General features: G+C 34.3%; 8 protein-coding genes across 9 annotated transcripts in view; 4 read left to right on the top strand and 4 right to left on the bottom strand.

The window, feature by feature from the left end:
• The window catches only part of LOC108825489 (squalene epoxidase 1), a 3538-nt gene extending 2123 nt beyond the window's left edge, over positions 1-1415 (top strand). The window contains exons 5-8 of the mRNA XM_018598787.2: positions 96-314; positions 390-665; positions 753-1031; positions 1105-1415. Of these exons, the coding sequence (XP_018454289.1) occupies positions 96-314; positions 390-665; positions 753-1031; positions 1105-1227 (897 nt within the window). The 3' untranslated portion in view covers positions 1228-1415. The remainder of the gene's footprint in view (positions 1-95; positions 315-389; positions 666-752; positions 1032-1104) is intronic.
• Positions 1416-2790: 1375 nt separating this feature from the next.
• LOC108825495 (uncharacterized) lies at positions 2791-3556 on the bottom strand. Its single transcript, XM_018598792.2, has one exon. The coding sequence runs from the start codon at positions 3542-3544 to the stop codon at positions 2975-2977; it is 570 nt and encodes a 189-aa protein (XP_018454294.1). The 5' UTR covers positions 3545-3556; the 3' UTR covers positions 2791-2974.
• Positions 3557-7216: 3660 nt separating this feature from the next.
• Positions 7217-15222, top strand: LOC108834770 (probable disease resistance protein RXW24L). Of its 2 annotated transcripts, none has more exons than XM_056993504.1 (6): positions 7217-7334; positions 7453-7493; positions 11843-12661; positions 12739-12882; positions 13037-14845; positions 15018-15222. In XM_056993504.1, the coding sequence occupies exons 3-5, from the start codon at positions 11851-11853 to the stop codon at positions 14824-14826; spliced, it is 2745 nt and encodes a 914-aa protein (XP_056849484.1). In that variant the 5' UTR covers positions 7217-7334; positions 7453-7493; positions 11843-11850; the 3' UTR covers positions 14827-14845; positions 15018-15222. The 2 variants fall into 2 exon arrangements, with proteins under 2 accessions (XP_056849484.1, XP_056849485.1); XM_056993505.1 differs by having other exon boundaries at positions 7227-7334; positions 7445-7493.
• Positions 15223-15644: 422 nt separating this feature from the next.
• On the bottom strand, positions 15645-19770 carry LOC108825380 (endo-1,4-beta-xylanase 1). The gene is made up of 8 exons (XM_018598675.2): positions 19515-19770; positions 19352-19396; positions 18832-19208; positions 18593-18746; positions 18168-18520; positions 17906-18083; positions 16981-17520; positions 15645-16905 (listed from the first exon to the last, which is right to left on the bottom strand). The coding sequence occupies exons 1-8, from the start codon at positions 19581-19583 to the stop codon at positions 15778-15780; spliced, it is 2844 nt and encodes a 947-aa protein (XP_018454177.2). The 5' UTR covers positions 19584-19770; the 3' UTR covers positions 15645-15777.
• A 3807-nt stretch (positions 19771-23577) lies between these two features.
• LOC108825490 (amino acid permease 1) lies at positions 23578-28600 on the bottom strand. Its single transcript, XM_018598788.2, has 6 exons — positions 28141-28600; positions 25597-25690; positions 25275-25489; positions 24944-25086; positions 24260-24487; positions 23578-24167 (listed from the first exon to the last, which is right to left on the bottom strand). Exons 1-6 carry the CDS (start codon positions 28487-28489, stop codon positions 23739-23741), a joined length of 1458 nt encoding a protein of 485 aa, XP_018454290.1. The 5' UTR covers positions 28490-28600; the 3' UTR covers positions 23578-23738.
• Positions 28601-40462: 11862 nt separating this feature from the next.
• On the top strand, positions 40463-45367 carry LOC108828396 (uncharacterized). Its single transcript, XM_056994624.1, has 15 exons — positions 40463-40697; positions 41013-41308; positions 41391-41476; positions 41556-41701; positions 41800-42053; positions 42165-42219; positions 42309-42518; positions 42614-42747; positions 42824-43010; positions 43077-43136; positions 43229-43477; positions 43549-43807; positions 43896-44101; positions 44188-44238; positions 44904-45367. The coding sequence occupies exons 2-15, from the start codon at positions 41133-41135 to the stop codon at positions 45204-45206; spliced, it is 2376 nt and encodes a 791-aa protein (XP_056850604.1). The 5' UTR covers positions 40463-40697; positions 41013-41132; the 3' UTR covers positions 45207-45367.
• An 8453-nt stretch (positions 45368-53820) lies between these two features.
• On the top strand, positions 53821-54912 carry LOC130499514 (uncharacterized; the record flags this gene model as incomplete). The annotated part of the gene is made up of 1 exon (XM_056993649.1): positions 53821-54912. A coding segment is annotated over exon 1 (819 nt), but the record flags the coding sequence as incomplete, so codon positions are not given.
• A 12202-nt stretch (positions 54913-67114) lies between these two features.
• Positions 67115-69368, bottom strand: LOC108827083 (protein DETOXIFICATION 48). Its single transcript, XM_018600431.2, has 2 exons — positions 69087-69368; positions 67115-68775 (listed from the first exon to the last, which is right to left on the bottom strand). Exons 1-2 carry the CDS (start codon positions 69243-69245, stop codon positions 67339-67341), a joined length of 1596 nt encoding a protein of 531 aa, XP_018455933.1. The 5' UTR covers positions 69246-69368; the 3' UTR covers positions 67115-67338.
• Between the last annotated feature and the right edge of the window lie 2037 nt (positions 69369-71405).

Below are 71405 nucleotides of genomic sequence, written 5' to 3'. Positions count from 1 at the left end.
TTGTTCTCTGTCTTTGACTCCACACACACAACAACAACAACAACAAATGCATTAGCTTGACAAGTTAGTTATATATCTGTATTACCTTCACGCAGGTAGATGTACCTTCTTGTTTTGTGGGTTTGGTCCTAGAGAACTGCAACCTCCCATTTGCAAACCATGGACATGTCGTCTTAGCAGATCCATCACCAATCTTGATGTATCCAATCAGTAGCACAGAGGTCCGGTGTCTAGTCGACGTTCCTGGTCAGAAAGTGCCTTCTATTGCAAATGGTGAAATGGCAAACTATTTGAAAACTGTTGTGGCTCCTCAGGTAAATGACTACTTCATCATTCTCTGCACTCTTTCTTCTCTCTGTTGGTGGTAACACTTGTGTGTTGTTTTGTAGATGCCTCATGAGGTCTTTGACTCTTTCATCGCTGCGGTTAACAAAGGAAACATCAAGTCCATGCCGAACAGAAGCATGCCGGCTTCTCCTTACCCAACTCCAGGAGCTTTGTTGATGGGAGACGCGTTCAACATGCGTCATCCGTTAACAGGTGGAGGCATGACGGTTGCGTTATCCGACATTGTTGTCCTGCGTAATCTCCTTAGACCGCTCCGTGACCTTACCGACGGTTCCAGTCTCTGCAAATACCTCGAATCTTTCTACACTCTACGGAAGGTACGGTACTAAGACGTGAGATATTAAGTTTCTTGTTTGTTGTGTTAACTGTGTAACATTGTCTGAAAAAATTATATGATTTTGCAGCCAGTGGCGTCAACGATCAACACACTTGCGAATGCGCTTTACAAAGTGTTCTGTTCGTCGAAAGATGAAGCGAGAAACGAGATGAGGGAAGCTTGCTTCGATTATCTTGGCCTTGGTGGTATGTGCACGAGCGGACCAGTGTCTTTGCTTTCGGGTTTGAACCCTCGACCGTTGACTCTTGTCTGCCATTTCTTTGCGGTTGCGGTTTATGGAGTTATACGGTTGTTGATCCCTTTCCCTTCTCCAAAACGCATGTGGCTTGGAGCCAAATTAATCTCGGTATGAATTAAGATTGTTCAAATTCATTTGTCGTTGTTTTAAAGTTGCATGATCTTTAACTTGAAAATGGCAGGGAGCATCGGGGATAATATTTCCGATAATAAAGGCGGAAGGAGTAAGGCAGATGTTTTTCCCAGCAACTGTGCCTGCGTACTACAGAGCTCCTCCGGTTAAAGGAGAAACCAAATGTTCATAGTTCCAGTTTGATTATTCTGTCACAAGAAATGACATCGGAAAGAAAATGAGAAAAGGGCACTAAAGAGATGAACTTTGTGGTTAGTTTTTTTTGTGTCTGTGTTTTTTAAACGTATGAATGATTATTTCTGTTTTATAGGTTGTGACGGTTGTATCTTACTAATGGAATATCATTCTTTTTTCGTAGCTCCCAAGTGTCTTACTTTATGAAAATTGTTCAATGCATTTTTACTATTTTTATGCAATATTTAGTTGTAGAAACTTTTGTCAACAGTGACATAACACCAAAGCAGGTAAATATTAGATCATTTTACTGGATTTAACATATTGGAAACTAAAACTAAATGTCAACTAAAGTTGAAGCACTTCTTTCTTAAGGCAAGCTTTATTTTTTTTGGTTGCTTATATGCAGAATCGGAGTACATAGTCTCAATGTACATGTGTTGGTACACCCAAAAGTATAATTACTTATCGTCATTAAAAGGTTAGATTTTTGCTCAAAAAAAAGGTTAGATTATTTTGCAAAATTATTAGAAATTTTTGTTTTGAGATTACAAAGATAACATTGAAGACCTTAAAGTGAAGAAGAATACATGTGTTCTTTTTTCTGTCGAAATTGTATTTTACTTACCTACTAGGTACATGTAAATTCCTCTAAATATATAAGCTATAACAAGTCTCACAAAGTCGGCAGCAAGTCCGTTACGTATATGCAGGTAGTCAGTAAATGAAGTTATGAAAATCAGTGGTTGGTAGTTTCATTTTATTAATGCGACAAAAAAGTCTGGTGAACATATTACTTAAGCCACAGTGGAGACAAAGAGAATTTAATGTTTCCGACGAACTGTCAACAGTGACACACCCACAACCTGTTGGTTTGCTATATTAAATGGCAGAACAAAATAAATGATTTTATTTAAGTTAGCTACCAGAACACATGAAGAAACAAGTGTATGTACATGTGTAAACAACAACTCAATATTGAAATATATAAAAGTGTAACCAGAAACACGAATCAAATGTATATATTTGTAAATCTTTGAAAAGTTTATATATTTGTAAACAAGAATTCAATAATTCATTGATTTCCCGTGATTTAGGCATTACAACAACGCTTTTTCTAACCTTACCAATCATCAAATATTTCCTAATATAAAACTTGTTTCATTATTTCAAACAAAAAGTTTCATTCATAGTAAAATATGTAATTTATATATTTAAATTGCATATGTTTTCATACTTTAAAATCTAATTTCTACCACCTGAAATTAGATTTTGGTTCGATTTTCCAAGAAAAGACATCTTAAAACCAAAAAATAACGTTAATTAATTTTGTTCGAGACTTCGAGTCAATTGATTTTCTTGGCTTAGAAAAGTCAATTAGATCAAACAAAAATAAGTTTGTTATTTGGTATATATGTTATGTTATTTTCAACTTTGGCATAGATGTTATGTATGTTTTAATTTCAGCTGCATTTTTTGGGTCTAATTCAGCTGCATTTTTTTGTATTTATTTATTGATATATATAAATTCTATAATAGGTATCAAATTCGGCTAAAGGAATTGATCATGATGATTGTTCTTCAAAAGAAAATCTCAGGTTCTTTTAGTACAAATCTATAACACTGGTAACTAGTATACCTCGCAATCATTTTCTTTTCTTCTCCTTAACCCCCATCCCCCAATGTAAAATTTCGAGAAATCATACCTCTTTAGAAAATAAAATGACAATTATATAATTAGTAAACTAAAACTTGGATCCTCTAATAGTAACCGCGTGTGATCTGCTACGAGGGTATAAGAAATCAGATCCTTTCTTTTGATTCTTCAACGATCCTTCTTCTTCATTTTCTTCATCAATCCTCGCCATTGGCATCCCTACACTCGAGCTCTTCGGCAAACCTCCCTTTGCAGCCGCAACCACTCCCACCGCAACGCGGTTTTCTTGCCGCTGCTGAAGCTGTTGGTGTCTGATCATGTCAATCTCGTTCTTATGACCTAAACTCCTAACGGAAGCAGCTCTGACCAGCTCGCTGTAGTCATCGTCGAAAGACATCCTACGGGAAGAGGTGGAGGAGGAGAAAGCTGAGGAAGTGCTCCGGCTTCTCGGAAAAGGAATGGAGACGGAGTCGGCTGAGGAGTAGTGAGTACGAGCTGCACAGCCTGTGATGCTTCGCATGTAGAGGTCACGAGCCTTGCCTAAAACTTTTAGAGGCATGTTAATGATTATAAAGAATCTGGTCTTGTTTTCTCCTTTCTTTCTCATATTCTCTGTTTTGGTTTCAAAGTAGTGATGATGGGTTTGGTTTTGGAGCATGAAATGGTTTTTATGTATAGGTATATAGATTGTTGAAAGTCAATTTTTGAGGAAGGAAAATTAGCGTGTTGAAGAAATAAATGGACCATGGTTTTGTTGACTTGGTGGTACGGAGTCATGTTGTGAAATTTTGGACAAAGTCTACGTTAGTTTTTTTTCTTTAACGAAAAAGGCTACCTTAGTCACACAGCCAAGAGCGCGTCATTGTTACTTTTCTGCCATTTTATATACGTAACGTGTGATATATTAGGGAAATCAAAAAGTCCACAATGAATTTTAAAATTGGACTGTTAAACAGTAATTTCTTATATTTACATAAATTAGATGTAAAGTCATTATTATTTATTTTTATAATATAAAAGCTGAATAGCTATTATATAAAAATCTCTACACTAAAAAAGGAAAAAATTAAGGGAAATGAGCTATGACTCTATGCGAACAATACTTAGGTTCATCTCTAGGGTGAACCTTTTAAATTCACCACATTTCTATTAACCAATCAAATCGTCACGTAGGACTAACGACAAAAAATATTAAATACATTTTTAAAAAGCTAAAAAATCTTTTAAATGTCAATTCTAACAAAATTAATACCGAAAACTAAACCCTAAATCCAAATAGTAACTCTAAACCCAAAACGTAACCCTAAACTCAAATCATATACCATAAACCCAAATTATAAGCCTTAAACCCAAACTTTATACCCTAAAATCAAACGTTAAATTCTAAATCTAAATTGTAAATTCTAAATCCAAGGATTTGGCTTTAGGGTTTAGAGCTTGGTTCTAAGGTATAGAGTTTGATTTTATGGTATAAGGTTTGGGTTCAGTGTCTGGGTTTTAGGATATAGAATTTTATTTTAGGGTATAAAGTTTAGAGTTTAGGGTATAGAGTTTGGGTTTAAAGCTTAGGATTTGGGTTTAGGATTACGGTTTGGATTTAGAGTTTAGTTTGCGGTATTAATTCTTTTAAATATAACATTTAATAGATTTTTTGGCTTTTAAAAAATATTTTTTGTCATTAATCATACGTGGTGATTTGATTGGATAATAGAGGTGAGGTGAATTTAAAAAGTTCACCCGTAAGTATTTTTCGCTCTATGCCACGTTAGAAAAATAATCATCCAATCAAAATATGGATTTGTGCCACTTTCAACTCTCCATAACCATAACCACAGATCACAGTATCTCATCAATTCACGTTCTTAGTTCCTTCGACTTCCTCCTCCGAACGCACACATTTATCACACACACAAAACCCGTTCAGTTTCTTCTACTATTTGGTATAAACATGAGTCATAGTCTTGTCAAACCTTAATCCCACGAGAAGCCTCCCTCTCCACGAGACAGCCAAGCTTACTCAACGAGGAAGAACAAAATCATTTAAACTATTAACTCTCCAGTGTTCATGTCCGTATCCTTGATACAGGTCCGAAAAGCATTCTTGAGTCACATCTTTTTTGTGTATGTCTTCAGATACTTTTTAGTCATGTTTTTCAGATACGTTTGTATGGAAGCAATTGGAAACCTCAGGGAAGCACCTCTAGCAGGTCATGTATGTCACTGTTGCACTTGAGAGGAACTAATTTGTATTTGGAGGGCTTACTGATTCTCAGAATATTTAAAAGTGATCTCTTTGTGTTTGATGTTGGTATGCAAGGTGACTTCAACGCTTCAATTGCTTCTGTGTATATGGTCCAAGGTAGTTGCCATGGCAGAAGGCTGTCTGCTAGATTCTCTGCTGCAGCAGTTTGTCTAGATCCTTACAAGGCTGGTTCTTTTTTTCTTTGTTGGTGACTGCAATAAGAATCTTGACCGGTTGGATGACATTTACTACTACACACAAGATTGTCTTAACCTCTCAGTTGGTTTTAGCAGATTTGCTTTTGGGCAAGGTTGCTAATCTTCTTTACTTATTATAGCTAACAAATGGTGGATCTGATGCAAAGTTTAATCAAAATCCAGGTAATTTGTCTTTAACAAAACAAATGAAGCTAAAATGTCGAGAGCAGAACCAGCTGTGGGTGTGTTAACACGGAAATGACTGAAAATGGAATCAAGTATAATTTGTTTGTAGATATGAAATCACTCAGCTGTTGTTGTATATGGTTTTATTGCAGGTAAGAGAGACGATCATTGATATTGGAAAGGTAATACACAGTGTATTGCTTTAAAAAAACACACAGCTTTATTCAAGCGGCAGATCCAAGGCTTAAGTAGTATGCAAGTGTTGGTTATTGTTGTCTTTTATGTTCCTTGAGGTTAAAGTTTCTTTTCAAGCACATTCGTTCTAAAGAATGTTTGATTTGTTGATTGTCAGCAGGAAAAGGCATGTTATCATAGATGCCAAATGTGATCATAGAGCAAAGACAAAAAACTTTGAGCAAGGATTCAGCAGGTACCCAACAAGCTCATACAATCGATGATGCTAAAAAGAAGGTTGCAGATACGAACGATATGTAAAAAAAAACACGTTGCCACTGCTGATGCTAATATTGTTAAATTTGCGTTTATTATGGACTTTCGATTTAAAACAAACCAGTGATTAGTAGATCGATATTAACTTTTTATATATTAGTTAATGTCCCATTAAATTTCCAAATATAAACATCGCAATATCACATGTGGTACAAACAACTGCTATTATCTTTGATGTCAAATATGGAGATCCTTCTGAACTCGATATGGTATGAAATAATATCTCCAACAATTTTCCAGCTATATGAGATGATAATGTTTCTTACCATAATTCATTCGGAATACTCTGCATTTGTTTTTATTTTGTGTTAGGAATTATCGATCGTTTGATTGCTTAAATAAATAACGCACAAGATTTTTAATCCAGTTCCCTTGCGGTACCTCTAGGGGTGGGAACCGTCTCCCACAGCATTCACTATCAATCAAAGGGGTTTACACAAACGCTCTAGGCGCTCTCCTCGTATAAACATGACATTAACAAAGAATAAGAAGATCAAAGAAACTCTATCTCTTAGAGACATGACTCGAACAATGTCTCTTAGTTTCTTCTACTCTTGATCTCTCTCTTAACTTCTCTTTGTCCTTGTGTTTTAGGTTTTCTCGGATGATCTCTTTCGTATAAAGCATGTCTATATATATACTAATCAGCTTGACGTACTCCTAAGCACCGTAGGGAATCTTCTTTTTCCTTATTTGCATAAGGATTCATTCACCGTCCAAGCATAACCGACTTGCAACAATATGGGCCTCGCTGGATCTTTGGAGTTTGAAAACTGGGCTTAATCTCAAGATTAGAATTGGGCCTACTTACTTACATTTTGTACCACAATTTGTCGATGTCATTATATATATCTTCAAATCGAAAGGGAATTTTTTTTTTTATATTATTGATCAATCAGTTATATATTGCAACATCTTAGGCAAAAAAATAATATATATTACATATATTGTAACAGCCTTTACTAAACCTAAAACTGTTTCTAAGAAGCTGATAGAGGGAGTGAAAATAATTTCTGCAATGAAGATAAGAAAAGAAAGGTAGACGAAAACCACGTAGTCCGCGTCAAGAAGGTCCACACCATATGGAGTTTTTCCGAGGAGATTTAAGAGGAAGACGATTACAGCGTTATGAAAGGGAAATTTTCACGTTGGCTGTGGTGAGTTGAAAAGTCTGAACCATCGATTATGATATTGATGGGCAAGAAGACACGCAACAAGTTGCTGCGAGTACAAATAGAAGACTAGTACCACACAGTTACGTAGTTTCCTTGTTGTCTGTGGAGAGTTGTAAAGCCTGAACCATAGAATGTGAGGTTAGTCGACAAGAAAATACATCACAAGTTGCTATAAATCTAAGAAAAATACCAGAAAAACGGGATATTTAACTTTGAAAACATAAAGCTAACTCTTTTTTTTTTTGGAGGATCGAAGGAGCTAGAAATCTCTCTATTCTTCCCAGGCGGCATCAAGAGGTTAGTCATTTTTTATCGATCTGGTTTCTTTTCTTTTTCTTTTTTTCCTTAGCAAATATCTTTGTTTGCTGTGAATAAGATCTCTATTTCTTTTGTTTATTTATCTCTCTCAAATCTTGACAGTAAGCATTGTCCTTAGAAATTTCTGGTATTGTGACCTATGTTGCACCGAGACTGATACCAATACAGAAACAGACACGGAAACGGGATATATGTTAAAAATACATCTTAACTAGTGGACAAATAAAAAAAAAGATTACATACCCATATTTAGGTCAAGTTTGTATCTAAAGTTCCGAGCTTGAACAGTAATTCCTGAAGCTTATAAAAGAGGGGATAACTTTTTCATTTTTACTCACCCATCTTTCATAAGAATTTATTTGAGAGAGAATTCTTCCAAAAACATTTCATAAAAATTTCTTTGAGAGAAAGAATCCTTCGCACAAAAAATTTCAAAAGTATTTAGTGGTGGGAAAAAATCTTCCAAGAAAAAAACTCCCGCAAACTCTTTCCCGAGTGTAATTAGGATGAGGAGTTTCTCGTTCCGAAGGACGAGTCAGTCTTTTTTCCTCCGGATATGGCTGAGCTCGATGCATACTGGAGAGCAAGCAGCGACCAAATCAATTCTCCCGCGGAGGAAGATTTCCCGATCAAGCGATCTCGGAGCATAGGGTCTGACCTGCCGAGCAAGACCAAAAAATCTTTCCTTGCGAAGCTTCGAGAGTACGCTGGGGTTCCGGAAGCAGTCGAGCTTCAAATTCCTAAGCGCGGGGAGGATGCCGACAATCCTCCGGAGGGCTATTTTACATGCTACGAAGATGTATTGACCCGTTGTCGTCTTTGGTTTCCGATTCCTGAGATCATCGTCCGTGTGCTGGACCGTTTCCAGGTCTCTTTTAACCAGTTGAACCCTACGAGCTTCGAGATTCTCGTTGGTCTCGTAATTTTGAGTTATGAGCATGGCTTATCTCTCACTACCGTTCATTTCGAGGCGCTCTTACGAGTGCAATTCATTCGGGAGTCGGGCTTCTGGTGACTAACTCCTCGTCCCATGATGTCGGTGGTTAGAGGAACCGTCTCCAACTTTAACCAGTGGAGAAAATTTTGCTTTTTCGTCCGATTCGATGCCGCGTCCGTTGAGGAGGAATTTATTCCGATATTCCGGACGGTTCCTAATCCCACGCCATATGTCAGTGTGGCGCATCCCTGTCTTAGAGATACCATGCAAGTGAGGGATACAATTATGAGTGGCGACCATTGGTGGACCTTTTTTACTCATAAGAGGGTTCGCATGGCTATTAGATTGGTCCATTGCGATTTCGAGGCGGAGGGCGATGTAGACTTCGCTCCCGTGGAGCGTCTTTCGGAGCGCGTTCCGGTTGAGAGACCGTCTGGATTGTCGTCCAAAGACAAAGGCATTGATCTTGAGGATCATGATTTTCCCATCGACGATTTTTAATTTCCGGGATGGGATCCGAATGTCGGTTTTGGCGATGGAAACGACTCGAGCGACACGCCAATTCCTAGCTTCGATGATTTAATCGACGGCCTTCCTGACAACCCCAATCCACCTCCTTTTGCGGAAGAAACGGAGAGGCCTGACATAGTTGCGGAGACCTCTCGCGTGATTAATGGGGTCAGTCCTTCCTTTTTCCCAAACATTTTTTTTGCGAACTTATTCGAGTGTATCTTTGTTTTCTTTTTTGAAAAAATAAAAATTCGTTTTTCGAATTTCGTAGGCGATGAACAATCTCGGTTCGGCGTTAGTGGAGAGCCAAAGAGAAACGAGGATCTGGCGTTTTAAAGCGGAGAAAAACGCGAAGGACTTTGCACGACTCCAGGAAGAGACCTTGGAGCGGAATTTGAGGGCGGCCGCTGACCATGCCACAGAGATTCGTCGAGCAAGGAGGTAAGCCAAAAGAGAGATTGCTGCCGAGATGAAGAATCGTGCGATGCGATTCCAAGATAAGTACCAAAATCTCAGGGCAACCGACGTCGCGGTGGGTGATTTTCCCGAGTGTCGCGGTTCGGTCGGAACTCTTTCGAGAACGTAACAAAGCGACTATGTTTATGAGGAGGAGCTGAGCCTTATGTAGGGTGGTATGAAGGATAATGCTCACGCCGAGTCACTCGTTCTTCCCATCGAAGAGAGGATTTGGGGACTCTGGGAGCCGATCCCGGTTTCTCCCGATACGGTAGAGGTCGCGACCAAAGCGGAGGGAGGTGAGGATGAGGTGACCTATCCGAGGGAGTTTGGAGCTTCGTCGTCGGAGGATTTCATCCTCTATTGATTCAAGTTGGATTCTGTCGGGAAAGCGATTTCTCTTATCTTTATATTTGCGCGGCCAAGTGTGGTCGTTTATTTGTTTATGCCGCGATCGAAGGAGGTCGTATAACTTTGTGTATTTCGGGACTGGTTGTTTGTGGATTTGAATCCCTGCCTTTTTTACGGCTTTTATGAATATGAAGTAAATTTCTCGAAAATTTCATTTTATGATCCGATTTATACTTTCGTCAAGTGTAGAGGGTAGAATGCAAGTAGTCACTTCGTATTCTAACTCTTATTTTGTCGTTTGGTCCGTATGCTACTTTTTAATGAGCGTCTTAGGTGTAAGCGATAAGAGACATGTTTTAGATCTCATATCTGGTTTCGATATTATGTCTATGAGATGTTAAGTACCAGCAAGACTGGGTTTAGGGCAAGACCTAGGTTTACTCTCGGCTTTAAAGCTGTGCGATGACTGATCGGCTTCCGTTTTGCCTGTTAGTGATTTCTTCCTGATTCTTACTGATTAAAGTATGTGACTTGGCACCGGCTTATATGACTTGTGTAGTAAGAATCGAGCTATCTCTGAAGGAGTGCTAAACCAAAATTTGGATTTCTTGAATAGCGCGCTATGGTATCCTTGTCGGATGTAAGATGATCTTTTTAAAAAAAAATATTTGACTATGTAAGACTCTTATTTTTTTACGGCGCGACTTTCTATGTTTACCCGTCGGGGCCAATTGACGGGTTTGTTGTTTTTTTTTTTAAAGTCGCGAACGGACTGTTTTAATGGATGTTTAAAGTCGTGAACATACTGTTTTGATGGATAACGCGATTTAGATATCTTCAGGGAAACTGCGACGTCTCGCGTTCCTTGAGGATACGATTTTTGTTCTCCGGAATATTTATGTGTTAAGAATTGACAGATCGAGAAAAAGAATCAGTGTCTAGGGTTTTCTCGACGGATCTGATGAAAACCAGAGTGATGGAGATTTGTGGGCTTTGGTCTTCAGTATACTGCAGTTGGGCCGAAATGGTTTGGGCTTCGACTACAATCTTGCGGAGGAGAGGATGCGTTGAGCTGGGCTTCGTGTTTCACTTAAGCCCAAGAGAGCTTCACCTCGCCAAGTCATCGGGTTGTTATAACAATCGTAACGGCCACATCGTCTTCTTCGAGTGATCTGATCAGAAACAGAGTGATATCGAGATCAGAGCACAAAGAGAGCTTGACGAAGAGATAATCAGAGAGAGCAAAGTCTACCTGAGGCGATCGATCGGGAACGGAGTCGGAGTGTCTCCGGTGACGTCGCTACAGCAGAATCTAATTATTAGGAGTGTATTTTGGAGGTAACATCAACTCGTCTTCTCCGGTGTGACGTAGATTGATTTTTATCATTGTTACCGGAACTTGATTCTGATTATAGTGAAGTTTGAGGGATACCGATTCCCTCCCCGAACATTAGGAAACGAAGTCCGAGTGAACAATCTCTTGTGCATTACGCTTTGACCACCTACAAACAAGTAAACAAATCGATAGATCACTAGATAACAAACCTGAACAAAAGCTAAAGATCGGGTAAGAAATTACCAACATAACCTGTAATCTGTAAAATCACTAAAGCACACCAAAAGACCACGAAAAGACTGAATCACATAGTAAAACAAATCAATCTCGAGCAAAATCCAAAGTAAAAACCAATTTAAGTACAGCTCACCAATACTCCCTTCCACGGTAAACACTGAGTAATGCAGCATTGCTAATGCTTTAGAAAAGCTGTCAAAAGGTTCTTAAAGTAATCAACGGAATTGGCCTTAAGGCATGAATTAGAGTGGCGCATTTTAGAGATTCTATAAAGATCTACAGTAGTTTCTGCTGCATTCTTCCTCACTAAAATGTGCTCATCCCTCACTTTAGATTGGCCGAATTGAATTCAGTACCCTCTCCAAACATCAACTATTTAAAAAAAATATAAAAGTCCAATATTGCTTTGGTTGACCTCTTAGGGAAGTGCAGCTATTTGTGAATATAACTTATTCGTCAATACTACGTAACTTGATTCTTGTTTTCACTCTATTTAAGCAGGAACAAATATGGGAGATGCAATTCTGTCGTTTGCATTAGACAAGCTTTGGGACCTACTGAGCCATAAATACGAGCAGTTTCAAGGAGTCGACGATAAAGTTACGGAACTAAAAACTGATCTAAACACGTTAAGGTCATTTTTGAAAGACGCAGAAACCAAAAAGCATAGAAGTGCGACGGTGAGAAACTATTTGGAAAGGATCAATGAGATTGTGCTTGACGGTGAAGATACACTTGAAGCCCTTAATTTAAAAGATCATGGTAGCATTAGAAGACTTCCATCAGAAATTGGAAGATTAAGTGAGAAGATCGTGAAGGTGATTGATGATATGAAAAGTTTTGGAGTTATACCAAAGATTATTGACGATGTAAAGGATCCACAATCTTCTCAACATACACGAGAATTTCCTAAAATTCACGAAAACAATCTTGTGGGGATGGAAGAAAATGTTAAGACATTAATTGGATATTTGGTGGAGCGAGATGATGTTCAAGTTGTTTCCATAACCGGGATGGGTGGTCTTGGAAAAACCACCCTTGCTAGACAAGCTTTTCATGACAAGCTTGTTAAAAAGAAGTTTGATAGATTCGCATGGGTCTGTGTTTCCCAAGTTAGTGATCAGGAGAAAGTGTGGCAAGCAATCTTGCAGAATTTCAGATCCGAAGAAGAGCAAATTAAAATCCAGAATATGTCAGCAGCTGCACTCCAGCCTAAACTCTTTGAATTGCTGGAAAGTTCAAAATCGTTAATTGTATTAGATGACATAAGGAAAGAAAAAGATTGGGACCTGATCAAGCCAATATTTCCATTCAAACCAGGTGATTACATTACAGATCAAACTCACTAATTATGATCTTTCTGTTATATTACTAATACACGAGTAAATGTTTTGCAGGTTCGAAGGTGCTACTTACTTCTCGAAATGAGAGTGTGGTAGGACGTGGAGTAAAATGTAGGAACTTCAAACCAAAAAGTCTATCTGAACCAGACAGTTGGACACTTTTCCAAAGAATAGCAATGCCTATTAAAGATGCGTCTGGTAAACATTTAAATGAAAGTTATTTGTTTTCCATTTTCATTACAATGAGATATTCATTTTGGAATGATCGCAAGTCACTCAACTTAACCTTAAAATAACTGACCATCAAATCCTAATAAAAGTATTATTTATATGTGTTATGATGCTTTTGCAGAATTAACTGACGATGACAGGGAAATGGAAACGTTGGGTAAGAAAATGATAAAACAATGTCTGGGATTGCCTTTGGCTATCAGAGTGTTAGGAGGCTTGTTAGCTCCGGATTACAGAGTTGACTGTTGGAAACAAGTATCTGAGAATGTTGGATCTCATCTCGTTGGTAGAACCAGTGACAACAACAACAATTCGCTTAACCATATATTGTCTCTAAGCTTTGAAGAGTTGCCTGGTCATCTGAAGTTTTGCTTCCTCTACCTGGCCCATTTTCCAGAAGATGACGAGATAAATGTAGAAGAATTGGCCAATCTTTGGGCTGCTGAAGGAATACTTAGGTACTACAATGGAGAGGCGATCATTCGGGATGTTGGAGATAGTTGTATAGAGGAGTTGGTGAGAAGAAATATGGTTATATCTGAAAGAAGCAAAACCACCGGGAGATTTGAGACATGCCGGCTACATGACTTGATGAGAAAAATCTGTTTGTCTAAAGCCATAGAAGAGAATTTCCTACGTACTTCACACTCACGGAGGTTTGTCTCACATGATCCGACAAAATTAGATGTTGAGAGAGATATTAATAATTCAAAGGTCCGATCACTAGTGGTTATCTGGAAGTCGGGTTTTTATTTTTCATTATTGGCACAGGAGATGTTCAGTTGGGGTGCTTCAAAAGATACGTACATTGAAAGTAACGACGACGGAGTATTTTGGGGCGTTTCGAATTTAGACTTTAAAAGGTTGCAACTTTTTAGAGTATTACATCTTCGTGGAGCCAAATTTAAAGGAGGAAAGTTGTCTTCAAGCATTGGAAAGCTCATCCACCTACGATATCTGAACTTACACGGTGCGTGGGTAACTCATCTTCCCTCTTCTCTAGAAGATCTGAAGCTGTTGATCTATCTAAATTTAAATGTATTTGGGTGTTCTCATTTCCCCACGCACACCTTCTTGTTGGGGATGAAAGAATTGAGGTTCCTTGCATTGCCAAGGGGTATGCTAAAGAAGAGAAAGTTGGAATTAAACCATCTAGTAAACTTGGAGACCTTGGTTAATTTCTCTACAAAGTGCTGCGACTTAGAGGATCTTCGTGGTATGGCCAGATTGAGGACTCTTGGAATCGATATAAACGATGAGACCAGCTTAGAAACTCTTTCTGCATCGATACATGGACTGAGTCACCTGGAAAATCTTGATATAGTATATGAAAGGTGCGCTAAGGAGGGGAAGAAGAAAGAACGGAGCACAGTATATGAAGGAGCTATGGGGACGAAAGAATGGAGCACTCTATTGGAATTCAATAATCTCAAAAGGCTGAAGTTGAGTACAAATATTCCACTGCTCTCTGATGAACTGCAGTTCCCTTCTCGCCTAACAAGCCTGTGTCTATGGGAGAGTGGTTTGAAGGAGGATCCAATGCCGATTCTAGAGAAGCTGATGCATCTGAAAGAGGTCATATTAGGGGATGGATCTTTCAGTGGGAGGAGAATGGTTTGCTCGAGAGGAGGGTTTCCTCAGTTGCAGAAGCTTGAGTTACGGGGATTAGAGGAGTTGGAAGAGTTGATAGTAGAAGAAGGCTCCATGCCTCTTCTTTATACTCTCTCTATAGATAATTGCGAAAATCTAAAGGAGTTTCCTGATGGGCTGCCATTCATCACTTCCTTAAAGGATTTGAAAGTTATGAATATGGGAGAGAAATGGAAGGAAAGATTGTCCGAAGGAGGAGAAGAATATTACAAAGTCCAACACATCCCTTCTGTTGAAATCATGCATATTAATATATTTTAACAGACAAACTACGCACCAGGTAAGACATCTTTTCATTCTCATATCAATTCTCTGTATGTTTTCAGAAAGGATCAGCAACCGAATTTACAGGGTTTATCATAAACCATTTATGTTACACTTTTTCTTTATAAAGAAAAAAAGAAGAAAAAATCTGCTGAATTCGATTGGGTTTTGGTTCTTATGTTTTGTAGATGATCTGATCTGAAGCAAATCTCCTACCAACTTGGGCATCGGCGAATCAACCGAATAATAATCTCTGTGCAATCTTGTGTGTTTATTGTATAATACGTTTTTCTTTTCCGGTATTATGACGATAAACAAAAATACGGTTTGTATAGCAAAACTGGTTTCTTATATGTTCTATTGTTTGAGTGAAGATACTGATTTTATTCGACACTTCAATACTGTATCAGAGCGTTAGATGCTTCTGCTTTCCTTTTCCATATGAACATCTTTGTTTCTCCTTCTTGAAACCAAAAAAAAAATGTTTGTTTTGTCTAATCTTTTCTTTGATTTTCCGAATTTTATTTCCTCTTCAGCTTCCAAGGGCCAAGGAAAAGTGAAGATGGAAGAACTTGATGAATGGTGATGTATGATGTGAAATCATAAGAGAACAAATTCATCTTTATAAATCGATTATATACGAGATTGGAAACATATAATAAGAGATTATTATATTAGAATACAAATATATAAAACTATTTTAACTTTGAAAGCCAATTTATATTATGTTTAGCTTAAAGACGTGTTTATATATGTATATTTCAGTGTCATCTTACTTAGATGTTTTCAAATTCCAAAAAGCAAGCAAACCACCATACTAAAAACATTGCTTTTGCAGTAAGTTAATATTCACATAATAAATAAGCACCAAAAGACTAAGAACATTCGAAACTTGATAAACACACAAATAAACACACACAAATACGCACACAATCAAACAGATAAGCATCACAAACCTTGAAGATCCACAGTAATAACCTGAGCCGAATCTCCCTTTTCAACAACAAACGTTTTTAGAACCTTCTGAGATGAACTAGTAATCACTTCAACAGCATAATTTCCATGGTACCCTCTAAACGCAAACGCACTGTTTTGATCAATATGCCCATTAGCATGAGACAGCCAATCTTTCTTCACAGCCAAAAGCCTTTTACCAGCTTCATTAACATCACCTTCTGCATTCACCAAATGAGAGTTGTCTCTGCTCATGAACAGCTCCCAAAACCCCCATAACATTATGCCTTCAACCGCAGGATGTCCAAAAGCTTCCCACATCATTACTTCCAAATCATCTCCCCTTATATGCTCATTAATGGACGAGACATCTAACTCCGTAAACCATATCGGTAAACCGAGGATTCCTAGTCTGTCCAGAGCTGAACAAACAATTGGACCTATCGGACTATCGATATGGCCTTGAATCCCGATTCCACCTACGGGCGCACCCTTTTCTTGCAGGTCAAGTATATGCTCAATGTACTTCTCCGGGCATGATTTTGGATCACATCCATCTTCTATGTGATAATCATTCACGAACAATGTCGCGGACGGGTCTAGCTGGTGTGCGGTCTTGAACATGTTGACTCTTACGTCTTTGCCTAGCTTGTCTTGGTAAAATGATCCGTGTAACATCTCGTTGTTCACATCATAATGTTTGAATTTTCCTTTGTACCGGTTTAAAAGACCTGTTAACCGGTTTTGGACCGCTGTATTTAAATCATTTTGGTTCATCCTTTGTATCCACTGCTGAACAGTTGCTTGTACTTCCCAAAAGATGCAATGCCCTCTGGTTTCTATGTTGTTGCTACTGCACAAGTTGAGCATATCGTCTGCGTCTTGGTAATTAAGCTTCCCTTGTTCTGGCTCCGTCCAGTACCATTTTAGCTCGTTACCGAAGACCGCCCAGTTAAAGTTTTTCAAAAAAAAATCTACGAAATCTTCGTTATCTATACTTGATCTGCTGATGCAAGTTCCCACCGGGAAGCTGTTCCTTGTCTGTCTAACTTTAACCGTAGCTCCAGAGAGTTTACTAGCATCAGCACCGGAGAATTTGAGCATAACGTCACTTCTACGGATCTGTAAATCAAGAACATTTACTATAAAGTCTTATTGCTATTTAAGAAAAGCAGAGTGTTGTGTGTATATATATACCTTGTCACATTGTCTTCTCAAATGTTTGATTCTCGCGAGTCTGTCAACAGGGAAGATCTGCAAGCCAGCGACCATGAGATCAACGCCAGAAGAAGGGCCTTGAATATAAACCAAAGCCTTAGATGGCTGCTTCTCGACTCGGAAAGAACCACCAATCTCATGCCATTTATCATCGTTGATCTCGACTTGTCCACCGTTTACCCATTGGCTATCAATACCAAGTGCGACGTTAACATTCTGCGGACCGTTAATGCCGGAACCGAGTTTGACCCAAACTGATATTTGGTATGTTAAGAACAGTTTAAGTTTGTCAGTGATCATTTGAGCTGGACCCATCCATGTCTGTGTTCGGTTAGTCACGAGCATGTAACGGCCACTTAGAGGCTCGTGTGGTCCAAGCGAGTCCCTTGCCATTGGTGGAAGGATACGAGGGGAGCCTTCTGCGACGCTTAGCGTGCAGTTCCCTAATGGGAACCAGCCACTGGTTGTACCATCGGTTAACTGGCTGTTGGTGAGTATGTTTACTCCAAATGCAGGATTCTATAACAAATAAACAAAAAAAAACTTTAGTCTCCTATACAAAATTGTTTATTCTTTAGAAATGTAAAATATCATGCAGATATTTAAAAAATACTCTAAATATTTTATGGTTTGCTTAATTAATTATTTTAATAAATAGATAATTTTTTTTAATATAGTGTTATAAATCAATATCTTAAGTTGTGTTCAGTTTTTAATTGATTAATAAAATTGAAAGTTTCTTTTCCTTATTTTTGATAGATCTATATAGATGTCAACAAATTTAAAAGTACTTAATTTTTTGAACATTCCAAAACCTAACAAGATTTTTGCTTTATTGTAGCTTCGCTAGATCATCTTCACATATAAACTGTGGTTAAAATGTGAAGTAAATCTCTGGACTAACCTCAAGGGGTGGGCGTGGTGAAGGAGGAATTTTCTCTGCGTGTTTTAGGGTTAAGCTGTTGAGGAGAATATCGGTTCCTGGAGGAGGACCTTCAATGTAAATAACTACTCGTGATGCAGAACCATTGAGGAGGAACTTCCCTTTACACTGTATCCACTCCTTGTCTGTTGCTTGCACACTTTTAAAGAACCAAAAAAAAAACATCCACTTTAGCATTTTACAATGATTCTTGATCTGAAATATTAGAAAAAAAAAGACTAACTTGGCAATGACAATATATTGGTCACGCTGATTTGGATTCTGGACCCATAGAGTAGCTTGAACAGTAGCACTTGTCACATTGTTTCCATATATACGAACAACCGCAGTTGCTTCATATACACGTTTCCTCTCAACTTTCCCAGTAATCTCTTGTTGAATACCGTTCCAGTTCTGTGTACGTTCTGTAGCTGCTGCGAAAGCTTTTCCGGATAGTGGAACTATCTTTCCATCAGCCATGGAGTCATGACACACAATCTTGCAGCTTCTCCCGGACCAGTTATTTAGTCCATCTTCAAAGTTTGGGTTCACTACAAGATTCTCATCTTCCACGGTAACGCCCTCTCGTCGTTCCAGCTTTAAAAAAAAAATCAAATAAGTAAGCGTGAAGGCAGAAAAATAATCATTTTGATATGATTAGTTATATACCTCAGGCTCGCTTTCAAGGTGAATGGTAACAGACTGTATGAGGAGATCAATCCCTGGTGAAGGACCTTCCAAATAGAAAACAACTCTTTCTGGTAAGCTCGGTAACGAAAACATGCCTTCTAGTCTCACCCACTTCTCCTTGAATACACAAGTTCTGCAATATTCAAAAATAAACAAAAATGTTAAATCTTTTGTGAATATTAATATAAAATTTTAATTGTACAAAAAAAGGCATTTACTTTGCGATGAAGTGATAGTTTGTTGGTGATTGTTGGTTTTCAAGCTTCAGAGTGGCCATAACCTCTTCCAACCCTTGAACAGGACCAGAGACAGCAACAGTTGCGGAAACTTTATAGAGACAACAAGGTTTCACTCTGCTTGTTATGTCTTGCTCTAAGCCTTGCCAAGTTTCTTTCCGGTTCTTGACAACTACGTACGTTGATGGGTCTAATATACCGAGAGAGATACCAGAATCTGCGGTGACAACAGAGGCCTCGCAGCAATTAGGATGCCATGAATGCATCCCCAAAGAGAAGTCATGATTCAGAATAACATTGGCACGATCAGAACCGGTGATTGGTGCCACGTCGTTGTTTTTGTTGTTCTGTTTTGCATGCTGGTAGAGACATGATTAAACAGAGAAAGATCGAATTAAAACGTTTAGCTTAGAATTCAAGAAAGTGTGTGAAAAGGTGAACAAGACTTGTCTCTTAAGAAAAGAACATATAGAAAAGACTATCAAACCATTGAAACCCTAACCTCTCCGTTGTCGTTTCTTGAATTCTCCATGCTGTTTCTTAGTTTCTTACAGAACAGAATCAGACCCAGATCAAATCAGGAGAAATTAGTAAATGGGGCCAGAGAAAATTTTGTTGAAAATACACAAAGATTTAACCTTTTTGAGTAGAGGATAAAGACAAACCTTGTCTTGATTGTGATTTCTGCTCTTGTGGATTGGATTTGAGAAGCAGCAAACGGTGAATCTCTTCATTATATAGGCACAGAGATCAAAACTGTTGTGTGCTACTTGGTGGATCTATCAAGTTGATCGCAGGATTCAAGTGAACTCCAAGAAAAACCAGCGGGACCAGCTTCCCAACCAAACTCTTTGAAGATTTAATTCTTTTTTAAAGAAGATCTTTGAAGAACAGATGACCGCTCTGTTCTCTGGGGTTTAATGTAGAGTACCTTGGAGGTTGTGCTACGAAAAGACAATAAAATTATTTAAATACGGCAGAAAATAATAATAAAATTTATATAATAATCACACATTCAAATTTATTTTTAAAAAACTATTATTTGATATATCATTAAACTAAAATATATATTTTTTAAATCTCTATATATTATTAAAATATTTATTTTTAACTTGATCCTTTGATCAAACCTTGAACTTGAAAATAGCAAGGGCTTTCCCTATTGACTTGTTTTATGTACATTAATTAATCAAGACGTAAAATCCAGATTATTCTTTAAAAAAAAATCAAGATCATTACAAATATTTGTAATTAACAAAATGAAAATCTTGTAAATCGTTTAAACTCTTAAAATATTATTATTTATATAATTAACTAATATAAATTTATTTATCTCAAAAATAGGATACTCGAGACTCACTTAACTATTTAATATTTTTTTTCTTTTATATATTGTTTTACATTACAAATACATTTACTAATTTTAGTGAAGTACATGCGTCTAAGACCATTTTTTTACTACACAGCTTTATATCCATTTCGTAAACACTGTTAACTATGAGAATTCCAACATAATATATGATGTTTAATGCTAGAAGTTTCAAAATTTTGAAAATTTTATTAGTATAATTGTTCTATCATTATATCAAATCAAAATTTATAAGTATACGGTAAATTATATACGATTAACTTTATAGTTTAACAATAATTGGATAAATTTTTTTTAAAACAGTGTAGGAATAAACTAAAATATATATACTATTTGTATGCAAGAATATCCAATTTTAAAATAAACAATTAATTTTGGTCATGTCTAACATCTCAATTATCATTCTTTGACAGAATGATTTTTTAACATCACACTATATTTATATAACTATTAGAAATATTGCAAGACTATCACATTGGAGTATTTACACAAATGGTATTTAAAGAATATGATGTTCCTTAAGACTATCTATCTTTTAATATGGATGCATGTAAAGTTATCTTCTTCTTTTTTTTTGTGCAACGCATGTAAAGTTGTCTTATAGGTTCTTACAGTACAATAGAAAACTTTATGTAGTTAAAAAAAAAACCTTTATGTAGTTTTATATATGAAGTTGTTGCCGTGTTTCCAAGTTTCCAACTATTGCAAATAGTGAGATTAGTTCATCATAGCGTTAATAATAAGACTGCATTTGTAGGATGATTAAAATTTAAAAGTATCTCATAAGAGTATCTCCAATGTATTAGTCCAAATTTTATTCTAAAATGGTGCAACTCCAAAATGGAGTGATGTTTTACTTTAATGTATTGTGAAAAAACTATTATAAGACATTTTCTAAAAAACTATTATAAGACATTTTCTAAAAACAAATTTGGTATTCATGGGAAAAAACAGCCATAAATATCTTTGAAGAAAACAAAATATATCAATGTTAAAGCATTAAGCCATTAAAGTTCAAAATATACTTAAGTACGATGTCATTTTGACATAGCCGTCACGCATTAAAGAAGGAAAAAAAAATAATATCAAAAGCTTATCAATCTCAGTCAAATCCATGTGTAGTAATCGTTTCTTATTCTTTTTAAAAATCATTAACTCAAGATAAATAACTAATTCCAAAGGTAAATATTGTTTGTTAAGTAGTACTACTAAGTACTATCTCCATTTTTAAAAGTTACATGTTTTAGTTTTTCACACATATTAATAAATATAAAACATATTAAATTTAGTATTAAATTCGTAATTTTTGTGATTATCTATTTTCAATAAATGTAAACCAATAAAAATTTAGTAAATACAATAAAATTTTTTGAAATTTACGATTAATCATTATTAATTGACAAAAATTATATTAAAAAGGTAAAAAATGTATTTTTTAAAAAACAAAAAAAAATTTAGAACATAGATCTTTTAAAAACTGATGGAGTATTAACTAACTACAAAAGCATAACATTTTTTGTTTTATCAACGAACCCAAGATATAGTTAAACTGATGTGCTACGGAATACTTCATAAAGAGAAACGTCAACACATAATTTAACATGTTTTTTTGTCCTACAACCAGAAGATTAAAAAGGTTATTGCTCAAAAAACTCGTGGCAATCTGAAAAACTATCACTAAAATTCCAAGAGAAAAAGAAGGATTAACCGGGTTAGCCTGATGTTATAGCTGAAGATATCATCCTCATCCCAGTGTTATGGATATCCTAATCGAAATAAGTTAGATATTTGGTACAAGACAAATCAACATGAGCATATACTTGATATTATTATTATTATCTAACAGTCTTTTTAGTTTTTTATAGTTAACAAAAAACACATTTGTGTGGCAACCTTTTATATAAAAAACTAGAGTTGTATCCCTTAAACCGCCGTTTTGTATCAGATTTCAATTTATTAATAAAATTTAAGCTTTATAAAACTAGTAGCAGAAACAATTGTTTTCGCCTCATACCCCTAAAATATTTGGACCGGCCTAGTTGCTGGTTTGGTTGATGACTTAAAGCAAAATCTGTTACACAATACAATTTGCGAGAAACAAAAAGGAAAAAAAGAAGGTAAGAAGTAATCATCGCGAGGAAGAACAAAACTTTGAAGATTAGTTAAGAGCTCCCAACTTGCTAATTATTTTCTAATTGTTTATGCTTGGATTACTTGGATTGCTTGGATTGGAAGAAAACTAGTCTTTTGTACTCTTATCGTAGGTGGAACTGGGAGGTTGGCTGAAAATGTTCTTATTCAAAAGGCTATCGATTTAATAGAATGACTACTAAATCCAAACGTTATTTAAAAGTGATGTGTACCGAAATTTTCATTAAGGAAGTGCCTTTTTTTTTTTTTTTTTTTGAAACACTCATTAAGGAAGTGCCTACATATTGAAAATGTTACATCTTTCCTTCTACACTTATCCATCAGCATCAAACATACAAACTCACCTCATCAGTTTCCCTCTAATTATGTGATTTATTTGCTAATCAAAAACCAGTGGCAAAGAGAAAAACAAGACAATGGTGTTTGCTGTCACACTAATTTCTTACTTAATTCTCAATAGCCGAGGTTATGCCTATTTCTCCTATATATCAGATCCAGTGGGGTGAGGTTTTGGTGTTTTAGTCATAGATACCTTCAAGCCTGGTGATGCAGTTGGTCAGTATCAATATACACCCATCCATTGATTTTTTAGAGAAAATTACATGTCAATCACATTTTATTAGGTTCCTTTGACACAAAATTGGTTTTTAGTTATAAACCCCAGCCTGGAGTTTTTTAAAGTGATATTCACTAATCCGTTTTATATGGAATTTCGGTGCGTCTTGATGCTTGAAGAGCGCATGATTGCTTATGCAACTCGGCAGTTGAGGAAGCACTAGGAAAATTATCATATACATGACTTGGAAATAGCAGTGTTTGTGTTTGCACATAAAACTTGGTAGTCATACATGTACGGAGAAAAGGTTTAGGTGTTCATGGACATAAGAACCTTAGTACATTTTCATTGAGATTTGAGTCTATGGATGGATGAATCATGTTTTTTTAGACATTGTTCGATTGACCAAGTGCGCATCGAGATCGTTCGATCACACGACCAATTTTGATCCAAAAGCTTCCGTTCCAGAGAGTCAAGGATGAGAGTGCTTAAGAAAAAAAAAAAAAAGAAGAAGAAGAAACAAATGGATTCCGCAAGTAGTAGAGATTCATTGTCCATCTTCATAAATCATACATTTGTGTTATGCCCTTATGGTTTATGTATTATTTGCAAAAGCTGTTTGTTTTTTCTTTTTTTGAAAAAGATTTGCAAAAGCTGTTATTGGGTCATATGTATTAAATTGAAAGTTATGGATACATAGACACTCATGTAGCTTTTTAAGCAATACAATATTTTCATTTGGATTTTAGACACCAAACAGTTACAAAGAAAAGACCAAACTATTACATTTTCTTACTCTCATGGATCTCAAATTCACTCATGGATAGTTCGGAAAGGCTTGTATGTCTTGACACTACTTATGAGTCCTGCGATGGAACCAGCTGCAGCTAAAAGGGAGACGATCAAGCAAACCCAGCACAACATTTTCAGCCCAATCCATCTAGGGGAGTACTTCTTAACCTTAGTTTGTGCTATGTGCATCTCCACAGGGAAATAAACCGTTAAAGGCCAGAAGGAAGCTGCTCCAATAAGACCCAAGATCGCGTTGAAGAAAGGGAATATCATAGCTACCAAAGTTGTTATAACCACATAAGCTGTCCTCCACACCAATCTGAAGAAGTTGATGTTGAATTTTCCAAGGAATGGTATGTTTACTGAATATTCAGATGTGATGAACTTGTTGTCAGGCCAGTTTCTATTGCATTTCTTCTCAACAAACTGGAATATGGGCTGGGCGAACACCTGCAAGAAGTATGTTTATTTTTTATTAACTAACGTCTGAGAGAAAGTGCAAAAACAAAACAATGTTTTTCTTCTTTTGGATTTGGTTTTACCTGATAGGCACCAATGAGATGGAAAGCAATGCAAGCGTTTGCAAAGTCAATAAGCCAAAATGGCTCGTAGAATCCGAAATCAGTGAGGAAATCTCCAGGGGCTTTGTTTCCAAATGCAGCATAGCCGAGACAACCACATAAGATGTAGAAGAAAGTGGTGGTTGATACTCCAACAAAGCTTGCTCTTTTCATAGCTTTGTTCTCTGCTGGGCTAGATCTCAATGTGTCCTGCAAAAAGTATCAAACTCTCACCAGTTAGTGCATGCAAATCCACTTTTGTCTCTTGTGTTTAACGTAAATCTTATTAAGCCGTCACCTTCTAGTCGACATATACACTCTACTGTACTAAATACAGTACACTAAAAAGGTTGAAACTAATATCATTAAGTGACAAAAAAATTCAGAACTATATTGTCAACTCATTATGCTAAAGTCCATTGATAACAATGAATATCGTTGTTTGCTGTCTTTGAATGTGACATCTTGTCACTAATAAGCACATGTTATGCCTTTAAGCTAAAAGACAGATTCTCTTCTTTTTGACTCTTTTGTAGTAATGCACATAAAAAGTGGTCCACAGAGAATTGATTGTCATTGTCAATAATCTCAAACCACAATTCTATCAAGAGGTTCATATTCAAAGCTAACAAGACTCAATAGTAAAACTGATTGGTGACAACTTGCCTGAATCTCGATGAGGACCGTGGCGTAAGCATAAGCAAACGCTATGTCCCCAACCGCTTGAAACGATCTCCATATCTTCTGAGCCGCAGTTACATCAACTCCTACCACCGTTCCAGTCATATTCGTCTTACCCACTTTCCCACCTTTTCATATCGTAACATATCAACCATTACTTTGTTGTTTTATCTATCTTGTTACAATTATTGATATAGATACATTGAAAACTACTACTTGATGACCAATAATTGGTAGTAGGTGTCGTTTTGCAACTAATTAAAACCTTTTTTTTTTGTAAAAACTAATTAAATCCTTGATAGATTTGTATATGTACCTGCGACCGTCGCGATGGCTAGGCCAATCCCAATACTTGCGTAAGCGAAGGACATAACCGCAGCCATAAGGGAAAGAAAAGAGAGCTTGTGAAAGTTGGGGATCTGGCTAAGAAGGATCTGAATAATCCCGAAGGCCGCCATATACGGATAGTTCGATATTGTACAATCTGCATGGTGACCTTTATTGTGGTAACAGTTCGCTTTACCGACCGCTCTGCGCAAGAAACCATACTAATCACATCAATATGATAAAAAAAACAAAACTGTACATTTGGTAACGGTTAAAAAGTAAAATAACATATTCACACATAGTTGACTTACACCAAACTAATAGAAGCAGTGATGGTGTACCCAACAGTGATTCCTATCAGATTCCCATACTGTGCCACTCCACAAAGCTGCACCTTCCTACCACCTGTCAATTTTCAATAATTCCAATGTATCATTTCAGTTTATGATTATTTATTACATTTGTTTTTAAGCTATTAATTAATCTTCTGTTTCATAAAACACTTCACGCAACTACATATATAATACTCCACCAACATCTAATACCGACAATAATGCTAATACTACCAAAACCATTTGCCACATATGTCAAACTATTCTTTAATTTATATTTTCCTCGGGTTACACAGTTTTGGATCACTATAAACAGTACAAAAACTTTATTTAATACTCCTATTTTAGTAATCTATTGTCGATATTATTGATGGCTTGATTAAGAAAAGTTTCAGCCAAATTAATTATTTCAACAGCCATATTTTATAACTGGAAATTAAAGGACGGGTACCATACTTTTGCTTTCAATTCAATGTTTTACTTAAAATGATTTGAAGTAAAAAAAAATATTTATTGAACCAGAAAACATAATTTAAATTTATTTTAACTATATAATCCTTGTGAAAATAATGACCATGCCAAATTAATTATTTCATCAACACATTGTTTATCATTAGAAAAATAAAAGGACGGTTACCACACTTTTACATTGTGTTTTACTTTAAAAATAACTAGATTAGGACCCGCCCTAAAAGGCGGAAATTGATTTGTCAAATTTCAATTAATAATATATGATATATATAATATGTGTATATAATATTATATATATTTTGTGTAACATTTATATATATATATATATACATATTAGACATATATAAGACATATATAATATTTTATTAAATATATATAGAATTTAAAGTGTTATAATTTGTTTTGTACTTGTTATTAGTTTGTATTTAATCTTCTTTCATTTTTAGTATAATAATTTGCCTTGTCACACTTTTTACCTTTTAACTTATACACATAGTTATGTTCTTTTTCAAAAAAAAAACTTATACACATAGTCTCGTAAAATGTAATATATAAAAAACATATTTAAAAAATCTACTGACCATATGCCACCATTATTTGGTTGTTTGAACAAAAAAAAATTATGTTCTTGCATAACTGTGTATGTTGTGATATGATGTAGGTGAAAAGTAAATATATGGAAGTAAAGTTAGTGATACGAACATGAGCCTATGTTGGTCTATGCCACAATTATTTGGTTTTTGGAAGATCAATGAGCATAAGCATAGACGGTCTTTGTATGCTTACGTTGTAAATAAATCAGATATTTTTTCTCTTATGTTTGGAATGATATGGAACGTCGTTATTTAAGAGTGGTTCAGTTTTATATGATCTAATTATATTAAAATATTAACCAAAAAATTATAAAAGTGTTACTGGTTAGGTTTAACTAATCTATGTTGGTTAAGATTTGGTTTAATTTAAGTTGGTAGGTTGCATTGTATAGAAAGCATGATATATTCTAGCACCAACTATGAAAAAGTCCAAAATTAAATGAGAACTTTAAATAGTAGATAATCCCTAAATTAATAGATTAGATTTGAAAAAAATCATTGTTATTGAACTAGACAACACACTTTTAAATTGTTTAATATATAATCCTTTAAAAACAGTAACCAAGCCAAATTTATTTTTCCAATAACCATGATTTATAATTATAAAATTAAAAGGACGGTTACCACAGTTACATTCAGTCAACAAGGACATACATACTTTTTCGATATGTGAGATCCAAAAGTTTACTAAACCAAAAAAGTCTTGTATTCAAAGGTGGCACGGCTAAGGTGGCCAAAGAGAATTGAACCAAGGTAGAAGCTTCAGTTGAAGTCTCTTAACCACTAAACTAAGACCGGTTGGTTCACATATGTTTTAGAAACGATTAAAATATTTAAAAGAACATAATCGGTTTATAAGGGTCAGTAATTTATATAACCCATAGATTTTCTTTCTCTAAAATCAAATTGGCTGGAAACGTTAGAAAATCTAACAATCCATTACTTTATCTACATTCCTAATCCTATCCATAACTCATCGGATGCATAAGCTTTCCGATTGTTTCATAAGATAGTAAGGATGATTTCTTATGATTGATCTTATAGGTCATAATATTAACTGTTTTGTAAATTACGGTCATTGTTCCATGATAAACTCATAACAACACCAGCTTTTATTTTATTTTAAATTGACCGATAAAATTACTGTTTCTTAATATCTATCAATTTTTAGTACTAATCCCTTTTTCCTGTTCTGATTACAATAATTTTTCCGACAAGCAACAGCCTAACTAAATACCAGAAAAGTCGGTATCTAATAAACAGAATCTTATTTTAAATTATTTCTTTAGTAAAAGTTACTTTTCACAAGATTGAATTTCTGGTAAAGAACCCTGTTTCAGAAAAATTCGGTGTAAAAAGTGTCTAAATTTTTTTTTTTTGACAAAGGGCTTAAAAGTGTAAAATTTTAATCTCCTTTACAAGAAAATGAAAAAAAAAAAAAACAAAGAAGAAACCATACCGAGGTAAGATCGAACAACGTCCATGTAAGTGTAGTTTCGTTTTCCGGTGAGGGGATCCGGCGCACGGTAGCAATCAGCGAGCATCGTAGAAGTGAAGTACGTGATGAACGAGAAAATGATCAAAATCAAAGTCCCTGCTATCCAACCAAGCTGAGCTATCGCCCATGCCAACGACAACACTCCGGAGCCTATCACCGCGGTGATAATATGCGCACTCGCCGTAAGCCACGTCCCCGTTCTCTTCTCTCGGCCATCGTCATCAACGTTCTTTGTGGGATCGGACATGGCGTAGACGTCGCCGGATTCCGCCGCAGAGTGACCGTGTTGATCGGTGTTGAAACTCTTCATAGTGAGAGAAGATAGCAAAGAGGTGGACAGAGAGAAGAAGATAAGTGAATGTGTAAGTCAAAGAGAGAGTAAATGAAGAAGTCTAATTGTAGTCAATAGATATGTGTTTGCATAATCTTATATATAGACATACCTGTATATGTATGTACATATAATATATAGTGTAGTGTAGCATATATGCCGACGAGACGTATACGTAAATACGTGTTGAATTTCAACTTTTATTTTCTTATAAATGATTTAAATGTTTTCTTTTTAATGCGGCTTGGGATGTGTGATTGCTCCAGACTAGACATGAGCCCACCTATAGAGGAGGATTTTAATGTTCAGATTCTATAATGATTATTCGATTGTTTTGTAAAATATAAATAAAGCGAATTTATACAAAAAAAATTGCAAGATTTTTTTCAGTATGATAATTGTATCTTTTGCTCTCGACTAGACTTTTAACTTACCACTTTGGCATTAACCCAGTCCGGTTTGCGGTTGAACCCGGTCTGACCGTGGTTCGGGCCGGATTTAAAAACACTGCTTATCAGTGTTCAAATATCTATAAATTCTTACTCCTGTCTAGTTATGGAAGAAACAAATGCTTATGAATTCTTACTAATAACAATATAATATTTACTGCCAGGGAAAGAAACTTTGAGAGTAGTAACCAATACAAAATATTTATCATCATGTTCTTTTTCAAAAGCTTCAGATATACATTTTAAAGAAGTTGTAACTAGTTTATATATTGTTTAATCAAATTCTTTTACCCCTTGAAATTCATAAAGCACATTCCCAAAATTTCGAAGATAACCACATGGACGTGGTCGGATGGCGCATGGCATCTCAAGTGTCCCTAAGGGATCTGGATTCAACTCCACGTCAACTAAAGTTTATCTATCCATGTGTCCAGACGATAAAGATAACTAATTTCTTTTACGAGCAATCGGGTCTGACTGGCGCCAGTGGTCAAATTCCCAGAAGACTAATCAGTTGGATCTTTCTTAGCCCACCGGATGTATAATATTAAACTAGACCCTAACAAAACCTTCCATAATTTTATATCTAGAATATTATTTTGAATATAATTTTAACCAAAATGGCTATTTTTACCTATTTTAATTTCCTTCCTAAGATGTTCCAATTTTTTCTTTTATTCTAAAAATTGAGAAATTAGATTTTTTTTGTTTCAAAAATTTGGAAATATTACTTATTGATGAACAGTTTGTATTTAAATAACGCATATCATGAAGCCATGAGCACTGTTGATGTACATAAGAATTATAATTTTCGTTTAGTTTTCAAAATTAGTTTAGATTATTTAACCAAAATAAATAAATAAATGAAAAGGTTTGAATTTAGTGAATCAAAGTTAAAAGTTAAAATGGTTATTTTACTACAAGGTTGTTTTTTTAACTAAACAAAGTTGCCTTATAAAAGAGTTTTTTTTTATAGGAGGTGAATCTACCAACCAATAGTATTTTTTTATTTCATAATATATTTTATAAAAATAAAATAATAAAATTTATTAATTTATATTATGTTTATAAAATAAATGAAACACAGCAGTAGTTGCTAAAAAGGAATCTTTTAGTATTTTTAACACTGTGAGTAAAACAATAAAACTCTAATTCTTAAACCATAAATTTTAAACATTAAACTATAAACTTTTGGATAAACTATAAATTTTTGGGTAAACCATAAATCCTAGTGTTTAAGATTTATATAAATGTTTAAAATTTAGAATTGAGGATTTAGTGTTTTTAAGATTTAGTGTTTAGTATCTTTGGTTTATCCAATGAATTATGATTTATGGTTTAATGTTTTATTGATGGTGTTAAAAAAATTTAAAACAGTGTTTTTTGCAACTATTAGGATTTTTTATTAATTTTATTTAAAAACATTATATAATTTGATAAACTCTTATTATATTATTTTCCTTTATAAAATATATTAAATATGAAACAACACTATTAATTGGTGAAGTAATCAATTCTGCTATCTTGGTAAACTGGTAATTGGAACAGGTTCCTCGACCTCAATCAGGTCAAATAATACAAATTCACTTTATAGAACCATCGTCTTTTTGCTTGTAGGTTTTCAATTATTTTCAGGTGATTCTCTGGAAAAAGATATTGACTCATTTATTTCAAAATGTGAACAGAATAAAAAGAGAATTAATGGATGTACTCCATTTATAATTTGAAATGTTTTAAGTTTTAATGATTTTTTAAATGATTTTACATGAACCGTAAAATTTATTGTGATTTTAGATGAACTACCAAAATCTTAAACTAAAATCTCTTAATCGGTAAAAAAAACCTCTTTAAATCTTAAACTAAAATCTTCTAAATAAAAAATATTTAAACAAATATATTTAATAACAATTTTAATAATAATTAATTTTTAATTTATGTTTAAAGAAGATTTAAGTTATAATTTAATAAAAATTACTTCAAACTTTATTACTATCTTAAAATTGTGGGGCTGAAGTTACGCTTATCTTTATTATAATAAATTTTTTTACCGATTCATAAGACTAAGTTTATTGCAGGGTTCTTAGGGTGGAGTTTTTAACGTAATATAAGAATCGCCTTTTAATTTTAACTAAAAAACTAAGAACTGTCGATTAAATAAGGCTATGTTTATTGCAAGATTCTTAAGGTAGAGTTTTTAACGTAATATAAAAACTGTTTTTTTAACTTTAACTAAAAAAAATTAAGAATCATCTTTTAGATAAGAATTCTACAATAAACATGCTTTAGGCAATTAGTATATACATGATTTTTTGAGTATAAATTTGATTCCACATCAGGTCAGATAACTAGTTGTTTGACACTTTGACTAATAAATAACACTTTGCCATTTCAGATACCTATCAAACAACCTTTTAAACAAAATAATTTATGTAAATATGTCGGACTGAAGAGTGGTGAGCTAATAAAGAGACAAAGTTGCATATGCACCGATAATTTTTTTTCCAAAGAGCGCACGTATAGTATTTTCAAAACATAATGTATTAACTAATTTTATAAATGGATTTACTATAATTTATAAAGTTATACACATAATAAAGTTGTGCATATAATGTAAAAATATTTCTAGATTCCCCATAACTGAAGATATTTATTTATATATAGAGACAACATTATGCTAATTTTTGGATAAATAAGACAATTATAAGTAAGCGAACTAAGTTCAAAAAGTGAAATATACTCCCAACTCCAAAGAGGCTTCTCATTTGCAATTTGCAAACACCTCTAACACCTTTGAAAAGACAAGTTGTTCCAGTTCTTCAATGAACTCTTTCAACGAATGAACATGTCTTTGAAATCGTTCAAAAAGTGCCTAGTCTTATTTTTATAATGATCAACAAAAGACTTCATATATGTGAAAGGTTGACTTCTTTGTATTCTGTTGCGTATTAGCTGTACTCGCAAAATAACAAGGGATTTCTTTTAATTCATAATTTCTGGAAAGATTCAAGACCTACTTAAAACTTAAACAAACCATAATGGCATTTATTGAATTTTTCAACAAATGGCATAGGGAGGCAGCTCCTTTCAGTAACGCCTCAGAATCTGGGGTTATTTGCCTAAAAAATCAAAACTTGAGGTGGAGGTGAATCTTCAGTTAACCAGTGAACCCATAATTGTAAAGCAAGTAACGTCTGTGCAAGATATTCAATTTTAATTAACAAAAAGTACTAATTATGATATTTGGGTTGACACCATTTTTTAAAAAAAGAAAAAAAAAACTTATTGGCAAAACCAACGGTCCAGAAAAATTATACATGTGATGTCACTAAAATCCCTCGTAGTTGAAATATCCTTCAGTTGAGATTTGTTTTCAACGAAACAGTGATATTACTATAACAAAACACTAGATTTTGACCCGCGCTTTTTGAAGCGCGGGATATTTTACGATGAAAAATTTTACTAATAACTTAACAAATATTTTGGTAATTTTTAAAGAGTGTGTATTTAAAATATTTTTGCATTTAAATCAGTGTTTTTAAATTCAACCCGATTGTGACAACACCGGTTAATCCGGAGATCTGACAATTCAATTTATGTTTTTAAAATATTCATATTAAAAAATCACTAAAACCCGAGACTAACCGATTGAACTGATGGATGACCCATATGTAATCTAATTGGATTTAAATTGTAATAGTTTCATAATTTGTAATCTTATAATCCAAATTTTAAAGTTCATTATTTGGCAATTTATGAAATTATGACGTTTCTACAAAATTTTAAAGAGAAAATGATAGATATAAAATAACTAAGATTACTTATTGTATTGTTTAGAAACATTGATAGTAGTATAAAATATATTGTTTGGAAACATTGATAGTAGTATAAAGAAATAAGTATATTGTTTGGAAACATGGATAGTAATATAAAGAAAGAAAGATTAGTGATTTAATGTATGTTTAACTATAAAGTATAAAAGTGTATTTAATTTAAAAACTTACAAAATAAATGTTAGGTCCAACAAAATGTTTCTGTTTTAATAAGATAGATGTGTCTATTATTAATGTTGACTGTTGGAGAGAACTAACTGTAAAAGACTAAAAGTATAGCCAATTTGGAGTCGATGTAATAATACAAGGGTTTATACATTATAGTTTTAGTTTTAGGGATTCTATTGAATCAAGTATTTATAATTCTTTATGTTAAAATGGCAAATTATCATTTGTGAATTTAGAAAATCCTTCAAAAAAAATTTTTAGAAAATCCTATGGTGTTATTAATTTTAATATTTGTAGATGTCTTTTAAAAATTAAAATTAGTGATAGCATTTTCAATTTGTTAAACACATTTTTTGGACAGTCTTAAATCTTTGTGAACCAATAAAAGTCCACCTTTCGTTTAAGGAAAAAAAAATTTAGATAAAATATGTACTTTTTTATGACAAAAAAATATTCCTATAGAAAAGGAAATTGGATTTTGAGGCTGTTATAAATACGGTCTAAAGTTGGTAAAATTATTCATTCACATAATAATAAGAAATTATAAATGAGTATTTGTCTCAATACATTTTGTTTTTTTGTTTTTTTGTTTACTAAGTTGATTCGCATTTGTTCACAGCACATACATTCAAATTTACTATCATTAAAGTAGTAGTTTAATTAATTATTGCATCATCAAATATTTTACTCAAAGAATATGTAAAGTAATGATCAATCAATGAAAATCAACTACTCACAGCATATACGATTAAAATGCAGTTTCATTCCCTATATATTATTTACCAAGTGATTTGTACATTTGTCATCACTACAATTATTTAAAAAAATAATAATGATATGACTAACAAAATATATGACATGACTCTTTCGTAATTATGACCTAGCATAACTTTAATTATAACACACAATATAACCTCTTTAAATTAATATTCTATAAATTAATATATACTAAAAACCTCTATAAAATAATATAACTTTACAGTCCTAAATTAAGTTTTTTGTTCAATTATTATATCGATAAATTAATAATCTCTATAAATTAATAAAACTTATAGTTTTGGTGTAGTCTCAACATTATTAATTTATAAAGGTTTCACTGTAATTCAATTATATAAATAAAAAATATAAGATAATAAGTATATAGTCATTACCTTAGTTATAAAACATAAAAAAGAATTTAAATTTTAGATGTGATTTATTAGTTACTTACAAAATAAATAAAAAATTAATTTAGTCTAGAAAAGATTTTATTGGGCCTTTAATTTTATTTGGAACTCCCTCTCTCGCTCTCTCTTTGAAACCTTTAACCAATATTATGTGGGTGAACATATTTATACAACTCAAGTTTGGTTGTTCTACCCGATGTGCTACAAAAAAAAAAAAGACCAAGAGAAATGACATGTTTTTTTTTGTCTTTTGATCATTTCAACTTGCATACTTCATTGCTTCTTTTCATTCAATTTAAATCTATTATGTTTGAATATAGTAGAATATAGTGCTCGTTGCAAGTTTTCTAACGAACTATTAATCCTGCGATGACGACCACTAGTCTGACCAAAATAACCAATGGAAAAGTAAAAAAAGAAAATTATATTTCTGTTAAAAAGGGAGTTCCAACATCGCTCCCTCTTGACGGGCACGATCTTCATTAATACATACACCAGTGCACACAATGACGCAAATCTTATCCATCAACAATCGTGTATGACATTTGGGAGCCGAAAATTATACAGTATATACTTCTTTTTTTGTGTGAGAAAAGCCAACAAGTAGCCGTTGCATGTAATCGTGAGGACAAAGTGGACAACTGGATATAGGCTCTGTTCAGCTTCTTGTTGTTCGTGCAACAACTACTCTTGAAATATTTTCTTGTATACAGAAAGTCAGAAACTACTCTGGCCATATAAACCATTCAACGTAATAAAACAAAAAAAATGTCATAAATCAGTTGAAAAAAAACTGGTATAACTTGGACGGCTTAAACGATGGTAACAGGGAAAAAACATATTAATGGCTGATAGAATGTTTGTCATACTTAGTTATCGGATTGAGATGTCCTTTCCAGCTAGTCATTTGATAATGTTTAAGCTCATGAAATTCTTCATAAGACAACTTAAGTCTTTGAAGTTGATTGATCTCTAGTTATCTGTATTTGTCATTTTTAGTTGTAGGTATCTTAAGTCTACATAGATCATCAAAGCTACAAGAGTTTCTCTGATTATTAAATTATGAATGTATTTTTTGCTAAAATTTGGTATTAAATGAGATATTGAAACTATAATTAAGATTTATGATTTTTAGCATTAATACCAAAAGAACAGATAATATATATATACATATACACTATGTATTTGTCAACGGTAATAACTCTTGACTAACTTCAAGTGGTGGTGATCTTTTTGAAAAGTGGTTGTGTTCATTTTGGAGATATAAGATGATAAAACAATTAATTATCTTCTGAATCGAAGACACAATTCAAGAAGATAAATTTAGGTGTGGGATATCAATCTCACGTCAGAATATATTTACCAGAAAGAGATTTGGCGATATCACTAATGCAACATATAAAGTAGTGTTGGCATTGCAATACATGGTAAAGTAATTGACCAAACGAATTTTATTCCTACTTTTCTTTAGTGCAATGTCTATTTCAGCAGCTCTTATAATATACGTGAAAGGTCCATATTATTTACAATACGATATAGTTTATCAAATTCAAAGACACGTGAAAGAGTTTGGCATAAAGTTTTCCCCATTAAAAAAAATCCAAATTATCAAGCTACAATGCTTTTGAGCAAGGAAAAAAGAACTTTGAATTACGCATGTCAGTTTTTCCAAAGAAAATCATGTTCTCATAGTCGAAAGTCGAAACCCATTAAAATTAAAATTTCTAACTGATGAAATATATAGTTATAAATGGTATTTACAAAACACTTATATCTTTTATCAAAAAAAAAAAAAAAGAAAACACTACCATCAGAGTAAGCCCTTTTTCAGAAAAAAAAAACTACCATCAGGCTCGGTTTATGGGGTGTGCCCAAGGTGCATTTGCACATGGTCTAGATTTTTTTTAAAAAAATTAGTTAAGAATCTAAAGTTTTTTGAAAAAAAATCAGTCCTTTTTTTACAAATTACTATCTATCTTTTTCAAGTAAAAAGAAAACTTTGTTCAGGGTCCAGTAAAACTTTGAACCAGGCCTGACCATAAATGCAGAAAATTCAATTTTTATAGAATATTCTTAGCAAAATGGACGGTATTCATGTTGTAAAAGGACGTTATTTTTTTTATGAAACTTTAGTGCCGACTTTCTGGAAGTTAGGAACAAAAGTAAAAAAAATTCATAAATTATGAAATAAACATGACAAATTGGTTTACAAATATCACCAAAGTAGTTCTCGGATTCCCATTTCAGTCATGTCACCAGATTTCTAAATAATCAGTCAGACCTTATCGACCGGAGTAGTTCAAACACGACTCAAATAATACTTTAGTACTTTGACTTGAGAAAAACAAAACTTTAGTTCATGTTAGTCTTCGATACTGATTGATTGAATGTTTATTATATTTATTTTAATATAAAGTTGGTTTATATAAAATGATTCGTAAATAAATTCAAAGTAGTTAAGAAAATAAAAAATATATTTAATTCAATCTAAAAATGTAAAAGTGTTTATTTCAGTTTTTGATATTTCATAGTGTTTTCAAATATATATATATATTTCATAGTGTAAATTTACTGAATTTTCTTTCTAAAATTTAGATCTAAAATAAAACTATTAACAAAAGTTATAAATATTTATGTTGAATTTCAAATCTGCGTACATATCATTTATCAGTATCAACATCGATTATATCAATGATAAAACAGTTTTTTTTTTTCTATAAGTTGGTGCGTCGATGATCTTTACATATAAAATTGTCAAGGTGGTTATCACAGAGATGAGAAAATATTTCTCTTCCAAAGATTATATAACAATCAGACAACAATCAAAGAGCAAAGATTTTTTTGGAAGGTGGGTGGTGGTTAAGTATAGATTTTTGTCTAAAGATCAAGATTCCAAGATATTAGACCATCAATATTGGGAGGGCCTTAAGCCAGGCTTTAAGGGAAAAGAAAAGAGGATCGAGGAGAAAATAGGAGAAAAGCCCTTATATAAGGATTGCTTTTATGCTTTTCATGACAAAAAAAAAAAAGAAGCTAAGGACTTTTATTTTAGCTCACCAATAATGATGCTCTTACTCCTGTGGTCCTAATGATAGAAGGAGTAATTCCTTAAGAAAGACAAGTTAAACTCTCTCCCTTCAATTCAGACCATATTGAGGATCTCCTGATAATCGTTTACGTGTCACAAACTTATTTTAAGGCTAGTTAAACTCTATTCATTCGGTTCAATAAAATACTACTTTTGATATGTTTGATTATCTTGCTTTTTGTTCTCGGAGTATCACAAAAAAAACACGTTATTTTACTTTAAGAGTTATTATTATTGTCTATGTTTTAAACAAATGAAATGTTTGCGATAAATAACATATTACATTCCACAGCAACGAACAACCTAAACCTCTTCACATGGCTCACCCAAAGATGAAAAAGGAGGTTTTATGAGTGGCAAATGCTCACTGGAAAGTCCACCACCGCATCAATAACCCACCACTATTACATCCAGTCATCCATCTGAAGAGACTAGCCGAGCAAAAGACCACTAGAGCTCACACCACCTGCTGAGCAAAGAGGAACACACACACACACATATGTATATAATTTAACAGTTTACAAAAATGATACAAAGTCTTTCTATCCAAGATTTCAAATATTCATGGTTCAATTGTAATCATGATGTTCAGGGTGTATTGACATCGATAAAATGTACGAAATTCATACCAGCATATTAAGTATTATTGTAATGAGGACATTTTATAACTAATTTTTAAAAATAGTTTAGAGTAAAAACATTCTAATGATACTTTATTTTTACTTTGTAATATAGTAAAAAATAGGTTTACTTTAAATATAGAGTAATTTGTCTATTTTTTTATTTTTTGTAACACAATTTATATTATAAAAAGCTCAATGAGCATTAATGTTTACATCTGAAACAGAAAATCCTAGAGTCATACTCGACGGTAGAACGAAAATAAAATACTATTGGATCAAACTCTAGCTCTATGATAGAATTACTCTATCTTATAGAGAAATATAGAGTAAATCATTGGAAATAGTATAATAACAAAAACTGTATACATGTGGCTGTGGGCTATATGAAACAGACTATTACATTTTTGTAACTTAATGTTTCAGTTTTTGAAGTTATAATTAAAGGTTTTGGTGTACCATAATGGCACGCTATCTACATCCTATAAATGCAAAAGCAAATATTTCTCCAGATAGTTAATCTCCTGAGCATAGAGAAGAAAAAACAAATATACTCTTGTGGGCACAATACATGCACATTCTTATTAAATAAACGTTTTTTAAAAAATTTAATAAACGTTCTTATCTATAAAATTAAAAAATTAAAAAAGGGAATCATCCTAATGTAATGTTAGATTCTGCGTATGGAAAGAACATTAAGACTTTGTATTGGTAAACAAAACTGAAGAAATAAATGAAGATGCCACTCGTGATGCTAACGATCTTCTCCATTTAGCTTTACAAAAATATGCGTCTCTTTCTAACAACTTTGTTCTTCAATGGGTTTATGCGTTAGCCTACAATTGCGAAGGAATCTACAATGGTCCATATATGTACAATTTAATTATATACTATTACATACTGATTTCAAAGATACTTTTAGGATAAAGCCGAATTTCTTTTTCTTTTTAGTTTGGACATGGGTACATCTAATTTTTGGCTTTGAAGATGCCGTAAAAAAATGCCAGTATCAAACGAAGGTTTATCGACTTGGCAAAGCCGATATACCAATTTTAAAACTTAACGCTTTATTTTCTTCATTTTTTTAGAATGTTATCGACATCTTCCAGTGGCATCTTGTTAAGTATATAAAACTTGAAACATTATGCATTTTTTGTTTTATCGATATTTTGATTTTTGTACAGATAGGCAAACAAACAAAAAACATGAATGAATTTGTTAGTTTTCTTGGGTGTAAAGTCTTGTAAAAACCTAATCCTACGATATCTTATGTTTTGTTTAGTCGTTGAAAGGAAAAATAAATCACATGTTCAGCTGTAGTTAGATCACATAATTTGTTAGTTCTATAAACTAAAATGTTCAAAGAAACATTTTAAGCAAAACTATAATATTTAAATAACAAAAGCAAACGCCCTTGCTATTTTCTTTGATTAAGTGTCCAGAAAATATCCAGACCCAAAAGGCCAAAATTTCAAACGGAAATTGATATAACTACACAGCCCCAAACTGCTATACCTAAAAGTTTGGTATTAAACTCGATCTGGCATAATAATCAAATGATTATCCAAAATGTAGGTATATATTAAAATAATAGTAGTTATATTAATATTTGTAATAATTTAAGTATCTTAAATTATAATTAGAAACCTAGATATATTAATTAATTTCTGGTAATTTTAGTATTGTGGATATTTTGAATAATTTAGATACAATAACTGAGTTGTATCCATAACTACATATGAACCCGTTGCGTTGCAACGAGTTTTGTTTGATGTTTAATTTAATAAAGAACATAAAATAATAATCATTTAATTACAAATTTATGCTTGATTTGTGTATGTTTTGTGAGATTTATTTTATTTTTAAAAATTTATTTTTATGCATAAGTTCAAGTCAAAACTTGTATTTTATAATGAGAAATTGCCAAAAATACCATTATCATGGTACCGTTTTTCATGTTTACACTAACCATTTACCACAACTTTTAATGAAGGGTTTAGAATTGAAGGTTTATGATTTAGAGTTTAGATTTGATGTTTTAGGGTTTAGGATATATAGTTTAGGGTTTGGAGTTGAAGATTTAGGGTTTATAATTGAGATTTTAGGGTTTAGGGTTTAGGATAGTTGAATAAAAACCGAACCATAAACAAATTTAACTAACGCAACGCAAATATGGTTGACACCATACCAAAACCGACCGCAAAAATAACAAAACAACTCGAGTAAAACCTATATGTTTCAACTATCAAAATATCCAAAAATCGGAGAGACTAATCTGAACCGGAACAAGAACCAACACCCAGATCTTGAGTATTGCTCTTTCGTTGTAGAGTACATCTAGACTATATTAAAGAGTGAGGTTTCTTTTTATAAACCGACGGTGTCAGAATTCGACCATATGGTTCGGCCATAAGTTTTGTCGGCCACGAAGCCTAACAGGTGAAGGTATCCGAAACTTAGCGTGCCAGATCCCATAATATATGGCGGCCCATTGATATAACCAAAGCCCATACGTAAAAATAGTCAAGTTACCCGAAACATACCGGGTCAGAATCTTCACTGTCCGAATCGAAAAGAACGACACGGCGTGGATCGCGATGATGGTCTCTCGTATGAACATTCATCCTTCTTACCCGACAACTTTAATTAAAAAGATCCGACCACTGCTTATTTCTTTTTCTTTTTCTGAAAAGAAATAATTAAAATCCTCAAATTGCTCGAACAAAATGCTGTTCCTGTACTACCGTCTATAGTTTCCTCAGATCCTTTTCTCCATTTCTTCCCCAGAAGCTAAATACACAATGAAAGATACCTAACCAATCGTGTTCTGGGAATCGTCAGATCTTTTTTCTGAGAAGGCTTACAGGTTCTGTTCCTGCTCTGTGATTGAATGTGATTGCTATTAGATGCTATAATATAAGCTCTGACAAATGATGGGTCTCGATCAAGTTTCTGTCTTTATTAGTTTTTGTTTTCTGGGTTTTATCTCCTCTGCTATATTTTTCTTAATATTTATATAATGTTTTGCACCGATTTGGTATTATCTCCCATTGGTTATTTTGATGACTTCTTTTCTTAAAGCTGTTACCTTGTTTGCATAATCTGTTTTGCTTTCATATGAGACGATCACATTTATTTTGAATTAACTGAACTGAGATTCTGAATGATCCTTTTGTTGCAGGTCCTTGTTCCTCTGTAGCTCAAAGATTTGAAAGAGCTGATTCAAAGTCCTTGGATGGTCTTTGAGAAACACACACATTCCAAGATTTTTAGAAAGTGATGTGCGTTTCTATTTCCACATATGTTACGCCATCTCGGATGGCTATTTGGATTGAGAAGAAGAAGTAGGCAAGCAAAGAGGCTTGACGCTAAACCTTGCATAGATCATAGGGTTAAGCGAGTACTAATGGTTGACACGGTTCAAGAAGTTGCCATTTATATCCACAGGTTCCATAACCTTGATCTTTTCCAACAAGGGTATGTAAAGGATCCTGCTTCTTATCTACTTCCAACATATTTTTTTTAATAGAAATTGATTTCTAATCATTTATTTCATCAGATGGTATCAAATAAAAATCACCATGAGATGGGAGGACGGTGATAACGTGACTCGTGGTATTCCTTCAAGAGTCGTTCAGTATGAAGGTTGGTTTGTTTCTTTCTTGTTGCGTTCGTGTGAGTCTATTTTGAGTATAATTTAGAGAGAGGATTGGTTTTGTTACAGCTCTCGAATCAGGCTCTAATGGAGTGTGGAGGATAGATGATAAAGACAATAGTTTCTTCACACAGCCTTTCCAAATCAAATACGCAAGGCAGGACGTTCGTCTCTGTATGATGATCTCATTCACTTTGCCACTTCAAAGATACGACGTAAACAATCTCTACTCTCACTACCCATCCTAACAAATTTTCGAAAAGTTATGTTTTGTTATAATGAAGGTTGTGAAATGAATCTTTGGTTTACGCAGGGGTCGGCTACATCGGCTGCTATATTGAAATTTGAGCTCATGTATGCTCCTTCTATGGATAATTCATCGACGAAGCAATTAGAAGCTCTGCCTGCTGCGGTTCATGAGTTTCGTATTCCACCTAAGGCTCTTACAGGGTTGCATTCGTATTGTCCTGTGCATTTTGATACGCTCCATGCGGTTCTTATCGATGTGAGTGTCCACATCAGTGTGTTGAAATCTGCTGCTTATAGACGACCTTCAACTCTATCGAGGTTTGTCAAAAATAAAAATATTTGCATTCTACATAACTTAATTTATCTGCTGCTTATAACTTTATATTTCTAGTTAGTTGATATCTCAAGTCTCAACGTGTTTTGATGCAGAGTGGTAAGTAACAGTAAAAATGTCAGTGGCAGCAGTGCTCAATCTTTCAAGAAAGTATGTCCTTATGATTTTGTATTTTTTTCAGTCTTTTGTTTTGTCAATTTCTTATTGATTTTGGTTGCAAACTTTTGTTGATTCACTAGGCACTTGGTCTGCTTGCTTCTGCCGACAAGAAAATGGTGTCATTCGTTAAAGCATTACTAGGAGCACGCGACATTCTACTGGAGGAGATGAAAAGACTTAGCGAGGCAATTGGAAAATCAATTGATATGTCTGACTTTGTATCAGATATGAACAATGTTATAGCAGTTGCCGGTTCAGGACAAGGCAAGGAACAAAACAGTCCTTTTGAGGTCCTTTTCTTTATTTTTGATGCTAACTTGATTTTTTATCTGACTATTTGTTTTTCTTCTTCTTTTGATTATTATTTCTCCATTCTTTGGTACAGAAGTTGCATACTACATTTGATCTAGCAAGTGATGACTGGCTTCATGAGCTCTCCAAGGATCATCTAACTCGTTTATTCCACTTACTTGGCACCCAGCTTCATTATCTCTGGAACACGTTTCTTGGATTTCACCGGTAATTTCTTTTGGACATTTCATTGATCTAAGATCGTTCTCTTTAAGCTAAGATCAACATTCTTGGTTTTTTATAGGGATAATAACACAAAAATACTTGAATATCTTCGTGATGTTTGGAGGAAAGATCGTAGAGCCGAATGGTCGATATGGATGGTGTACTCTAAGGTTGAAATGCCACATCATTTTATAAACAGTGGAATGAGTGATATCATAAACCACAGTGCACACAAACGAGCCTCTAGTGTGTTGAAGTTGACTGATGTGAGTTTGTTAGTATTTACCAAATTTTGTTGAACTTGGCTCATCCAAGTTTTTGCTGTGATGCAGCCTGCACAACTTGCAGCTAACCGTGCTGAACTCCACCGTCGAAGCATCGCGCAAATGCGGGTTTGTTCTGTGTTCTCTGTCCCCTCTTGACATGACAAGCTGTTGATTTTGATGTGTCAATGCATTTTTTTTTTTTTTTTTGTGTGGTGTAGATTAACAATCGGTCAATACAAGACATGCAAATACTTGGAGATCCTATGAGAGTTCCTATTATTATAATCGAACGTGTCTTGAATGCACCAAGACGCACTTTAAGTGATAACTCTTACTTGAGACATGTGGATATGCTCGATTCCGGTTTGCTTAATGCGGTCAATGATGAAGGGGAGAAAACAAAAGCTACTAGCTCCCAGAAAAGTGCTCGTGAGCTAAAGATAGTTGTTTTTGTTCATGGTTTCCAGGCAAGTATCTTATCTAGTAGCATCTGTTTATCACTCAGTTGATAGAGTTTTGTTGATATGTGCTATAATAGGGGCATCACTTGGACTTGAGGCTTGTCCGGAACCAGTGGCTTATGATAGATCCGAAGACAGAGTTTCTCATGTCCGAGGCAAATGAGGAGAAAACACATGGCGATTTCAGGGAAATGGGACAAAGGCTGGCACAAGAAGTAGTTTCTTTTCTCAAGAGGAAGAAGGATAGGTATGCGAGACAAGGGCATTTGAAAAGCATCAAGTTGAGTTTTGTTGGGCATTCTATTGGTAACGTCATCATCAGAACAGCAATTGCTGGTAAATGTTCTTTAGAAATCTTCGTTGATGTTGAAGTAGATTCATCTTTTTAGTTTCGTTTCATCTTCTTTTTTTTTTGATGTTTCAGATGGTTTGATGGAACCGTTCAGGAAGTATCTACATACATATCTATCGCTTTCGGGTCCTCACTTGGGTTATCTGTACAGTACAAACTCTTTGTTTAACTCAGGACTTTGGCTCTTAAAGAAGTTGAAGAGTACACAGGTTATTCATCAGCTCACACTCACTGATGATCCTGATCTCCGGCAGACTTTCTTTTACAAACTCTGCAAGGTCTCTAGAGACAAACATCTCAACTTTTCTTCACAGCTTCAGTTTTTGTTGTTCTGTTCTAATATTTGGTTTTGAATCCTTTTCAGCAAAAGACGTTGGAACATTTCAAAAATATAATTCTCCTGTCCTCACCCCAGGTACTACTTACTCTTCCCCATGGTTCTAAAAATCGGTCTAGACGGCAACTTGGTCAAATGATTTTTTTTAAAATCTTAGTTTTTTTTTTGAAGAATCTGATTTATAGGACTCAAATTGGCTAAAACTGTCTTAAATTGTTTTTTTTTTAACTCGAAGAAAGTTGAGATACATAGTGTCGATAAGAAACTAAAAACAAAGAACATAAACCAAACAAAATAAAACAAAGACATAAACTGAGCCTAAAATCCGTATATGTTCACAAATCTATTCCTTCCACCTTTCGAAAAGAATTCGATATCAATGGAGCTGACCTAAAGAACAAATGTCTTGAATTGTTTTAAATTGGTATAAATCTATCTATAGTCTAAATCTATTAAATTAAGCTATAATCTTGGTACTAATTCACAAATTTATCTAATTTCTTTCGCTTTATAATTCATCAAAATAATTTTATAACTAAATCCAAAAACTAAAATAGTTTATATAAATGTAAAATATAATCAATAATTGCCTATCCGGCTAGTTGCTAGTTTTCTAGGTTTAGTTACTGCCTATCTATTTCTAGAACACTGCTCTTTCCTCTTTAAGGTTGATTGTGTGAACAAGTTTGAGACTTGTGAAGTTAATGAAACATCTTTTGTTATGTGACTGTTATACAATGCAGGATGGTTATGTTCCATATCACTCAGCAAGAATTGAATCGTGCCAACCAGCTTCATTCGACAGTACAAAAAGGGGAATCGCATTCTTGGAAATGCTGAATAATTGTATGGACCAATTACGTGGACCAGCCCCTGAAGCGCCGCATCAGCAAAGGATTTTCATGCGCTGCGATGTTAACTTCGACATGTCTGTGCATGGACGTAACCTGAACTCGTTCATTGGACGTGCTGCTCACATAGAGTTCTTGGAGTCTGACATCTTTGCAAGATTCATAATGTGGTCATTTCAAGATCTGTTCCGCTGATTTTTCCAGAACAGGATGTTGAACTTTGTACAAATTTTGGTGGGACTATAAACTGTTGTATATTAGCTCAGTGCCCGGTGCAGAATTTTACAAGGCCGCAAAGAGAGACCGTTTAAATTTATTACAAATGTGATAATTTATTAAAAACAATTTTGCACTCATGACTTGAACTCACCATCTCTTATCCTCTGAGAAATTTACTCAGGGATTCAATACAAGAAAAGTTAAATATTGGGTTTAAATGGTTTGATGGGCTGAGATATTGAGGTCTATATGTAAAATTGTAAACATCATAAAATCTTAGAACAGTCCATGTAGTATTGTAAGACTATCCACAATAATGGAAGTTTCAACTCTTGAATACTCAACAGTGAAGTTGTTCAAATTTTGTAACATATCTAGGTAGCTTCAAGGATGTAGTAAATTTTCAACTTGTATATGTGGCCCAGCCCAGCCTAGCCACATGGAACAAATGTGGCACAAATTTTTGTTCTTTTATCTCATTCAATAATTCGGATTTATTTATTATATAATAAAAAAAATTTAAAAATAAAAATTATATCAAAATTCACAATTTCTTATGATCTATAAATATAGACTACTCTCGTTTCATTTGAATATATAAAAAAATATTTTTCACTTTAATTTACAATTTTAGTATCTTAAACAGTTTTTAAATGGATCCCAATAATACTCATATTAACGCTCAAATTTTTTCTTATTAAAAGTTATGTTATTTCAGTTTTTAAGTTAATTATAATCAAAAAATTATTAATATGTAGTTATTATTATAAAAGATAAAAGCATGAATTAAAAATGATAAGGTAGGGTGTTAATTTTTTTTAATAATAAAATTAAAAAGGTGAAGTGGGTGTTGAATTTTAGGTGGAAGAGAAAAATGATTATTGAAACCATTGTACATGATATGATATGGAATGTTAAAAAGAAAAAAAAAAGAGGATGTTGAAAGAAACCATTGTACATGGTCTAAATGTAGAGAAGTCTTAGAGTGATCCTTGTAATATTGTAGAGTAAAAATCTCTATAGTTAATGGTTCCATACAAACTCATGCTCTCAGAGGGTGGCTAGAGAAAACAAATTGAACAACGAAGATGCTACTAATGGAAGATGCTATATGGTTTCCATGGACAACAAGAATGAAGACTACTACTAGGAACCTCTATAGGGAAACAGAGGCGAAATACTTTGAATACATGCTCCTAAGACTCTGCACTGCACAATGAAGATGTTGAAAAAAGTTTTCAACTGTTGAATTCGTATAATGATGGTGTTGAAAAAAAATAAAAAAAAAATGTGGATACACTTACAGTCCACGGTCGTGAACGTGAAAACTGAACAATGGCAACCGAAATGGATCGGCTAGCTAGAGATATTCCTTATTATTATTAAAGTCAGTTATACTGAAGCCAAAAAAATCCATTTATTTATGATTTATTATATGTTCTTATGATATAAGAATATGGCCATAGTCAAGAAACCTTGTTCTGAAAAATAATAAAGTAAGAGTTTAAAAAAAATTGCAACGACAATTGCAACTTTATTAGCAGCAGTAGCTGCTTAGTTGAAACTTCATTAGCATTTAGCAATAATCATTCGACTCTGCTAATATTTTACAACTAAATCCATTGTTGAATTCGTCGGTGGCTATCTGTAATTTATAAATTGTATATATATCATTCTCCCCCTTTCAATGAGTCGCTCTAACCTTTTTGTTCAATCACAGATAGTGTTCCTAATTTTGTCTTATCCCATAGTCTGTGCATTAGATTTGTCATCCTATGATCAAATTTTAACTCATTTGTACTACTAAAAATGTTTTCTTATGTAAAATTGAAACGCTTTCTTTGTCAATACAATTACTAGGGTTTTCTTTTTATTTCTTCTTAAAAAAAATGCTTAAGGTTATAGAAACAAAATGATGTAAACATCCTAAAGTCATTTCTACGTTAGAATGATTCATCAAAATCTACACGTTATTCGTTCAAATTCTACTGTGATTCTTTAAAATGTATTCATGCACCTTGACCTATCTTTTGCTTTGATCAAACACCTTGACCTATCTAAACTGCCTATTCTAATTAAGCTATCTTCACTCGTTAGTAATTGCCCTACAGGTTCAAATCATATACTTAAATGCGTTCTGAAGATCAATAGTTCACAGTCCCATTGATATAAAAATATACGGAAGTCCTTATGCAAAACTGAGATAACTTGGGAAAATCCCGTGTTTTAGATTTTATTCAGACGTATGATATGAAGATACACATAAACTACTAAATCCTATATCTACATATTCCCCAGCTCATTCTTTCATGGTTTTCTCGCTTGTTATGTACACCATAATTCCTTGAAAGTTTGTCTACCTAAGACAGGGATCTATCTGCATGCTAAAAAATTGGGGCATTGTGTAGGTTTTAGGTCTATCATCATCATGAAAGGTTCTGTTGTGCATCAATTATTAGGATCTGTAGCGTTTGATCCATGATTAACTCATTTTTCTCGGCCCATCCCGATAAAAAAGGAGATGCATACAATTATTTGACTGTAGGTTGCGTCACACATGCATGTGACGACGTTACTACTATAGTTTCCACCACATGTGTTTCTATGTCTAGGTAAAGTTAGCGTCAAAGGATTAATTATTTGTGCTATAAATTGTTTGTCTCCGTACGTGCCAATTGTCAAGAGCGAAAGTTGTATTGAATATATTTGCTTTGGGACCAATTATCTAAGTTTAGTAATTTTTGACAAGTCAAATGGGATATTTTTAATTGCATACTTGTTGTTGGACGTTTTTGAAATGAAAATAGAAAGATGGAAAGCTCGAGAGATGTTGCCAATCTCAAAGGATCGAGAAACCATTATGATATTTTCTGCCAAACGTATTGAGGTACGCAATATACCCATTCGTGTCCTCTTCCAGAAATCTCAAGTGCAATAGGACCACCATTTTGATACGCACGTACAGGTTTGACTAGTCAACCTGTAAGCAAGACAGCTATTTGCTATGGCCTCTTCTTAGACTGCAATTTGATCTAAGCTAAAACAATGCTTATAAAATGAACGACACATGTAGAAAACCGTTTGGATCGGCCATCCTAGTGTCTAGAACCTATTAGATCCCGTTCTATGTATGATGTTATGAAGTACGCATAGTAGTATATTATGACGTTATGACGTTATACATGATATGAAAAAAGTTGGCACTTATTCAAAAAATTTCCTAAATTCTGCTAATATTCGTTTCATCATTTTCTAACGTTAAAAGAGTTAACGTGATAAAAAGAAAAAAATTAGTATTCATCGTCTGTTAACAAGTATGTTCCTAATCAAGATTCAAAATGGATCACCAGTTCACCACATAGCTACTTGGTCTTTGGAATATGTGATGGTTGCTTAATAGGTTGTTTGAAAGTATAATACTTTCTTATCAAAAAAATAGACAGCCCAAAACTAATACATAGATGTGAAATAGGTTGCACGAGTGCTATGGTCTTTGACGACTTTTGCTTGCTTATAACTGTATGCTTTGTTGTACAGTGGATTAGTCAACATTTGTCAGACATTCTTGAAAGCGAATATGTTTTTTTTTTTCTCTATCTTTTCTAGTTACATTTTTTCCATATAAACACGAGACTAAAATATTACGTTTTTTTTCTCTATTATGTGAATCGTAGTTAAAAAAGTGTGAATCTGAAACAAAGATTATCAAAGCTACAAAAGCATTTTTTTCTACTACTAATACTTGTACTTGCTGTGCTATTCCTCCAAGTGTTGGTTAGCTATGATAGAACACATAAATTCTACGTCTCTTAAATCCTCATCGAAGAATAAGTAAAAAATCCCGAATTTTATGAGCAAGGACAAAATAACTTTATATTGATCATTATATATGTGTTTCAATTTCATAATCAATCCTTGAGAATGTTTGCCTAATTATATATAAAGTTCAAACACACTCGCCGTCAAATGATAGTTATCCTGGAGTGAGTGTTTTGATTTGTCACGTTTACATAAATAGAAAAAGAATTGACCAAAACAGTTCAAGAAGCTACATATGCATTCTAGTTGATAAATTGAAAATATTGACTAACATGGTATTTTTCTTTTTTTTGTAACTTAACATGGTATTTTTTTGAGTAGATCATTTTCGGATAACACAAGACAATAGATCATGTTTTGATACCCATTAATTAGAAAATGTAACAAAATTGTGTCTTTGACCAAACCATCAACGACGTTATCAAAACAAAAATCAAAGACGTTACCAAAAGCACATCCATTTGGCAAATGTATAGTTAAGGTTTTGGTCCATAATCTGAAACTGAGATGAAAATTTATTACGTGTTTCTTTGTTCCTCTGTAGAAAGTTTTTGGTTGAATGCAGAATGGCATAATGCAATAATTATCGTTTTAACGTATGTCCAATATTGTGTAACTAAGTACACCCACGCTACTAACATAAACAAAGGAATGTAGTGCACAATTCAAAACGAAACTAATAAACTAATAAAATGTTTAGTAGCTCCTTTTATAGTGGTTTTATTAGTTTACATGTTCTTTATCATCTTCTCAAAAGCGAAACCTAAATCAACTCAATCTTGCCGACCAGAGAAAAGGAAATAAATATGCATTTTACTTTTTGTGTTTGTCAATCGTGAATCTAAATAATTTATTTTTCTTTCGAAAATTGACCATTTACTTTGAGAAAAATATTTGGTTCATTAATCATTTTTTCATAACATAAGTATATATGTTTTTGAATTGCCAGAGATATAGTATACAAGTACGTATAGTTATCAAAGCCATAATTTAAAAATTGAAGAAAATACATAATTCTTTTATTCTACAAGGACGTCAGTATTCGTCAAGATAGTCTATGATGTTACTCGAATAACCATATTGTATCTAATAATAATTAAAAAGGAGTTCCAAAGGAAGTCAGAACTTGGAAGTGCCTTTGTCTACTCTTCATGTTCATATTGTAGTTTGTTTAATAATTTTTCGGTAAGTTTGAGTTATTGTGTACAACGAATACAAACTTGCCACTATCATCCTATCATGATATATAATTTAATGCGGGTGTCAAAGGGGTGGCCTTCTTTTCTTATCTTGATAAGTGATAATTGATTTCTTTAATTACCCTTTTGGGCTCCGTAAAATACTTTTATTTTGGTATTTCAATAAAATACCAATAAAATAATAACGAACAACTCAAAGCGAGTAAGAAAAATTATAAAGTTATAAACCATTGGTAAGGATTCACCTGGGCGGCAGAGCAAATGAGTTAATTTTCTTACAAATATTTAACCATATCCCTTTCTTCAAATAGTGAAATGGCTTCAGTTCAAAAAAACAAGTTTTTGTTCTCAAACTAGCACCAATGTTCAAAATAATCTATAAACATTTTTTAAAAATATATCTTTAATGAAACGAGTCTTTAGAATTTTTTTTTTTCAATATCTTTTTATTTATTTTATAATAATTTTCTAAAATAAATTATAAAGACCTTGAAAATATATGATATCTTATTAAATTTGAGTTTACTAAAACTTTCCTGAATAAGTATAATATCATTTTTATCTTAAGCAAATATTGATAAAATAATATAATATCTTCATAAAATTTAGAATTTTTTTCATAAATGTGTGTAAAAATACATTCTTAAATGTATATTCCGAAATACCTTCACAATATAATATAATACTTTAGTGAATTTGAATTATATGTATAAAAACTTCTTAAAAATTTTGGAATCCTGAATTTGATGTCTAAATTTGTAAAGATATTATACATATTTTTTAAAAATGTAAAAATTTGAAAGATGTATATATATATATATATATATATATATAGATATAGATATAGATATGAATATAGATATATTTTTGACATCTTTTTTTGAAAGATGTATATATTAGTAATATTTTTTATTAAATATGCATATAAATTAAATTCAGGAAAATTTTATACAAAAATTTCTTAAATATACACAAAACTTATATTCAAGATGTCTATTTGCATATTTATGAAGGCATTCCCATATTCGGGAACTTGTTTTTACAAATTCAAGAAAATATTATACATTTTGAGGAAGGTTTTTCTAAACTTAATTATTATGAAAAGCTGTTCCAAATTCCCGTTGATAACCAAACTCTTAAAAACAGACCATAATATACATGCAAAAGATTAATAAACATACATAGATAAAGCATTCAAATGCAATATTAATCAATCGAAACATGTGTTACATAATAATTCATGGATGTTGTCATTTGAATCATATAGTTTTTGTATTACTTTTGTTCAGATATCTAACTATATGGTGATATCTTTTTCGTAACTGATAATTTTTTCCCCTTTTAAAAACATAAAAACAAGTGTTTTTTGCTTAAAACATAATAACAAGTATGAAGCGTAGTTATACTTTTTATTTCATAAAAAATGTTACTTTATGTTTTTTTTGTTTTAAAAATATCATTTTATAATTTCAATATAATTTGTATATTAAATATTCTTCTACCTTTTTGAATGACCAATAAATTTTCAAAAAAATACTTTTTATTTAACTAATCATATATTAAATAAAGATATATAAGTCTATTATACAACTTTTTAATTTCCATCAAAGTTTTCAAAAGAAGTCTTTTTAAAAAACAGAGAAAGTATAAAACAGTTCTTATATTTTTCGGTGTTGTTTTACAACACACTTTTTTATTTGATGAAAAGTCATTTTTAAATATAAAAAGTCATGCGCAAAACCATATATGGATGGTTTAGTAGTAGGCAAACTTTGGAAAACTAAAAAATCTAAGTTTGAAATAACTCCACAAAAATTTAAATATTCAGATAAAAAATATCCGCAGGTTACACTTCTTTTTTATAGGTTAATCTAAACTCTTTTCGTAGGTCTAGAATATCTCAGATTAATAAAAGCAAATATGCACAAAAAATCGTAAAATAGTATGAAAAATCTGTGTGAGCTGGTATATTATTAGAAACAACTATAATGTAAATAAAGAAATGTAAGCACAAAATCGTCTCATCTACCAAGCGGCAATCTATCTGATTTGGAAAGAAATAAATGCTCGATTACATTCTGGCACCTTTCGGCAACCTACCTCCATCATCAGCGAGCTTAAGCAGGTGGTACAATTTCGTCTTGACCCATATCTCGAGCTGAAATTTCTCTACCGGGTGACTCTTTTCTGTTGTTGGTTTTCTCTCTTCTTGTCTTAGGTTTTTTGTGGCTGGCTTTTTTGGTTTTTTTGGGCTGTTGCCCCTTTTGTCCCCTTTGTTGGAAGGGAGAATTACCAATTGTGACTCAAAACTTGGAGTCAAACCCAAAAGAGTACCCCAACTTGGGTCAAAGGCAAAAGTAACTTAAAAGGCTATTGAAATTACAACTATCTCCTTGTGAACAAACAAAAAAACGGATTTTTTTTTACGTTTCTACCCCTCGCAAGTCGTCTGTAAACAGACGACTTGAAAATAAGTCGTCCAGACGACTTTAAGTTAAGTCGTCTGGACAGTTATTCTTAAACATAATTTAAAAATTTTGTAAAAAATATTTTGATAAGTGAAAAATTGGAATTATGTAATTAACATATGTCTTAAGAGATATAAATTAATATATAACAAATTTCAATTGTTTTCAGCCCAGATGAGTGAAAGTAGTGAGTCATGATATTCTTTAGTTTATGTTTCATCAACATATGTTGTAGTATTGTATGTGTTCTTAGGGTTAGATTTTGGAAAGCATTAAAACCGTTTTTGAAAATTTTTAAAATTACCTAGGCGTGTTCGTTTCTGTGTATAGTAAACACTATTGAAGTATAATTTGATTTTATAACGTGGTTAGTAAGTTAATTTAGTCATTTTAGTTTAGGGGTTCATTTTAGGGTATTGGACGACTTAATATTTAGTCTTCTGTTCCCAGACGACTAAATATTAGGTCGTCTGATGTACATTATCAGCCAGAATAAGTCGTCTAAACCGGACCAAACCTTAAAGTTTACCAATGTACTTTTAAAGCTAACCGGATTATTTACCCAATATATAAGGTGATTTTTTTTTTTTTTTTTCATTTTCCGCGAACAGAAACCCTAACAGTTCTCTCTCACCGGCGATATCAAAGGCGATTCGAATTCCCACTATTTCCGAACAACCATCGTTCTCAACGTCGGCTATCTATCTCACTTCATTCTCACCGTTGTCGCCGCAGCTTCTTCTAACCCTAGCGCCGCCGATTCCTCTAAACCCTAGCGCCCCGCTTCCACTATTTCCGAACAAACCGTCGCCCTCGCCACCGTGCTCACCAACGTTCTCACCGCCGCTTACTCTAAACACTAGCTAGCACCGCCGTTTCTTCTAAACCCTAGCGCCGCCGCTTCTTCTAAACCCTAGCGCCGCCGCTTCTTCTCTGTAAACCGTAGCGCCGTTTCTCTGTAAACCCTAACGCCGGTAAGTCATCAAACTCGTGGAAAAGATGAACATAAAACGTTGTCTCTTTCAATTTACTCATTCTCACCGTTTCACGTTTATTTTTTCAGATCTATAACCACAATGACGAGTACTCGAACTCCTTCTGCGACTAATCAGGTCCGCTTGAAATTTTTCTACTGGAAGACTTGTAAGTAAGTCGTCTGGAAAGTCTTCAACCTGGACGACTTAGTACGTCCATTTGGAAGACTTTCCAGACGACTTAAATATAAGTCGTCAACTAAGTCGTCCAGTTGGACGACTTTCTAGACGACTTATATTTAAGTCGTCTACTAAGTCGTCTGGAGTAACAATTAAGGCGTGATTGATTTAGCTTGTGTTCTGACTTCTATTGTTGTCTTTGATTATTTTGCAGACAAAAAGGATGGATATTCCAGAACTCCCCCGTAGGTTATACACATTAGGGGAAGAGCCAGAACCCCACAATAGCATTTCGTATCATACGGATAACACGAAGTTGCATACTGCTCTTAGGGAAGCTCTCACTGATGCTGAATTTGAAGAGCTCAAGGAGTCGAGATTGGGAGTTTTCATCAAGTTCAAGGAGCAGGGATTTGGTTGGGCTTCAAGGCTGGTTCACCACTTGCTCGGTTTAAAGCTGGACATTAAGAAGAAGTACGAGATGTGGTGTCTCGTTGGTCCAGAACCTGCGAGGTTTTCACTGTTAGAGTTTGAAAACATCACTGGTCTAAACTGCGACTACATCGAGGACCTTGAGACACCAGAATGTGAAGTTACCCCACAGATGGTTTCTTTCTGGGAGATGATGGGAGTTCATCGGGAAGCTGGGCCAAGTACTGATCAGATAATAGCAGCACTGAAGAGATGCGGGGATTGGTCCAGGGAAGATCGCAAGCGACTCGCGTACCTTTCCATCTTCACTGGATTCATTGAAGGGAAAAAGTTCTCAAGCGCTACACGAGCTACTCTCGCAAGGCTAGTGATGGATTTAGAAAGGTTTGAGAATTATCCATGGGGGAGAGTCGCGTTTAAGGTGCTGATGGACTCTTTGTGGAACAAAGATATTACTGGCTGTTACACCGTGGATGGCTTTATACAAGTTCTTCAGGTCTGGGCGTACGAAGCTATTCCGGGATTGGGTGCTAGTATTGGTCTACCCAGAGCAAACAGTCCGTCTCCACCGATTCTGGCTTACGACGGCAGCAGAGGCCGCAGATTCATGAAAGCTGCTATCTTGAGTCAGGTACCTTTCCATCTTCACTTAATTAAGTCGTCCGGAAGGTCTTCCAGCTGGACGACTTAGTAGACGACTTATTATAAGTCGTCTGGAAGGTCTTCCAGCTGGACGACTTAGTAGACGACTTATTATAAGTCGTCTGGAAGGTCTTCCAGCTGGACGACTTAGTAGACGACTTATTATAAGTCGTCTGGAAGGTCTTCCAGCTGGACGACTTAGTAGACGACTTATTATAAGTCGTCTGGAAGGTCGTCCAGCTGGACGACTTAGTAGACGACTTATAATAAGTCGTCTGGAAGGTCGTCCAGCTGGACGACTTAGTTGACGACTTATAATTAAGTCGTCTATTTAGTATTTTGTTTCAAATATCTAACTCGATTCTTCTTCTATTTACTGCAGACCCGCGTGATCAACTTTGTTGAGAAGGACATTAGTGAAATGTGGCCAAAATGGGACTCTGAGGTTGATGACGTGCCCGCGGAGAACATCATTAAAGTGATGTATGATCGGAGACCGTGGAAGTGGACCATGGATTGCTGGGAAGTCACTGGTACAAAACCCAAGTTTGTGACTCCATCGAAAAGAGCCAAAGAGATGGTTGTGGAGGAGGTGGAGGAAGACAATCAGAGACCTCGGAAGAAAGCTCGTAAAGAGGCTCCTAAAGAGGCTCCTAAAGAGGCTAGAGAAGAGGCTCCTACAGAGGCTACAGAAGAGGCTACAGAAGAGGCTAGAGAAGAGGCTAGTTGGGTGACCAGAGAGGAGTTAGAAAACATGTTCAAGGACTTAGGTGACATGATGAAAGAGGGGTTTAAGAAGTGCATCAGGGAGATTAGGAAGATCTCCGATAGATTGGAAGCTGTGGAGAAGAAGGTTGGTGTCACCAATCAGGCTACCCCTCAAGCCCCAGAAACCGGGGTTAGTAAAAAACACCCTACCCCACAAGCCCCAGAAACCGGGGCTAGTAACAAACAGACTACTCCTCAAAAGGATCAGCCTCCACTTCAAACCAATCATCCTACTCCTCCCACCAGACAGCCTGCTCCTCAAAAGGCAAAGCCTACTCCTCAAAAGGCGAAACAGCCTGCTCCTCAAACTAAACAGCCTGCTCCTCAAACTAAACAGCCTGCTCCTCAAACGAAACAGCCTGCTCCTCAAACTAAACAGCCTGCTCCTCAGACGAAACAGCCTGCTCCTCAAACGAAAAAGCCTTCTCCACAAAAGAAACAGCCTTCTCCTCTGCCCAAAGAGGTTAATATCAAATCTTTAAGTCGTCTGGTCTTTGTATAGATTTGTAAATATATAAGTCGTCTGGAAGGTTTTCCAGCTGGACGACTTACAAATAAGTCGTCTGGAAGGTTTTCCAGCTGGAAAACCTTCCAGACGACTTATTTGTAAGTCGTCCAGCTGGAAAACCTTCCAGAAGACTTACAAATAAGTCGTCTGAACTCCAGCTGGAACCAAATCCTCTCCCAACTTTTATTTAAGTCGTCCAGGGTTAACTTGTTCTCTTTTATTGCAGAGATTGTTGCCGGAGGATACAGCAGATGAGGCGATCTCGGTATATAAGATCTTGCCGGAGGATAAAGCAGATGGTGTCACCTCCAAAGAGATTGTTCCTCTCACTTCCACTGACCAACCGAGCTTCGCTTCCAACGATCAACAACCGAGCTTCGCTTCCACCGATCCAGCTTCAGCTTCAGAACCGAGCCTGGTTGTATTGGACCAAACAGCTCCCACTGCTTCTGTGCGTGCAAGGAGTGAACGAACGAAGAAACCTGCTCCCACGCAGATATCTCCTTATACGGCAGAGAGAAGGAAACTCCTTAGAGTGGGAAAGTATAATCCATTTCCCACACTAAACAGACCTAAGATGAAGGAGCTCGCTGATTGGTTGAAAACTGATCCGTAAGTGATTGCTTTACCCATAATAGCTTGATTTAGTCTACCAAAACTGATTGCTTTTTTGTTTGCAGTGATTATTTCACTAAGGAAGAGGACAAACCACGTACATCACCAACTTGGTGGTATCAAAAACTCCGGACATCCAAAGCATGGCTGGAAGACGTAGTAAGTCTTCTGCTTATCTTTAAGTCGTCTGGTAACTTGTCTTTGTATAGATTTGTAAATATATAAGTCGTCTGGAAGGTTTTCCAGCTGGACGACTTATTTGTAAGTCGTCCAGCTGGAAAACCTTCCAGAAGACTTACAAATAAGTCGTCTGGTAACTTGTCTTTGTATAGATTTGTAAATATATAAGTCGTCTGGAAGGTTTTCCAGCTGGACGACTTACAAATAAGTCGTCTGGAAGGTTTTCGAGCTGGAAAACCTTCCAGACGACTTATTTGTAAGTCGTCCAGCTGGAAACCTTCCAGACGACTTATTTGTAAGTCGTCTGGAAGGTTCTAACTTGTATTATTTTATATGCAGCATATAGATGCTTGGATGAATGTGCTGAGGCAGAGGTATAAGGAGAACCCACAATGTTTCCGGAGCGAGCGAATGTGCTTCCTGGATCACAACTTTACCCAGTCTTGGAGAGAACAGTATCTGGTCTTCAAAACATCGTCGTCTGATCACAATGGTTTAGGAAAAATGCTACCTAGTGGGGCGGCGAGTTTGTATGACGGATCAATGCCTTCATTTTGCCAATCAAACAAGAAGTGGGGGGAGGACATTGATGATATCTATGCGCCACTGAACTTGGACAACAAACATTGGGTGGCTATTTGGATATCGATCCCTAAGAGGCACATAGTCGTCTGGGACAGCATACCTTCAACTACCATACCAGAAAGATGGGATGAGATAATGGAGCCTTTTCTCGAGATGGTCCCTTATCTGATTGTGGAGTGCGGAGACCAGATGCATGGGTTGGAGCGATACACTTATGAGAGACTCCTCAAAGATGTACCCACGGCCAACAATGGTGATTGTGGCGTGTACGCTGCAAAGTACATTGAATGTCATGCTCTTGGGGTCCCCTTTAGCCCTAAAGACTTTGCTAGGTCCAATGCGAAGACTATGAGGGATACTATGGCTTTGGCTATATGGACGGAGCTTGTTGATCAGCATCTGAAAGATAATGAGGATGGTGGTATGTTTGTAGGCATGTATGATTAGATACACAAATCAATTTGTATAGATTTTTTAACTTGTATAGATTTTTTAACTTGTATAGATTTTTTAACTTGTATAGATACACAAATCAATTTGTATATTTGAACTATTTGTATACACAAATCTATTTGTATATTTGAACTATTTGTTTACACAAATCTATTTGTATGTTTGTGGGCATGTATGATTTATTTGATTTTCTAACTTGTATAGATTTTCTAACTTACAAATAAGTCGTCTGGAAGGTTTTCCAGCTGGACGACTTACAAATAAGTCGTCTGGAAGGTTTTCCAGCTGGACGACTTACAAATAAGTCGTCTGGAAGGTTTTCCAGCTGGACGACTTACAAATAAGTCGTCTGGAAGGTTTTCCAGCTGGACGACTTACAAATAAGGTCGTCTAAAAAAAATAAGGTAGTCTAAAAATAAAAAAATACACTTGAAGGGATAGTAGAAGGTAGTCTAATACACTGGACGACTTCGTAGAAGGTAGACGAAACACTGGACGACTTAGAAATTAGTCGTCTGGACGGGTAATCAAGACTGGACGACTTATATTTAGGTCGTCTGGACAACTAGTCAACTGGTTGTGTACATTGTGGTTTCGTATGGCCAGTTTCCTTGCAGTTTGAGCATCTCCGTGCCCTGTGTTTCTTCCTGGGTTTGTGTCCCCTCATCCTAGATAGCTCCAACCAAGATTGCCATCTTGATTTCTTCTGTCTCCCCGGACCACGCTTTACGTTTGGAGGAAAGCATTCTCGTTCCTCAATATGTTGTGACACGATAGGATATATATTCTCTGAGTATCCTGCATACAGATGATTCTTTGAGTAAAGTGGACATACAAGTGTGTCGATATGCACACCAGCATGTGTTCCAGCTGCTATAGCATGAGAGCAAGGTATTTTCTCCACTCCATAGACACCACAACCACACTTTACATGTTCCAAATCAACCGCACAGTCCATTTTGCCACCTTTGACAAAGAAACGCCATCCATCAATTGGTTCGACCGTCATCGTATCCGCTATCTCTGATCGAACAGCAAGCAAGTATTCAACACCCCGGCTATGTACAGTTGGGAGACTCAAAGCATCTTGTCTCCTTTTCCAATACCATTTTCCTAACTTCTGCCTTATGAACTCCAGCAGGAACGGAATCGGAAATCCTCTTGCTCGCTTCAGTGCGGAATTAATAGATTCAGCGATGTTGCTTGTTTTTATGTTGAACCTGTTCCCCTTACAATAAACCCTTGACCATAGCTTGGCGTCGGCCTTCTCCAAATACGTTGCAAGTTCCGGGTTTGCACTCCGTATCTCAGCCATGTACCGGTTAAAATCGTGAACCGTGTGCGCATAAGCAGCCCCTTTCACCAAGTACATGAGATGTTTCCCTTTAAACTTTTTGACAATGTTATCTTGAAGGTGATAATAACATATTCCTCGGGTTGCCCAAGGAAACACCTTCTCACACGCACTTTTAATGGCCGCGTGCCGGTCAGAGACTATCACCAGAGGCTTGTCATGAGATATACAACTAGCCAATTTTGTGAAAAACCATTCCCAAGAAGGTTCATCTTCAGCATCCACGATCCCAAAAGCCAATGGGAATATCTGAAAATTGCCATCTTGTGCGGCTGCAACTAACATAACACCTCCATACTTTCCACTTAGGTGAGTTCCATCCACCACAATGACCCTTCTCTGATACTTAAAACCTTTGATAGAAGCTCCAAAAGAGAGAAATAGATACTTAAATCTTTTCTCAGAATCAAGTTCTATAGCCGTGATAGAATCAGGATTTGCAATGGAGATTTGCTCGAGATATGAAGGCAGACGCGAATACCCTTCTTCTGCTGATCCTCTCACCAATTTCTGTGCATATAACAGTGCTCTGTATGAAGTGGTGTAATCAAGCGTCATGCCAAACATGTTCTTCATTGCATCAGTGATATGCTGTGGAGTTATCCCATCAATGATCCCAACACGATCAATGAAAAGACTACCAACATACTTTGGAGTACAGTGTCTCCGCTGAGCGATTCGGTCTCCAATTGAGCATAAATGTTTTTCCACATACTTTGTTACCCAAAACGTGTTTGACCCATGTTTCACACTCGCTCTGATCTTCCATCCACAACCGCTAACCCGACATATTGCCACAAGGAGAGTTTTTGTTGATTTGTATATTCTGAAAGAAAACCTACCCCTCACTGCTGTCAACCGCAGCTCTGAAAGCAGTGCATCCTTGCTAACAAAACTCTGGTTGACATAGATGCTGGTACAATCCGATTTTCCTCCTTCAATAGCATTTGTCTTAGCATATGTCTTTTCAATTTCTTCAAAACAAATATTATCATCATCTTCCTCGTCCTCATCTAGAACCTTTCCATAAAGACTGTAATCCCCACCATTCTGATCCGTTTCACCAACAATAGTGTTATCAGCATCCTCCTCCCCATTTTCCTCCTCCCCATTTTCCTCCTCCCCATCTTGATTTTCATCTTCAACAGACTCATTATCACCAACATCTTCAAAACATTCATCAGCCTCATCATTATCACCAACATCTTCTTCCCATTCACCAGCTTCATCATTATCACCAACATCTTCTTCCCATTCACCAGCTTCATCATTATCACCAGCTTCTTCTCTTTTCTCTGAAACCGTTTCCACCTTGCTGCGGCTTGATACACAAAGACATACTCTATGCGTTTTGAGTATCTCGAGCAAGTTTCGAACTTGTCTATCACTTGTAACATGAATGGGAGGACTGCTTGGAGTCATCATCATTTCTGCTGGTAATGAGTAGCTAATCTCCACAGTCACTGATCTCATGTCCAGGTTATAATCTTCTTGAGCCATTGCAACAAGTTCAGCATGTGTTGAATCTTCATTCAATAAAAACAATCTTGCTCCTTTGAGATCATCAACCACAAAATCCCAACGGAAATCTCTCAACAACCATTCTCCATACACTGCATGTAACTTAAAAATCATCTGCAAATATTCAAAATAAAACACATTAGTAAACATAGAGAAAATGAAGAAGTTCAACAAACATTATCGCAGACGACTTAGATTTAAGTCGTCCAGAAGACTTAAAGGTAAGTCGTCTAAAGAGGTCACTTTTGCAATTGAAAATTAAAAGGGACGACTTAATTCTAAGTCGTCCGGCTTTGTTTGTTAAAAAAAAAAATTCAGACGACTTATATATAAGTCGTCTACGAAAAACGGGCTAGTTTTGCATTTGACCGAATCGTGTCAGATCTTTGACTATTTCTGGACGACTTATAAATCAGTCGTCTCTGGAAAGTAAAAATTTCAATATTTTATTCAAACTAGACGACTTACACGTAAGTCGTCCCAGGTTAGTTTTGTAATTGAAAAATAAAACTTGAAATTTAACTTTCTCCAGACGACTTAACTAAAAGTCGTCCAGCTAGACGACTTAATTTAAGGTCGTCCGGGATAAGCAAGGTTTGGACGACTTAATTGGGAAAAATTCTGGACGACTTTGCTTTCCCCGGACGACTTTAAATTAAGTCTTCTGACGGGACGACTTTATATTATGTCGTCTGGTAAAAATTAAATTATGAAGTTTTATTTTTCAACTACAAAACTAACCTAAGACGACTTACACGTAAGTCGTCTAGTTTAATAAAATATTGAAATTTTAACTTTCCGAGAGACGACTGAATTATAAGTCGTCCAGAAATAGTCAAAGATCTGACACGATTCGGTCAAATGCAAAACTAGCCTGTTTCTCGTAGACGACTTATATATAAGTCGTCTGGACTGTTTTTTTTCACCAAACAAAGCTGGACGACTTAGTTTAAGTCGTCCGTTTGACCAGAAGACTCATCAGTAAGTCTTCTACATACAGATGACTTACTTGTAAGTCTTCTACGCGAACAGATTTTGAAAAAAATTCAAATTCGTACCTTCAACTAGGTGAGATGACTTTGTTTGCACACAGGGTCTTCTCCAACCACCCAGAACCTCAAACGAAAGCAACCGTAAGTCAAAACGAAAGAAATATGGCTCCAAACAATTTTGAATCAAAAGCTTCAGTTTTTTGGATGAATATGGAGAGAAAGTGAAAGAAATGTTGTTTTTAGTTCATAACAATTGAAACAGAGAGAGTGTAAAGAGATTTACGTGCATTAAAGGGCATTAAAAGCTCCAAACAGTTCGTACAAGGTTGTTCCCACTATTCATGGCAGTGGCAATATTGTAAATACTTGAAGAAAATGAGGTTGAGACAGTAAAGAAGCCATTTTCGAAAAAAAAAAAAAAAAAGGGTTAATGGCATTTTCGTAGATAAAATGCAGATGTGGGGTTAAAAACTCAAAAAAAAAATGAGTCAAAAGAAAAGGTTAGTTTTCTGTTTGAATTCAAGTTTTGAGTCACTTTTGCAATAAGCCCTTGTTGGAAAGCCTTTTTTTTGGCTAAGCCAGTTTTATTTTCCTTGTAATTTCGGATTTATCCCTTCGGAAATATATATGAGTTTAAAAAAAAATGTAAATAGTATTATATAGTCGTAATATAAAAAATTTAAGACTTGCACATATATGCATAAATGCAAGATGTACTATACTATAAATATTATCAAAAAATAATACAAAAGACAATGTGAATTTTGTAATTAGTAATTTTGATTTATACTATTACTATTATTTAAAAAGTGAATTTGTTTAGTTGTCATCTTCTCCGTAATTTTAGGATAAATAATTAGTTTAGTAATATTATTATATAAACTTTTATTAGTAATTATTTAAACAAGTTATTACAAAACTTATTTATTCATATCTATACAGTTTGTTCTTAACTTAAATTTTATTGGAGTTAGAGGGACACGCCGAGCACTGTAGTTTCGAGCTCCGGATGGCCTTAATCTTTAGGCTTTCATTTTTGGTTTGTATTTTAGATACTATAATGTTTTACATAGATTGTTATTTTAAATTTTTGAAATCAAATAATTTTTAAAAATTTTAATTTTATGAATTTTTAATTTAAAACTAAAATTTATTTTTCCTAAATAATTAGAAACAATGTTAATTGGTCGTAATAATACTGTTGTCGTAACTACTAAATTATTTTGTCGTAAATATTACGACAATGTTACGACGATTTGTCCGCGGATTATAACAATAAAAGGAAAATCGTCGCTTAGTCATCGTAATAGAGGATTAACGACAACTTAACGACGAAAAATGCAGTCGTTAACCTCTTGTTTTATTGTAGTGTAAGGATCAAGTTTAATTTAAAACTTGCTGAAATCTGATACCAATTTAAATAGTTATGGATTTGATATTTTAGTATAGTAATTCCCCAAAAATCATATGATCTTGAGCTCGTTGGGTTTAAAATGACGGTTTTCCAAAATTATATAAGAGATTAACATTGCAACTAGGTCTAGGTCGTTGGGTTTTATATACGATTTACAAACATAATATAAGAATTAACGTTGCAACTAAGTCTTGGCGTTCAGGTATTCAGTTAGTCTTTTTTACATATATAGAAACAATTCTGAGTATATATGAAATTTTAATTCATTTTTTTGTTTTTTTGTTCGATTTGATAATAAGACCGATAATTAGCTGATAGCCAGAAAATATTGGGTCTCATTCAGTTTTGGTTTAGTTTGATATTTTTGTTAGTATAAGATTATTCGAACTTAACAATTCGATACATCTGAAAACATCAAAATCAACGAATGTAAATGCATAACAAATAAAACAGAGTAAATGAGGATATTAGAAACAAACTTATTTTGTTCTTACAATTCTATGTTCTTGTTTTTGATAAAAAAACTCCCAATCTGAAATATGAAAACCTATTAGCTGTAAGTACAGTGAGGTCAGAGTAAGTGAGGTCAGAGTAAGTGAGTGTAGAAAATAAAGGAGACACAAGTTTTTTTTCCGAATTTACTAGAACAAAAAAGACATTTACATCAATATTTTATATTACAAGAATGCTTTAGAATAATCAATCCTAAATTAAAACTCACCCTAAAGTCTAAACTTTGATTTATCAGGATCACCTAATCCTAAGCTAAACTTCCCTGATTCTAGACTTTCATCTTCCAACGTCAACAACTACATTAACACCTAGCGCAAAGCAACAAAACCAAAAATTTGATCACACAAACACCAAACAAAAAATCTCTTAGTTTTCTTATTTCTGCAAAGATACATTTTTTCATAGAAGCATGTTTGTATACATAATTAGAACTTTGCTCCCAAGTTTTCTAAAGGTAATTAAGCAACTTTCATTTTTTTTCTTAAGAAATAATTCTTTTCATCTTTCCTTGAAATTTTCAAGTAATATCATTTATTTTTAATATAAACTTTCCAATAAATATATTATCTACTTTTTAAAGTTTATAAGTTCACAGACATCACAATATACGAACTCCAACCTTGTCCATCTTCATGAAATACACATGTAATATCTTCCATAATACTTTACAAACTGATACATAATTACACCGACATTTTCTTCTTATCTCTTTGCTTTCATATTTTTTATCTAAAACTTCAAGTTTCTTATTTATTGTTCATCAGTTATTTGATCATGATGCACAAGCAAAATTTTAAGTCGACTAACCTAAATAAACCCGCTTTTCAAGCAAAGACTGGCGAAGAAGTACTAGCCCGATGGATGAACATCACTCGGATCCAGATCAATAAATAGAATAGTCAAAATTTGCTCTGATTGTATAAGTTAAGCCTTGCTCTACATGACCACCTAAACAATTTGATTTGGAAAAATTTATGTAAACCGATCTTTGACATACAAATATTATATTTCATAAAATATATTAATATTATTTAAAAATAACTACAGAAAAACTTATAAACGAACAATTTTATATATTTTCTATAATAAATCATGATTTGCAGAATTAAACCTTATAACTTATATCTTTTAAGAATTAAGCCTCATGTTTGTGGCGCAGAAACACTAATTAACCATTTCGTAAACTAGTGGGGCTTTTTACCAAAAAAAACTAGTGGGGCTTTTATAGAAAAAAAACTATTTAAGATTCATATTTCATGAACAAGAAGATGATAAACTGGATGATGTTAAAAAGCAAATAGATGATAAAATAGATTGTAGTGGTAATATTATTTACAGGAAATAAAGGTAAACGTTCTATGTCTCCGCGTGGGGGACCCTGCCCGCCTAAGATAGGCTTTACGGCACTCTCTCTTATTCTCTTTCTCCTCCAAACTCGAGCTTTACCACACGCTACTTTTATAGACTTGGGATCTTTCAAATCAATTTTTATTTGAACGCAAATTTGTTTACAACTCTCTTGTCTTTATAAATTGCGTATTATATTTACATATATATATATGCAATGCTGCATGTGGCTACAGTTGAAGGTTTGATTCAAACAAAGACGCTCGAAACATGTGATTGATGTATGTATTCCATTTTTTATTGTATGCTAGATTGGCGTACACATGTATATATCACTTTTGGATCAATGAGGTACAAAACATGCGTCATAGAACCAACATACGTAGCTCACTAGCACTTGTGGATATTATTCATCATTCGAGAGAATGCTGAATCCTTGTTCCGATACTTAACTTTGCTGTAAATGAATGATTTACGTCTTACCATCGGTTATCAAAAAAAAATTGTTTCGGGATAAAAGGATCGTAGATCAAATATTCGGAACTTATTAAGCAGAAAAAATGTCACCAGGCATAAGTAATACTCACATGTTCGACTCAGGGGTTGTTTTCCATGTATGTCAGCAATAAAATATGACTTACATTCAACAAAACATTGGTTTCCAATGTAAACATTAGAGAGTATGATTGACAGCATAGTGTTTAGCAAAAAGACACAAAATAAATTATTCACGTGTAAATAAAAACAAAGGGTGGACACCCAAATTATATAATACAAATTGTCTTTTCTTTCGTCATAATTCAAAAGCCAGTGATATACAAACTTTTTTCATAGATGGCCAATGAAACTCAATGAATCTTTTAGCAAGCCAATGGAACTCAATTGAGGCTAACTTCATTTTATTTCTTTGAAGTATATGCCGAAAAGAAACATCAAAGATAATTCATAGGGTCGACACGTAGCCGCATTATTAATTCCACTCAGTTTTATTTTAGTTACTTGTCATATTAGTGTTTTATTCTTCGGCCACATTGTTGCGAGCCTGTGTAGTTCGTATAAATTCATGTTCTGGTCCCAACAAAAAGAGCGGATAGTTTTGTGTCAAGGAGGAAAAAGATGCTTCTCTCTGATTACAGGAAGCAAACAAAATCAAATAAATGTGAACGCAATTGAAATTTTAAGCATATCGAATCTCGATGGCTCTGGGACAAAGAATATGATAGAGTTTAAAGGGATTTTTTTTCCATTTTTGGTTGTGAATATATTTCCTTTTATGGAACATGGAACATGGAACAACAAAAGAGTTTTAAAAATAAAGATGCATATTGCCTGTCCTTAAGAAAAGAATTGATTGTTAAATCAGCAAAGTTTCCACAATACAAGAATAAATACAATTGGCAGAAAACTAATCTTTTTGGAAAATATTCTAGACTTTATACTTTATTGGAAGTTATTCTTATTCTGATTGTATTTTGTTCAGTTTTTACTGTGACCAATATATGTTAGAGCTTCTCCAACTAAAAATAAAGTTCTTGCAAGATATTTCATAATTAAAACTAAATAAAAATAACAAAAAGTAAGAGAAAAAGGAAAAGTTTAACTAAGTTTAAATAAAAATAATAAAAGGAAGAAAAAGGGAAAAAATTTCATCGGTTTCTCGTTTGAAATAATTAGTGGTATAAACTTACATAATTATCTAATTAAAATATTTTTTATTTTTATCTTTGGAGAAATTATCACAGTTTCTTACGGATAAAAAATGCTCTTAGTAATGTCTTCCCCAAGATTGTAATGGCGTAGTTTTGAAGTTGAACATAGCGGAGTTTAATTTTTCTTCTTATATTCTTAGCTTAAAGTACGAAGATAAAGCTAATTAAAGGCAATTAAATATCATCTTCTACTACAAAACGAAGACAAAGCTAATCCAAATGAGTTATTACAGAAGGAAACAAATATAGTACAAACTGGTAAAGTCAATCTAGAAACTATTACATCCACACAACCATAGATAACATAAACACCAATAAAGCCCACAAAACAAAGTGGTTCTTATGTTAAAATAAGTAAAAATTAAGGAGTAATATAAACTCCAAAAATGATGTTTGACAAGAATCTTTGTACGTCAACATTGAATAGATATCATTCTAAACCAACATGGTTCTCATCATATCTTCTGTATCTGGTGCAGACCGGCTCTTAGCCCTGGAGATTGGGAGGAGAGGAGGAGTTTCTCCATGTGTTTTCGACGTCAGTTCTTCAGCTCTCTCTGCTTGGACTGCCCAATCTGTTCTCAAGAGTGCAAACAACATGAGAGAAGCACATGTCGCTTGAGCCGCAAGCAAGCCGAACCACAGACCTGGAAACCCTAGTTTGAAAATGAAGCCTAAAAGAATAGCCACCGGCATGCCCACAAAGTAAAACGAACCCAAGTTTATGTTGGCACCCAGTGTTGGCCTTGCACAGCCTCTCAAAACACCACAACCGGTCGTTTGAGGACAGTTCCCGAGTTCACATAAACCCACGATGGGCAATGCAATTGAAGTCAGCTCAAGAATCTCTACATCCGTGGTGAACAAGCGTCCCCATCGGTGCCTAACAAGCAAGGTGAACACCATTGCCATTAGGCCTAAGGCGGTCGCGCAGAGCAGGGAAATGATCATGGACACACGAGCTTTCGCCGGGCGTTTAGCCCCAAGCTCATTGCTGATTCTTGTGGACACACCGAGGCTGAGAGAGGATGGAAAGACGTAGACTAGAGCTGTTGTTTGGATCAAGATTCCCATGGAAGCAACGGTGGCTCTTGGGTTAGCCAAAAGTCCACACAAAATGATCATGAACTCGTACCACCACCATTCCAGACAAACGGATACACAAGTGGGTATTGCAAGCGAGAGCAAAGACGACCAACCTTTAAGAGAGTCCATAGTAAGTGGGACCCATGTATCACTATGCACGCTTGTGAAATACACAAAAGAAGATAAGAGGACTACGAGGTTGAGATTGGTTAAGACCATAGCAATAGCGACTCCCGCGACTCCCATCTCGAGCTTCACCACAAAAAGAAAGTTCAACGGAACGTGAAGGAGGACGGAGACGGCCGTGGAGTAAGTCACAGGCAATGTGATGTTTTGTGTTCGGAGGTAAACACGAAGAGGATGAAGCAGAGAGAGGAGGAAGAGGTCAGGGATGGCGAATAGAAGGAAATTTTGTGCAACGGCGGAGATCTCTTCGTCTTGGCCGCACCACAAGAGGATTCGCCTCATATTGAGCCAAGAGAAGGAGATGGGAACCGAACATGAGAGGAGGAGGAGGACGGTTCTTTGAAGGGTTAGTCCTAAAAGCTTCATTTGCTTAGCACCGTAAGCTTGGCCGCAGATTGGCTCCATCCCCATGGACAAGCCGGAGATGACGGAGTAGCCGGTGATATTGGCAAAGCCGATGGAGAGAGATCCCCCAGCTAACTCCAGTTCGCCGAGGTAGCCAAGGAACAACATGGATATCATTGCTCTTGAGTACATAAGAAGCCCGGTCATTGCCGTCGGCCCAGAGATTCTTCCGATCGCTTTCACTTCCTCTATGCCCTGCCGCCAAATTATCAAAGACAAAAAAGCAAGTCAAGAACAAGAACCGTCCACGTCTGTAGATATTTTTAATCAAACCAAACTTTTATATTTTTAGGTAATGATTTAATTTTTTTAACAACATAGTTAATGATTAATTTTTTTCTAGTCGGATAAAAACCTTTGACCAGAAAAAACCAAAAAAATCCAAACGATGAATGGAGTTTTGAGGGAAAAAAGAGTAGTATATTTTAGTCAAAAAAAAAGAGTAGTATACTTTTTTTTTTTATTGAAAATATACTTTTTATCTTTTAATGATAAGAGTAGTATACCTCGAGAAAAGTTGGCCATCTATTAATGTCTAGGGAACCGTCATCGGTGAAATCGGAATAATGGGGATGGTCAGCATCACAGGTTTCGAGTTTTGATAAATGGGTTTTGTCTTTAGAAGATAGTAAGGACGAGGAAGAAGATGGTGTTAAATTACACATGGTTATTGAGGCGAGTAAAATGGTTTTGAGCGAAGTAGAGATAAAGAGACAGAGCCCAGAATTTGGCTTTTGGAGGCAAAATGATTTATGCAAATGACAAACGAAACAGAGAGGAACTATATTTTTAATGTGGTATTGGTTGGGCCTTTTGGAGGATAAAACTCTCTATTTATAGTTGCAAAGATTGATGTCATCTCGACGTGTGGCTCTACAACAGTTTTGAATTCTTTTTAACATAAAATCATTTTCTTTCTAATCTTAGTGGGATTTTTTTGTTTCCTTTGACTTAAAAATCGTGTGTCGACTGGAAAAGGACAATAGGGACAGAAACAATTGTATAGGATAATGGACTATATAAATCAATCTAGAAAAATAAAACTATAATCCTTCAATCTTAGAATGTCTTGTAAGTTTTTAACCACTTAATGATGATGAATTAATTTATCCAGCGAAAACATTACCAACAATATATCACTTCGGGAGCATGACTGATTTCACATAAAAAAAAGATTCTCTCTATTTATTTTACATTATACTTCTTATATACATTTAGGATTAGGTCGAGGGGCGTTTGATCCGCTAACCTGCAGGTTTTAGTTCTTTTTTTTTTGTCAAAAATCCGAACTACACGACCTGCAAACAAATAAATTTATATTCTCTTCCGCTTCACTTAATTTTGCGGGTAATCGGCGATAAAATTTTCTTTAAAACAATAATTATTTAATTGAAATTTTCTAAAAATCATAAAATAATATATTTATAATAAAAATTTACTATTTTAAAAATTTTCAATTATTATTTTTTAAAAGTTCTTGTACTTTTGAAAAATGTGACTTTTATAAAAAAAACTTTGAAAACATTTTTTTTAAAAAAATTGCGGGTTGAAAGATACTCCTAATTCAAAATCTACCAATCCACCTCCGCTCAGCATTAAATACTCATAACCCACACAACACTTGCAATTTATTTTTTCAGATTGTTCGATTCGCATTCGCCTCACAACGGGTTAAACGGGGCAGGGTCTGCGGGTTAAGACTCATATTCCTAGACCTATATACATTCCAGCTTGTAATACATAATAATGTCTAATAGTTTATGATCAGAGCTTTGCGCGGAATAAACATTGCACACGTAAATTATTTTTATGTAGTATTATTTATTCTGTAACACATTAACTATTACGTATACACAAACACATAAGTCAAAAGTAATCACTCTTGTATATTTACAATTATTTCATCCTAAGTAAATCTAAACAATTACTCCCTCCGCTCTTAAAAAATAGTATTTCTAGTGTTTTCACATATATTAAAAAAACACATTAAATCACTATAATAAACTTATTGTTTTCCGTGATTTTCAATTTTCAACAACTTTTGGCCAATAATAATTTATATTCCCTCTATTCCTAAAAGATAGTTATTCTGGAAAAAAATTGTTTTTAAAACATGGTTGTTTTATGTTTTCTATGAAAAATTGCAAATTTTAAGAAAATTAATTGGTTTTATTGGATTACTATTGGCCAAAAGTTGTTGAAAATTGAAAATCTTGGAAAATAATAAGTTTATTATAGTGATTTAATGCGTTTTCTTAATATGTGTGAAAACACTAGAAAGACTATCTTTTAGAAACGGAGAGAGTAAAACCAATTAATTTTTTTAAAGTTTGCAATTTTTCATAGAAAACATAAAATAACCAGTTTTTAGAAACAATTTTCTTTCCAGAACAACTATCTTTTAAGAACGGATGGAGTACTTCTATCTATTTTGTATGGTATATAATTAAATTTAAATAATATTAGTATCATTATACAGTGTATTTTAGTATGACTATTTTCTTTTGTTAGCTAATATCTCTTAAGTGAGACTTTCTAACCATGTGGGTTTTGTGAACATTTATTTATTTTAACAAAAATTAAATTATTGTTAACAAAATTTTCAATGTGGAACTTTTAATAGTTATAAAATTTATAATCATTCTTGAAAGTTCACTAAAATTTTGAAATTAAAATATTAAGTTCTCAATTCTTGTTCAATGTAATTTTGAAATTAACATACTTATATATTTTGTTATGGCATATAGTTTAATATATATATATATATATATTTATATTATGAATATTTATTAAATGAGATTTTTACTTATAAGTTTTTATAATCA

The sequence above is a fragment of the Raphanus sativus genome, chromosome 9, assembly GCF_000801105.2.
Source record: "Raphanus sativus cultivar WK10039 chromosome 9, ASM80110v3, whole genome shotgun sequence".
Taxonomy (NCBI): Eukaryota; Viridiplantae; Streptophyta; class Magnoliopsida; order Brassicales; family Brassicaceae; genus Raphanus; species Raphanus sativus.
The sequence above is the reverse complement of the archived record's forward strand: the minus strand, read 5'-3'. Positions and strand labels throughout refer to the sequence as shown.

Coding starts and splice junctions, on each gene's coding strand:
- LOC108825495 (XM_018598792.2), bottom strand. CDS start 3,544: ATGCTCCAAAACCAAACCCATCATCACTACTTTGAAACCAAAACAGAG.
- LOC108834770 (XM_056993504.1), top strand. CDS start 11,851: ATGGGAGATGCAATTCTGTCGTTTGCATTAGACAAGCTTTGGGACCTA. Junction 12,662..12,738: donor AATATTTCCATTCAAACCAG/GTGATTACATTA, acceptor AATGTTTTGCAG/GTTCGAAGGTGCTACTTACT. Junction 12,883..13,036: donor GCCTATTAAAGATGCGTCTG/GTAAACATTTAA, acceptor ATGCTTTTGCAG/AATTAACTGACGATGACAGG.
- LOC108825380 (XM_018598675.2), bottom strand. CDS start 19,583: ATGAAGAGATTCACCGTTTGCTGCTTCTCAAATCCAATCCACAAGAGC. Junction 18,084..18,167: donor CAATATATTGTCATTGCCAA/GTTAGTCTTTTT, acceptor GTTCTTTAAAAG/TGTGCAAGCAACAGACAAGG. Junction 16,906..16,980: donor TGAGAAGACAATGTGACAAG/GTATATATATAC, acceptor CTTGATTTACAG/ATCCGTAGAAGTGACGTTAT.
- LOC108825490 (XM_018598788.2), bottom strand. CDS start 28,489: ATGAAGAGTTTCAACACCGATCAACACGGTCACTCTGCGGCGGAATCC. Junction 25,087..25,274: donor AGCCATCGCGACGGTCGCAG/GTACATATACAA, acceptor CGATATGAAAAG/GTGGGAAAGTGGGTAAGACG. Junction 24,168..24,259: donor ATCTCATTGGTGCCTATCAG/GTAAAACCAAAT, acceptor TACTTCTTGCAG/GTGTTCGCCCAGCCCATATT.
- LOC108828396 (XM_056994624.1), top strand. CDS start 41,133: ATGTTACGCCATCTCGGATGGCTATTTGGATTGAGAAGAAGAAGTAGG. Junction 41,477..41,555: donor AAGAGTCGTTCAGTATGAAG/GTTGGTTTGTTT, acceptor GTTTTGTTACAG/CTCTCGAATCAGGCTCTAAT. Junction 43,808..43,895: donor CATCAGAACAGCAATTGCTG/GTAAATGTTCTT, acceptor TTGATGTTTCAG/ATGGTTTGATGGAACCGTTC.
- LOC108827083 (XM_018600431.2), bottom strand. CDS start 69,245: ATGTGTAATTTAACACCATCTTCTTCCTCGTCCTTACTATCTTCTAAA. Junction 68,776..69,086: donor GATGGCCAACTTTTCTCGAG/GTATACTACTCT, acceptor ATTTGGCGGCAG/GGCATAGAGGAAGTGAAAGC.